Raw genomic sequence first — 60,948 nt, forward strand, 5'->3', positions numbered from 1 at the left:
GTTAAAAACAATATTATTTAATCACATATCTATAATTTCATACATAAAATATTTAATAATTAAAAGATATAATAAAAATAGTTTTGTCTTAAATACGTACTGTAGGACATTTATCATAATAATATTTATAATTAAAATTAATTAAATTTTCTCTTTGCAAACTCTCCAAAAAATATATACTCTTTTTTTTTTTTTTTAAATACAGTGAAAGATATAAACAATCAATATGGAGCAGATAATACATTTAAGTCAGGAAGCAAACATTTTAGACTAAATGAACGTAAGGGTAATAAAACCAAGGTAAGTGCACTGTTTAATAAAAATAAAATTTAATTTTCCATTATTTTAAAGAAAATATACTAAATTTGCTTTTTTATATTAAATTTATGGAACATGCATATATTTCGTATACAAATGCATTTACATACACATATAACTTTTATGCGAAAATATTATGTTCAAACAACTCCCTTAAAGATAAATTTAAAAAATAAAACATTCATATTCACAAAATATTAAATATACATATTTTTATATTTTATACTAAAACAGTTATATATATGTATTTGGTGTTATAAAACTTTTATAACTGTATGTACTTTTCTTATGCATTCAGTAATTTTAAGGATTCTACAAATGTTCATATTTCATATTAAATGTATTTCTTACTAAAGGATTTAACAATATTATAACAACATTTACAATTATTTCCCCCTATTTTTTCATATTTTACAGTTTTTATAGAAATATAAATAAAAACTAATATACTCAAAACCATCAGAGAAATTAAAAATATAAAAATTATATGGTACAGTGTACTTGATAAATTTGCAATCATTGTTTTTACATCTCCATAATCGCAATGTGAAACTAATGTAATCCATATAATAAAAAGTGCTAATCCTGCAAAAATAAATAAATAATGTGGTAGAAATTCCTAAATCCCCCTTATTTTTTATTATATTTCTTTCAAACTTTTTATTAATTTCTACATTATTTATAATTATATCTATGGGACCTAAAAGGTTGAATATATTTTTTTCAAAAAAGGCATCCATTATATTAAGAATATTCTTTTTTCTCTTAGGTAATCCATTCCTTCCCTCGTTTTTAACAAAATTTCTTTTACTTTTTCTCTTCCGGTTTTAGGACCTTCACTATTTTTATATAAATCATTCCTTTCATTCTTTAATTTAGTGTATTCGTTGTCATCCGATGTAACTGCAGTTCATTTTACATTCAATCCAACCCCTGATAGCAGTCTATTAATTGTTAAACATGAATGGCCTCTAGCGAGTACGTCTTATCTGTTGATTTGCCACAGTTAGCCTAAATAAAAGAGCCTAGATATTTACAATTCATAAGAATATATATTTCTGTACTAAGAAAATGTTATTCTTAAAAATAAAATTTATAAACAAAAGAAAAAATACTAAGTAATATTATATTACCACATCGTTGTTATAAATACACACCCAAATTAAAAAAGAAAAAGTAAATATTTTAATAAAATGGAGGTACTTAGTATTTTCCATTATTGTATATACTAATAATATTATATGTTAATAAAAATGTTAACTATATTTTAGGTGCATCATACTATAAACGAATCTTTTTATATTACACTTGATTTTTTAAATTTCATTTTATTTTATATGTAATACACTGAATCATTCATATATAGCTCATATTAAAAATTACACATTAAAAATAAAATTAAAATTTATTAACAATTCTTTTCGTGTAAGATTTATCATATTAAAAACAAAATAATATAATATGATGAAAAATGTTACATAAGATAAAATTAAAAATTATTCAATCCTCGCAAAAATTTTATTATTTATGTAAAAGTAAGTATAACACATAGAAATGTATACTTTTATATATTTTAAAGCTATCTATATAGTTTTACATTGTTTCTATATAATAATTATATTTTTTACACTTCTTTTTAGCATTTCCTCCTATAGACAAATAATATTAATTATTGGAAACAGTAAAAACAATAAAAAAAAGATATGAAATATACATGTTATTCCATGAAATGTACATTGGTGTATAACTAAAAAAATACATTTTCTTTTATAAACTATTATATATTAAAATGAAATTCCTGGATACAAGTTATTATAAGAATTTAAGTATATTTTTAAAAGTATTGCAACATGACCGCTATATTTTTGTCCAGTGATTTTACTATATAATAATTTAAATCTAAATCAGAACAAGATTTATTACCATTTAATGGAATACTTAAAAATTCTCAATTTCAACATTATATTTGTTCCTTTTAAAAATCTTAATACCCATATAAGTGGAAATATATCAATATAAAATAAGAAAATAATGTAAAATGCTATTTAGTATAAAAATGTCGTATTCAATTCAATAATTTCAAAAATATTTATATCCTCAAATTATTACAAACGAAAGCAATAAAAAGAATACTTATATATTTATGATATATATAAGGATGATAACATTAGTATTTATGAAAACAGAATATTTATTAATTTTTTTGATAGAAAATACAGAAATAATTCATAATATGTTATTTTTTTTTTAAATTCATTTTAAAAAAGAAATATAAACAATTAACATTTCCATATAGTATAAAAATTTCTTAAAACAAGAATATTATTATATATTCTGATAATTTTACTTATTGTATATTTAGAATAGACCCGATAATAATAATAATTTTTTTTTTACTGAAAAAAATATTACAGATTGAAAAAAAAAAAAAAAAAAAATTTAGTTTACTTCTATATGTTAAAAAAATTAAAAGATAAAATTTATAAATTTAAAAAAAGAAAAATAAAATAAATAATTATTACAATTAAAATATTTTTTTTGAATTACAATGTTAAGCTGTTAAACATGACATAACATGTTTTCATTTCATTACACGTTAAGTATATATTGTAACATTATACTTAACATTTTCTTAGGATCATTTAAACATATTATTATTTCATCTATTCCTATTTTAAATAGTTAAACTGAATTTTTCACATAAAAAAAGGTTTTATACATGTAATTCCGTAAATAAAGGAGCATGAAAGTTTTATTACGAAATAAATTACAAAATCTTTTAAGTTCTATATTATACAACAAAAAAGTTGGTATGCTAATTTATTCATCTATTCAAACATTTTAATGAATATTTATTTTTCTCAAACCTTTTCTTTTTTACTTTTTTTATATATATATTTTTCTCTAAAGATATATAAGTTAAATTTATTTTTCCATATTGATATAATGAATAATAAAATTTTATTTATATAATAAATAATAAAACATTTAAAATTTTATTTATAATTTTGTCAACGAAAAAATGCAATATATAATTAAGGGCACCTAGCTGAGTTTTTACATATTATATTTATTTATTCCTGTTGCACTTTTTTCATAAAAATAATTATATAAAATATTTTTGAATGAGAAACTTTTTTTAATTTATTGTGATTCTTATAGTTATAATAAATTATTCTAACAATTAACATATTATAATAATAAGATATTTAAATGTCACATTTAATATGCTTTTTACCTTACATAGGTATTTAATAAATGTACTATGTAATACAATGATTTAAATATCCATAAACTTTGTAATATACTTGTCAAAGCATTGTTATCGTAATGAAATCCGGTTTTATTCAAAAACTAATATAACATAAAAAAATATTAGAATTTTTCTATAAATAAAAAACCTTTGCTTATAGATAGTAATATAAACTTTAATCGAAACTTAATGCATATGTCTCATTATAAAAATAACTATAGTATGAGTTTTAAATTATAATTTAGATCATTCTTATATTTTTCGGAGTTTATAGAGCTATTAATATGCATCCTGTATTCCAGATTAAAAATAGATTGGATAAATTCAAATATTCAGATTTATTCTAATCATAAATAGAAATATAATATATATATTATTTTCAAAGCTTTGATAAAGCATAAAATGTAGTCATTATATAATGCTATATGTATAACTGTAACAAATAAAATTGTTCTTCAATTACATTTTTGATATTCATGGTAATTTAGAAACATAATTTATTGTTAAACTCAAAGATTTATTTTTCCGCTTATGCGACATAATATTAGTGTATGTTATAAATAAAGATATTTAAAAATAGCCAAAACAAAATATCATTCATAAATAATTATCACATTTTTGAGAAAAATATAATTTTCTCTTTAAAAGTTATACATACAATATATTAATTGAATTATCATATGTATATATTTCTATGTTTCTACTGTATATATGTACATTAATAAATATTAATGTATATATTTATTCATATGAAACTCTTAATATTATTCGACTTATCCTTGATATAATACCACTTTTAATTCTTATTTCTCCTGAATATGTCTTTTATAATAATAATTTATGCTTCTTCAAATTAGTTTTGTATATTATGTAATGTTGGAGCATATAACTTTATTAATTTCAATATTGTTCTTAAAACATATGATAATATACCAAATATATTTTAATATAAAATTTTATTTTCATATTAGTTCATGGATTAACACTTTTACAATTATATTTGCCATAAATCTACTTCGTATTTTCAACTATACTATTTCCAGTAATAGATCTACTAAAAATATTTCAACAAAAACATTCATACTTTAATAGATCACCAAAATGAATAACTCTTCTACTTTAATCTATGTGCTTATACACAATAACACATATTTTACCCTTGCCCTTTATTGATATTAATTTTTCAATTGATTTATTATGTTCAAAACTAATTTAACGCATTCACTTACTATATAATATTACATATTTTCCAGTAAAAAAATATTAACAAAAAAAGTAAGGATGTTAAATTAACTAATGTGCCTATTATTAAATGAAAAATTCAATAAATATGCAAAGCAAAATATAGAACAACCACAAATAAAATAACCACTTTGATTCATTAAATATTTATTGCTTTTCATATACATAAATATTAGGATGGGTGCTCATTCAAAAACAATTAAAAAACAATATAACTAATATTTTATGTTAAATTACATAGAGCATCCTACTATTAACCAGAAAATGTAAAGTAAAATAATGAGTAAATATAATAATATTTATATTTCATTAGGAGCATTTATATGATTAAAATTATTAAAATAAAAAATAACATTAATTACCTTTCATCTTTTACTAATAAAATGTTATAAATGTTCTATATCTTTTTATGCTTTATAAAATTTTTTCATTATTAATTAAACAAATTATTTTATAACAATAAAAAGACAACTAAGCAAAATAAGTAAAAATTAGTTATCATATGTATGATCTGAAATTACACATATGATCTAATTAAGTTTCATTTATTTTCTTTTTTTTTTTTAATTTATTCTTAGCTCTTATAAAACAATTTTGCATTTAAGTAAAAAAAATAGTATTGTTATAAGATTGATAAAACTCACAATACATTTGTTATTTATATGCAAAAAAATTAAATAAAAAAAAAGTATACATATATATATATATATTTATTCACTTCTTTTCTTCATACGATATACAAGACACGTATAATCGGAATTAATAAAAAAAATCGTACATTTTTTTATTACTCCAGAAAATAGCAATTTAAGAATAGAATAAGAAAAAATATATTCAAGATTACTCTTTTTATAATTTAAATATAAATTGCCACTAATGTCAGTAAAATTATATAAATTTTGTTTTTACATATTTGTATCAAGTTACGTATATTTTTCAAAAAAATATTGTTATATAAAGAATTATATATATAAATGACAATACTGTGATAAAATGAAAAGATAGATTAAAATAAAATGTGAATAATTTTAAAACATTCAGATTTACTAAAAAATTAAAAGTGTAACCTCTTATTGTTGAAGTTCAAAGAACACCGTCACATGCAGATCTACCTATTAAATCTACGAATTTATAGGTATGTTTGTTATCTGTATATATAAATTAGGAAATTATAGATTTTACTTGTTATAAAAAAGTCCCCTTTGTTAAGATGGATATGCTGTCTAATTCAAATCACTTTTTAAACGAACTAACTTTACATATTTTACATTTTTTCTGAAGATATAAAGAAACCACACACAAAGTATAATCCATAATATGTATAACGGTGAAAGAATTTTAAGTAAAAAATTATGAGCTATCCATCCACCAAAAATCGTAAGAATAACATATAATATAGAATATGCCACTCAAAATACTAATTGTAACATAAATATAGCAAAAAATACACGATTCTTTCTTCGTATACATTTTCCTATAAATTTAGAATCAGCCTTTTCAACTTCCCTAAATGCCTTTTCATAATTTTTATTGTTAAATAAACCTTTATTAAAATATGTATTTCCTCCCTTATATTCAATCTATTTACCTCCCCTAGTTTGTATATAGCCTCCTCTAATATTTAATGAACATTTACATAGTTGCTTATTCTTTCATATTGTTCCCTTTTTACTATTAGACATATACATTTTTTCACACGCTCTAAAATCTGGTATATATCCTTTCATGCATACAATGTTTGAACGCTTCTTGTTTTTATGTTCTACTAGTAATCGATAAATTCTAGTATTTAATATCCTATAAACATTGTTCTTCTGACCCAAATAATTATAAAAGGTACATTAAAAAAACCAAAGTAAATATTTATGATTTAAAAAAATAAATTATTTCGCGGTAAAAACAAATACTAATAAAAATAAAAAAAAAACAAAAAATAAATAACAAAGGTAACTTTAATTAATGATACAATACAACGTCATTAATATTATGACATATCCTAGTTAAAAGGATAAAGGACGTAATTTTAATAAAAAGAATATTATAATTTGCTGTTTCATAATATAGATTTTTAATACAGAAATACATCATTTTAAGAAAAAATTAATAATAATATAATATCCTTTTAATTTCAAAGGATACTATATCTTTTTTTACTATTTTTGTGTAAATTAATAATATATATATAAGAAGAATATATTTTACAACATAGAAAATGTAAGAAAACTCTAAAATTTTGTTATTAAATTTCGACCTTAGTGCAACTTATAATAAAAAATCATTATTTGGAATAACTTTATTTGAATTAATTTATAAATATTTAAAATATATAATTTAATGATTTCACATGATATATTAATTAAATAACTATTTTATTAATCCTTTTCAAATAAAATAAAAAAAATATATATATGATCTCTTAATATTTGAAAATATTCAGATTAAATAAAAATACAATATAAATAATACAATATTATTTATAGCAACCAAATGATATCCAATTTAACTGATATTTTCTTATTAATAATTCTTTTTTGATAAGCATTATATTTCTGAACAAATGATTATTACTGTTATAAATATAAATTATCATAACAATAAAATCATATTAATAAAAAAGAAAAAAAGTATCGCTTTTACAAATTTTATGTTATATTAATTATGAATGTTGCATTCTTTATTATTTATTATGTATAAAAAAATCATAATTAAAGGATAATACTTAACATACGAATAAACATATATATTAAAGGGAAATAAAAGAGAGTTTTTATATTTGTATCATAACTATGAATATTACAATTTCAAAATTATTCTTGTTTATATCATTATTTCTAATTGAAAAGTTTTAAAATTTATCTACTTTATATTTTTTTAATTAATTCATACTTTTGTATCAGATAACAAAATAAAAAATAAAATAAAATTTAAATTAAAATTCGTATAAAAATCTTGCATACAATAGTACCATATAATAGGTATTTCGAATAAAATATATTTACAATATGAATATTTTATACATCCTAATATATGTGCATAGAAAATAAAAATAAACAACAAAATAATTTTGTAAAATATATGATTTATCAATTTTACTGCTGATATATTTTAAACAAAAAAATTATTTTTAGTTTATTCATTTAGAAATATATTATATTATTAACATGCTTAAGAGATTGTAACTTAATGAACATTAAATAATATTTTGATAAAAATATCTTTAGCAGTAATATTTCTCTTTCTTAAGAGATTTATATTCTCGACATTTTATAATTGACAAAAAATAATAAATTAACAAAAAATTATATACATATGAAATTAATATTATTATTTAATGTGGAACTTTCTAATTTTTTCTTCTTAAAATATAATTTTTCTGAGAAAAATTCAAGAAATTAAAAAAAAAAGAATTGTACAAAAAACAATATTAGTGCATTTATATTTATTTAAAGTAATTTCATTGTCATCCTGGTATATCTAATATAATATATGTAGTTACGTTTAAGTTATAGAACATTTTGTCCATGTAACCTTTTTTCTCTCATTTAATATTTCTGTATATATTACAGTTTAATCCATTTAAAATTTTATAATAATCTATGCATATGAGTTATTAAATAAATTATAAATAATAAACATACTATATAATAAAACCATGCTAAACATTTTCTTATAAATACAGTATTTCCTTTTAGAAACATTCATTGTTTATAAGCATTATTTTCTGCCTCCTTTTTAAAAAATTGTTATTTATTTCTGTAGATCATTTATATTTTATCTAAATTAATAAATCATAAATATACAGTTTAATTTCCTCTGAACAAATTTAATTCTTTCCATATTAAGTATATATATATATAGTTATACTGTGTTCTTATATAAATACATATCAATAAATTTTACTATTCTTATATTTCATATATATTTAAGAAATAAATCTATTCATAATTAGTACATAAAAATAAAAATGTTAAATATAATATCATATTTCAATTTTCAAAAAATTATTTTCATATTTATACTAACTTTATATTTCTATATGCACAAATAATAAAATAATCGTTTAAATGCCGAATTTTTTATTGTGTGTAATTATTTGTTTTTATGTTTCATATATAATTTACATATAGAAACCTATATTTTTTCCCTCTTAAAAAAGAAATGTTTAATATTATTTCCTTTTCTATAATATAATATACAAATTGAATTTTTTGTTATTTCTGGAAAATATCCATAATTGTACTAATACATAAGGTCATTTAATTTATTCAGAAAAATGTGATAGACTATATGACAGTCATATAAATATATGTACAGTACAAAATAAAAATTAGTTTTGTACATAACTGCAAAACTTTAAAAACTCGTATGGTTCTTATAAAGTTCTTAATGTCGTACAAAAGAGTAACATTCTTAAAATACGTTAATACACTATATGAAACTATTGAATATTGGTGTATTTCCCTTCCTGAAAAAAACTCAGTAGAGAAATCACTATTACAAGAAGAAAAACCTTATGTTTTTACTGGACATGTATTTATATCTTTATTTCCAGTAATTACATAAATATTTATCGGAATATGTTATATATTTATTTTTTCTAAAACTTTAAATTATTTTACTTAAAAACGAGCATTTTATTATAGAATTCCTGTAATTTATCATAATGAGGAATTGCTGATCTGATGGAGTTTCATCCATAAACATTTTATTTTTTTTTATAATAATTTACTTAATTTGAGCTTATTTCTTTGTCTCCAATAAGAAAATATACAAAGATGTTGAACATTCTGTAAATAATAAGTTAATATTATGATAGCATACATTGTATTACATTTCATACTTTACAAAATTCTAATTTATATATGTTCTAAAATAGATATATTTGTTCTCATAATATACTTTCGTAAACACGTTAACTGAATTGTATTTAAAAAAAAATACAAAAAAGCAAAAATTATAAAATAAATTTATTTAATAATAATATTGAAAAATCATAGAATATTGTCTAGTATTAAACTACAAGAACTATAGAAACTTCTTACATAAAGACATATATTAGCTATTTTAGCAAAGTAAGAAAAACAAATTAAAATTAAAAAAAAATAATTTGCGGGAAATTTATATTTCCATAATAGGAAGAGAAGGTATAAAAACACATTAACGATAATTAAATAACATTAAAGTTATTACACACGCTTAACATAGTTACGATATATAATATTTATTATGAAAAATTAATCTATATAATATATATATAAGGAATATTCAGTAAAATAAATATGTAGAACCCTATCATTAGGTAAAGAAAAAAATAACATTTTCATTGTATTTTCTAAAAACTAGTAATTACAAAAAAAATATTATATATTAACGAAGAATTAATAAAAATATAATAATTTTTATACTTTCTTAGTTAAAATGACTGATATGTGATTAAATGAGCAATCATATTTTGAAAAACAAGCTCTATAATTATATGACATGATATTAAACATATTATATATAGAACGAAAATATGTAATCCAGTAAAATTAAATGACACTAATTAAACACAAAAATATATATCACTTATTTCAAATTACGATAAAATGGATAAATGTAATTTATTTTATATTCAGTTCAAACAAATATAAAATAAGATATTTTTATAGCATGATGTAACTCTATATTCATCCGTATAAGTATATACGTAAAACTAAAATATATTTAGCATCAAAACATATTTATTTTATTTTAAGCATATATTATTCTTTAAATACGTATTCCATATTATAATATACTCACATTAATGAAATGTAGTATGAAATTATATGAACTATAAATTTAAATAACTTAAATACCTTTTTTTATAATATATACAACACTTCATACATTAGACATTTTTACATATTAAATAAAAAAAAAAAGAAGAATTTTTTATTTAAGGAACTATTATTTGTTATTTAAAGAACTATGTTTTCTTAAATATTATTACATTTACGTATATTTATGTTTTTAATTACTTTTTATGCATTCAACATTACTATTAAATTATATTATGTTATTAATATATATATTCAATATATCAATTTTAATAATGTATGTTATATTTTTAATAAGTAAATAAATAAATAAATAATAAATTTTTAGTTTCATGAAAAAATCCTCAATGATTCATATTAAATATTTATTATTTTAAAATAAATGTAATAAATAAATTGCAGTGTCATACAATAATTTTCATCATATACCTAAACAATATAATACAAAATATATCAAAGAAAAATAAATTTTTACGAATATTTTTAAAATGTTAAATAAATAAAATATAAACAATTTCGTATAAACATAATATAATAATATTTCTTTATTATTTCTTTTTTTTCTAATTTCAGTTTTATCAACTATAATTTCATTCTACTTAAATTTTGTCTAAAAATATTCAAAATTTATTTACTTAACTCTTTGAATTTATTTTCCTAAGAGAATTAGAAAAAAAAATATATTACAAAATTATATCTATGAAATACTAAATAAACCTAATACAAAAAAAAACTTGAATTGAAAGTATATTTCCGAAAATACAAAAAAAAAAAAGAAAAATTTAATGCACATTAATAATATAAAAAACTTTTGAAAAAAAAAATATATATCTAAAAAAATATATTACTCATTAATTTATTTTTTTTCTGTATATATATCATTCTTTTTGTACTATAGATATCATCATAAATCAGTAGTACAAATCATATAGTGCGAAAACGCTTTTTGGCACTATATTATTAGAATCGCTGAATTCATATATATATATATATATATATATATATATATATATATGCATCTCATAGTAGGAATTAACCGAAACTATTGTCAATTTATTATACTAAATAAAAAATTTATATATTTTTAATAACATAAAAGTAAAACAATATGCTAAATAGTTATATGTTGTAAACAGAGTTTTTATTAATTACTTAATATCAATTTATGTATAAAATTAATACAATATATAATATAAATGTATGTAATATATTATAATTTTGTTACTATTATATTATATAATTCTTCTCCTTATTCATTAATAATTTTTATCAAAAATAATTTTAAAAAACATTTCAGTAGGATAACTAGTAGATAATTCATAAACATTTTTTATTATACAATTTCCAAATAAAGAGTTTAATAAAAAAGTTTTTATAAATTTATTTTGTACTTGTATGCTTAAAATTATTTTATTATTAAAATTTTATTTTTTGTTATATTCTTATTAATACAATATTTCAACCATATATGATATACATATATATGTGTTTATTTGAAACAAATTGTTTACGTGACGAATAGTAATTTTAATACTACCATATCTTGTAAACACTTATTAAATCTTGTTTTATTTGGATAATATGAATAAATAATATTTTATATAAAACGATTACTCAAATATTTTTTTTTATTTATATTATTTTTTATTCTTCAGTGTGCTCTAGAATTATGTGAACTCTAAAACATAACCTAAAGATTTTTCATATTGACAAAATATAAAAATTAAAACAAAAAATAAATCAACAATATACTCGTTATTATAGAAGATATATATTTTTAATATATAAATTATTGCAAGCGTTTTGATAACTTGACAAAATTTTATTATAAAACAAGATATAAATAATATGCATGTTTCTTTTACCAAAGCTATTATTTTTTTTATTCTAATATGGACATTCATATATTCGGATCAGCATCCTACAAATTGTACTTAAAATGCATATATTCTTCATTGTCATTCTATCTGTTTTTGCGTAGAAAAATGTTTTATTAATGTATTATATAAATATACTATATATTTATATTGAATAAATGTACCTTTATTTTTAGGTAATCATAAGTGATAAAACATAGAATGAAGAATACAAACGAACTAATACATTAAATATAAGACATAGCAGTTTATTAAATATTGAATCAAGTATAGAGAAAGAACATAAATATAAAACGTTAAAAAATTGAATATATGGTCTAATAAACAAAAACAATGGTTCAAAGAACTTTCAACATAATTCAAAAAATAAATCTCATACCTTAAAACATAATAACCTTGAAAAACATATAAATCCACCAAAACTATAAAAAAAGGTACACTAAAAAAAAAAATTAAGTTTAATCCTAGTGAGCTCAAACAATAAACACGGATCTGTTAAATTTAAATATATAGTTAAAACATTTTTATATTTAACAAAAAAACATAAAGTATTTTCTACAGCTATATACTTCACAAATTTGTATATGATATTATATATATTTTTTAGTGTAATTATATATATTATTAAAATGTCTTATGATTCACAACTTTTTAGCAATCTTTATAGTGTTTTAACGGAGATTCATTCACAGATTTATAATAATTCTTTTTTAAATATATATATAATATAATTATCCAATAAACGAATCTAAGGCTAGTAATAAACATTAAAAATATATTCACTGTTAAAATATATTCTGAATACATTTTAAAATTTATTACAATAATTAGAAAATATATAATATTTGAATTATTTATTATTACATATTTAATCTTAAAATATTATCTTGGTACAATTCTGTATATTTCATAGTATATGTAAATTATTTATATTTTAGTTGTTACTTTAAATAATTATAGATTCATAATTTATGTAAAAATATATGTTCTAGAGATTTATATATATATATGCACTTATACAATATTATATGACTGTAGAAAATATATATTTATTTTAATTACTCTAACTATATTTTATCTTTTTAGAGACATATATCCATATATAAAATATTATTATTATGAAAAAGAAAAAAAAACGGAATTCGTACACTATCTATTAATATATTATTACATATAAATTATTAATTTAATCCTTAGACTACATAAAAAATAAGTAAAAATACAAGTGTATTTATTAATAAATTTTGAATATGCATATTTAAATATATCTGAAATTTTAAATTCTAGACACATTTAAGAAAAATAATAAAAAATTAAATAGTTTTAACTATTCATTTAATTATTTGTATTTAGAGAAACGATGTTTTGAAATAATTACAAATAAACGATATTACTTAAAGATATCATTTCATTACATTTTTCCATATTCCTTTATAAATCATGGAATATGAAGAATTTTTGTTAAAAGTCATTTTACAGTAAATATGTTTTATAACACATTTCTCATAAAACACATTTTATACATTAAATATTAAGGTCTCTCAAATAATATATATATATATATACCAACTATACTAACCACGTTCATTTTATTTTATTATATTCAAATAAGACACATTTTGTTTTAATTTATAAATAATAACACATTTATTTATTATAATATCAAATAATCGCCATAATATAGCAAGATAAAAAATAGAAAAATACTCTTCTTTATTTACAAATTATAACACTTCAATTTAATATGTGGTATGTGCTATAAAATATTATGTTTAACATTCATTATTTATTTTTCTTAAATATTTATTTAAAGATACAAGTTTACGTTAAAACATAATTTTTAATTAAACTTAAAGTATATATTAAAATAAAAATACTAAAACATTAAAACATAAAAATTCACCAATAAGCAAAAAAAATATATGTTTTATTGATATATATCAAAATGACTAGGTACCTGTATCTGTACTTATATAATTTAAGCATTATGTATACGTATAAAAAAAGTATATATCTAAAGATATTACTTCTTATTAAAGATTTCTTTAATAAAATTAGCATTTTACATATTATTCATTTAACTGGGCCATCAATTTAATTTTATTATATTTCTCCTTATTTGTAAGGATCTTAAAAATAACTGTAATTATTAATATAACTATTGCAATCAAAATTACGCCATATGCTATGTAAAAAAAATGATGTCGAGCATTACCTATCACGGCGTTCAATGCTTTGTCCCACCAATCCTTTAACTTCAATGCTTCATAAATTCTATCTCCTGGTTGTGGTAAACATTTATATTTTTGTAATATAGGCATTCCTATTCCCACCAATAAAATAGGAATAAATATATAAACAATATATCGGTATTTTCTAAATTTTAGTTTTTCTGAAGCTATCGTGGCAATCATCCTATTTTTTTTAATATAATCATCATGATCTATTTTTTTGACCAATTTTCTTTCAAATTGGAAATGCTTTCCATCAAAGAATCCATTATTATAATCAATAACTTGTTTATAATATTGCCCTTTTTTTAATGAACTTATATTAGAATTTTTGTTTTTTACTTTGGCCACTTTTTCACCAGTAGATACATATTTTTTTTCGCTCTCACCATTATTTGACATTTCTTTTAGCCAAACAATACCTGAATTACTATTTTTTTTACTCTTTGATAGTAATCTACAAGTTCTTTTATTTAATTTCCTAACATAGTTGTATTTTTCATCAATGCATTTGTTAAATGTACTCTACAAAAATTAAGAAGAAATTTTGTATTTAAAAGAATATATTATGTAATTGCAAAAAACGGTATTAAAAATAAAACACTAAAAATATGAATATTACTAATATACTTAAATAATTTTATCATACCTTATCAATGTAAAAAAGACCTGTCCAACTTAAAAGGACAAAACAAAAAATTTTAACAAATAATAGAGACTTAATTTTTTTCCCCATAATTTATATCTTTAATTTAGTAATATATTCACTTAGATAATTATTAAGGATACCTATAATATACTTCTAAAGATAGCGATTGTTTTATTTATTTAAAAAAAAAAATTTTAGTATAGATTTATCAATACTAAAAATAATGCATATAACTATAATGCATTTTATATCATCCATAAAAAAAAAATTACCTTAAAAAGTTAATCTATAACTTTAATGTAAATTTTGATTTAAAAAAAAATAACTTCATTAAAATAAAATGTTTAAATTAATTCATAATTATACAAAACGTAGAATTGAACTATTTAATACAGTACACTAACTAAATAATTTTGTTATTAATATTTTTTTTATAAAAAAATATAAAAAAAAATATATGATTTCTTAAAATAAGGAATGTTTAAGCTTTATAGACAATACATAATGTTCAAAATATATATATAATTCGCGCCTCTACATATTAAGATAATAATTACAGATTTTAAGTATGTTATCCTATAAATAATTATAATTTTATAAAAGTTATATTTTATTAAAACCTATAATTATAGTTAAAAGATATTAATTTTTATATCTTAATAATAATAATAATAATAGTAATAGTAATAATAAATGAAAAAATAACATTTCGTACAACATTTTTTATTGTATTAATTACAACAAGTGCTTGAGATGACATTTGTTCGCTCACAGCTTTTCACGATCAGTAACATATATAAAAAATTGAATTTATAACGTATACTTATTGTCCTTAAGGAAATATAAATTTTAATTAGATCCGAAAATTACTTTTTTAATTTTATATCATTATTTTTTAAAATTATAATTTTTATATGATTTTATTTTGTACCACAATTTTTGATAACAATAATTTCTATTTAATTTTATTTTGTATCATTATTTAAAAGTGAAAAATCTTCACAAGTATCTACATATTTTATTATATTTCATTTCATTTAAATAAACTTAATTAGTACAAATATTAACATATACAAAATATAGAGTTAACAGTAAAAGTAGTAAAAATTAATACATTCAATTTCAGTAATTCAGAAATATTTCAAATGATGTAAATTTACAAATACGAAAAATATATATAAGTTTTAATATGTACATAACAAATAAAAAAAAATAACAATATAATTTAAGAAGATATACCATTTAGTAATTTTTCTGATTTTTTTTATAAGTATTATATTATTTTATATTTATTGTCTTTACACATACGTAGCTCAAGAGCATATATTAAAGTCATAACATAATCAAAAAACATAAGCATATAAATAAATAATACTACATTAAAAATACTTTTACAGTGATAAGCAATTATTTCCCAGCATTACGGTTCCTTCTGCATTGTAACACAAATAGTAATAACTTTATAAATATTAAGTCTCCAAAAATAATTAAAGTTATATGAAATATAATATTATGTATTTGTTCCCTTACAAAGTTACTATACTTCCAAGGATGCAATCTAAATATTTACAAAAATTAATTATCAATAAATAAATATATATATATATTTTTTTTTTTTTTTTACTCAAAATAATCTAACGCTTAAGAATCTGTTTTAGTTAAATAATTAAAATTAAAAAAAATAAAATATATGCATATTATCACAGAATAACCTATTTTGTTGTAAATACATTTTAATTGTTATTTAATATTATATACTAGTTCATGTTTTAAAAATAATATGAATTAATACATTACTTCCTTATTTGCATGCAGAGTAAATACATAATAGTGGTTTAAAAATAATTTTTCGTAAAGCTATCAAATACAGTAAACATCAAAAAATAAGTAACCTTAAATTCTTATATTAATTCTAATATATGTACTAATAATTACAGAAATTCAACCATAAGATTTCATTAATTCTGGTACTATTTAATGTATTATATTATTCTATTTATATGACCTTATATTATTTAGTTTTATTACAAAGTTATTTTTTATATTTCATCTTAAAACATATATTAGTATAATTAATATTAAAATAAGTATATCCTAATAATTTTTCATATTTTGTAGCAAGTAAAAAAAAATATTTCCATTAATTAATATATGTAATTATGTATTTCGATAAATAAATTTTGAGCAACAGAAAACATTTCTATCGAAATGTGGCAATAGCCATATACAGAAGTATATATGCATATAATAATTTATACTATTTTAAAGCTACTCACGGATATATACCATAAATATTTAATTTTTACCCAATTTATATATATATTCAATATTAAGTGTTATAAGGACATTTAACAGCATGTACTTACGAGAAACATAGAAACAGCATATAATAATTCATATATTATTAGTGTTGATTTCTCCATATATTGTATTTAATATAAAAAAATATTAGCAGCATAATTATAAAATTATAACAGCTTATATTAGAAATAAACAACAAAAGTAACACAATAAAAAAAAAAAAAAGATGCTATCACTACTAACAATTATTTTATTTATAGTTTTCATTATTTTAGATAATCTAAAAGAAAAAAAAAAAGACACAATACATATTTAAGGATATGTTTACACGATAATGCATATTTTGTCTATTATGGTTACTTATATGTAATTTTTTAATCATATCTACCTGGATTTTTCTTTATAAAAAGAATATGAACTTTATAGACAAATAAATACATAATGGCGATTTAATATCAAAACATGATTATGATATATCTCAAGTTATAATATATTTATTTAAGGTAAAAAAACGATAAAAACCATATAAAATAAATATTGGTGTATTCAATTATTTTATGGTTCTCAAATAAATTCCTATGTAGTTGATAATTTTATAATTTCTGGAAATTAATACGTACTAATTGTAAATTATACTACTGATAAGTAGAAACATAAAAATTTTAATTTTTTTTCTAGATGTTTATTTTCAACGATCTGCATAAATAATGTAAAGTCATTATGGGAGCTTCACAATCCATAGTAATATTAATTTTCTTTTAATAAAACTGAATATGTCAATAAATTATCTATATATTATAAAAAAAAAATAATAATACAACTAACATAAAAATCAATATCTAAATATTTCCTAATTATTTTTCTTTGAATCTAGTTCTCAAAGGGAGAACGTCTAGAATTGAACAATTGGGTTACGTCACATAATATAGTGAATAAAATAAAATATATTATAAGTAAAACTAGTTCCTTAAGCAGAAATGGTATTAAAAAAGAAGTTTTTCGGAAAGAATGCTTAAATTTGGTGAATTTTCTAATTATACAAAAGAATGCACGTCCAAATATTTTATCACAAAGACGATGGGAAGTATTACTAAAAGAATTTTTAAGTAGATACTTTAACAAGCCTACTAAACATGGAATATGTCCTTTTATATTAAAAGAAGATGAAAGAGACCTTTTAAGATTATCATATACAGCGCATGATTTCTGTGAAGAAAAAAATAGTCGTCTAAAATCTCTAAAACCCTATGAAACACCAGATGAAAATTTTTACAAATGTAACCGTGAACCTGAATGTATAGATAAATTTAAAGAATATAATGCATGGATTCAAGAAAGAAGAGTAGGTTTTTATCAAAATAGCATTTTTAAGAAATCCCTAGAAATACCACCACAAATCCATTTTCCAACAGACGAAAGATGTAATGTATTCAGGGATAAAACTTTTCATGAACTCGTAAGTGCAGACATGGATAAATTTCCATATTCTCAAGATTCGTATGAAGGAAAAGAAATTTGTACAGAAGATATACTAGAACAAAGTTCAACATCAGCTGCACATACGCAGATAGATAGAACTACTGTCGAACAAGAATCTCAATCTTCTGATAATTCTGAACATGATATACCTTTAGAAACTGAAGCTATTGAAGAAGAAATATCAAAAATTCAATCTGAAGACATTTCCTTAAAAAAAGATATAATATTCCAAGTTCTCAAACATTTAGAAACTCCACAAGGAACAATACATCCTCTACTTGAAAAAATGTTTTTAAGTAATGATCTTAAATCTGATTTGTCAACATATAATGAATCCGTTGTTGTCCCAAATTCTATATTTCAATACCCACTCTCTATAATTACTTGTACCACTAATGCTCTATTTCCCTTTTTTTGACATAACTATACTAAATAATATAATATTTAAAATGTATTTACAGATCTAGGAGGAAATACATCCATCATATATATATCATCTTTTTTAATATTTTTTCCAATAGTTATACTATTTTTCCTTTTTATTAAAGTAATATAAATTATATGTATTATATATATGATAAACACACTATTACTGTAATAAATTTTTTTATAAATATCTTTTTACTATATTGCAGTACAATTTAACAAGGATGATAAAAAAAAAAAAACGATAAAAAAAAGACAAGTAAAATTACTTAGAATAGTAACACCTTTACATGCTGCTAGAAAAAGTAAGTTTTTAACGCACGAACATGAGGAAGATTTCTTACATAATGATGAAAAAATCATAAAAAACATTAAAATACATGAACATAACGTGAACAAAAACACCAAAATATCAAAGAGAAAAAAGGACAGAACAAAAACTATTATAGAAATACATATGGAAGTGCTCGAAGAATTCAGAAATGAAGAATGGAAATCCAGCAAAGGAGAATTTTTATCAATATGCATAGAACAGCTTACAAATGAGAAATACAATACACATTCTCATTTAACAAAAGATGAACTAATAATGGAAAATATTAAAAGATTGAATGATGTTGAACAACAAAAATTTCTATGGAATAAATGGATAGAAAGACATGGAAATCTTTCAGAAATTTTGAAAAAAGAAAATTGTTTTAATAATTTGAAAAATGAATGGAAAAAAGAACTACAAGATTACGTCGAAAAAATGAAAGAATTAGAAAAAAAATCCTCTAATGAAAATCACAACTTTTCATTTTTACGAAGAGAAAAAGATATATGGAAACAATGGATATTAAAAAAGGGTACTATTGTAGAACAGTATTTGAAACAAGACTGGTTTAAAAAATTGGAAGAGGAGTTACAGAATAGGTTATATACTTTCGAAATTGCAGAAACTATATATGATGTATCATTAATAAATATGGAAGAATTGGTATACAAAGAATGTTATCAAGAATTATATAAATATGTAAAAAAAAAAGTATTAGTAAAACTTTGTATACTCCTATTTATGATGGTATTAGAAGAATGCAAAAAAGAGGAGTATATATATAATAGGGAATCATATTTTGACATTTCTATAAATGAATGGAAGACAGAAATGAATTTAGCGAAAAAATCAGAAATTGAAAAAAACATAACTGATGTTAACAAAGATGTTTTGGAAAATAAAGAAAATATGGGGCATATAAGGGAAGACAACTTTAAAAAGGAAATAGATAATTGGATAAGTAAAGACGATACAAATGTAAATTTCACAGTTAATGATGAGGAATTAGACAAAACTGTTATAACATCAGGAAAATATATTTTATAAATTCATAGATACACACACAAAAAATATTCTGATGATATTTAATATAAAAAATACGATGTCCATAAAAAATATTTCTTAAATATTCGGATATCATGAGGGAACAAAGAAGCAGAATGTAATAATCGATAAAAAGAAAAAATCATGCGTGATACATGATGAAAGAAATCAAGATTATTATAAAATATTCCTAATATATATTAATTTTTTTATTTCTGTAAGCATATTTATAAAAAATTAATATTAATTCTTTATTCATTAATAATAGAAATATTTTGTTCCATATAAAAACAAATTTAATTTTTTTGTATTAATTATTAAAATATCAATTTTCGAAATTCTAAGCAATATTTTTTGTTTGAATCCATAATAACTAATTTTATCAGTAATACCCTAAGTTAAATTTATAATTTGTAATTTTAAATGCATATTAATTTCATATATATACATATATGTATTATATTAATACATTATAATGAAGATCAGGTTCCAATAATAATAATATTAAAGAGAAGATTGGTAACCCACAAAACGTTTCATTTAATTATATGTATATTATTATTTGTTAATTTTTTTTATGTTTTTCTTAAATATTTAATTTGCTTATACTTCCATTGTGTATTCTATCACTAAAATTTTATAACTATAATAACATTATGTTTTTAAGAGGAATTTATTCTTCGTATGATTTATAAGAATATTTTTTTTTTTTTTGCACCTTGAAAATAAAAAATATTACACTCTTAATTTATTATTCTTCCACATTATGCTACAAAGTTATTTGTTATGCTGGATATCACTTTATACTTTGTATAGTATAATATAAAATTTAATGAATTAATATTTGATCGAATACATTTTTAAATAAATATTTTTTTTTTTTTTTTAATAAAATTTAAAACATAATATATATATAATAAATAATTTTATTTTCCAAAGTTAAAATACACTTAATGACATTTTATTATATTCTTTATTTTATATTGTTTAGATTTGTAAAAATGTATATGCATATATATGTATATATTATACGTGCGTATTTTTTTTTTGTATATCAAATATATGTTGTTTCCTATACCTATTTATGACACATAAAGTAAATGATTAAAATATTTTTCAGAATATGGAAATATATAATTATTGTTATTAAATTATTTGTATAAGACAATTACACAATTGGAATTATCTATAATATGTATAATTATAAATATTTATTTTGTAGAGACAACAGAAAAATAGAAAATTTTTATATAAATACAGTATTTATTATTTTTCTGTAATACAAAATGAATGATGGTAAAATATTTAATAATAATGTAGTAAAATATAGTTTTATTAAAATTTCTTATTTTTTTTTTTGAAAAAAGGTTTCAAATATTTAAGTATATATTACTAGATTTTTTTTTTTTTTGCTTAGTTTTATTATATTTTATGTAATATAATTAAATGGTATTAAAGAAGTAATTATAATATATTACTTTTTATAATTATATAGGTTTATTATATGAAAAATTAGAGAAAACTTAAAAGTAAATTTTCAGAAGTTTTTACAAAAATAAATTTAGAACGAATTCTTACATAACATTTACTATAGAAAAACACAAAATAACGCTATTAATCCTTTAACCTTTTCATTTATTTCATATATTTAATAAATTATGCTTTTTTCTTCATATATATGCACATTTTACAAATTTATTGAATTCACAAAAATCAATAATTTCATTTTACATATATTATATTACTAACATATATATAGCTTGTTCAATTATTATGAAGATTATTTATATTAGTTATATGTGAGAATTAATACAAGTTATTAGAAATAAATATGACATTAATCAAGAAATAACTACAGGTTAATACATATTTTTTCATGTAGTAATTTCCTCTTTATTCTTATTAGATTGTTTATTTTATATATTCAAAATAAAACTTTGTGAATATACGCATCTCAACATACTACAAGTAATAATATTTAAAATATGAATTATTAATATTTTTCTTATATATATTAATTTTTATTTTAAGGTATCAATTATAAATTTATATTATATTCATGTTCGCGTGAACATATATTCGTACTTACAATGCAAAAAATATATTGTAAATAAAAATGGGCTTCATTTTAAAACACGCTTTTTTAAATTTAACATATTATTTTCATATTTTACACGAAAAATTAATGCACAACAAAAAACTCTTACGATATAATTCATTATCTTTAACTATTTTTTATATAAGACCCGTATGACGAATCTCTAAATCTAAATCATATTATAAAATAAAGCTTTTAAAATTGATGTTATTGACACTTAATGTAAAAAACCCATTAAATATACATAATTATACAAAAAAATGTACGTATATTATATATACTTAGCAATTTTTTGTTGTAAAACTTAAAATTGTTTTAACATATTAAAGAGTATTATACTTTTTTAAAATATAAAATTCTTTTACGAAATTGCATATACACATATATATGTATAAATGAAGAAGTTAATTAAAAATAGTAATTTATTCTTTATTATTGACTTATCAATCGTATAGAACCGATTTTAACATATTATAGATTATATTATTACATTGAAAAGATATATAATAAACGTTATATATGCTTATATTTCTTCAATAAATATTACTAAATCATAATGTACTAATGTAATATAAAAAGAAATTAATACTTTAATGCCATATTTAAAAATAACGTGCGTAATTTTAAGTTCCAATTTTTTATTGCTATTAATATAAATTTATCCTTTATTTTTCATATTATTTTGATTATTTCCTGCATCTATATCAGCAAATCCATAATTCTCTCCTGTTAAATGCATTTTTTATTATTTTAAAATGTAAAAGAATTAACAATATCTTTATAAAAAAAAAGTAACATTTCAATTAATTTTATATACTTAATACATTCTAATATTTTGTACATAAATTTATTATTTTTTATTAATTTTTTTTTTTTTTAAATATTATTTTTTTTCGAAAAACAAATTTTAAAAAAAATTTCACTTCTTCAAATACATAATTTTAATATTATTTCTTATTTTATATATAAAAAATTTTTTTTAATTAATATTAAAACCCTTAAATTCTGAGGAAAAATAAATAAAATTAAGGTTTATTTTTTTTCAAAAAATACAAAATTAATTTATAATGTAAAATATAAGAATAAAAATAAACACAAATAATATATATATTTTATTATTAACAGTTCGCTGAATATTTATTAAAAAAATATATAATTATGTTGATATTGTATAAACCTCATGTACAATAAGAAAATCCTATTAAACTATAATTATTTCCATATAAATGCTTTTTCCCTAATAATTATCTTTAATGCAAATTATTTTTAAAAAAAAATTTCAAAAGACATAAGAAGACTTCTATATATCGTTTATTATTTTAATTGAATACAGAAATATAAAACGATACTTTTCGTAAAGCTAATTTACCCAAGTAAATTTATTATATTTATATTATTTTATCAATTTTAAAAAACAAATAAACTAATCTTTTCATTAATATATGTACTTAATATATAAATTTTTTTGAAAAAAAAATTATTCACAGATTTCCCTAGGTGCATTTACATATAATGTGTGTTTTATTGTTTTCTCAAAACCTATTCTATCAATATTATTTTAATTAATATTTTTTCATATAAAAATTACTATAATATTTTTATTTAACGCATTTTTCCTCGTGTTACATTTGAAATTATCATATAACTATTATATTTAAATATATTTATAATTAAGAATTCTAATATTATAAAGTATCAGAAAGCAATAAAGAAAAAATATAAGAAATCCTCTATTTAATATTATCGAAAAATTTTTATTCTAAAAATTAAATTATCACAAAACATTTGTCTCCTACTAATAAATTTGAAATGATGACAAATATAAATAAACTTTTTTTATTAAAATTTTTTAATTTTTCCTATTAATATGGATATTCTAGGATACTTATTAAATAGAATTATTATTACATTTAATAATTTACATACATTCGTTGTAAACATGTATTTTCATTTTAAAAGGATTATCTTATTCATATGAAAATGAAAATATTTTTATAAATATTAAATATCTACTAAAATTTTTATGCAAAAATCTCTACAGAATTAACGAATAATAAAAAATACCATAATCATAACTTTGATTTAGGGATAAGCAAATTTTTGCTTGGACCAATGTATTATGAAGGTGATAAAAGCAAACACAAACATCTTAAAAATGATTATTTTGCTAGTTTTGTAAATGTTATGATACATCCAAATGTAAGGATACCATTTTAAATTCTTATAATTAAAAAGTGTCTAATGACTGTCTTGTAAAATTACACAATGAATTAAAAGGAGAATCAAAGAAATATGAAAGATTTATACCAAGAGCAAAAGAAATAGCAAAATATATAAAGTTTCATTTATATTATTTAGAACTAAAATATATAAAGACTCTGAAAAACGAGTCACCTAAAAAAGAAAAATACGAAAAACATTTACAAATTGTATCTAAACCAAAAACTAAAAACTTGCTTTGACTAACTATTCCAAGTATAGCAGAATCATACTATTTATTTTCGTGCATCCCACACATAGATAATTCAATAGATGAAATAATTTTAGATGACTTAATGGCACAAGACTACTCTATTTTATCTTTATGTAAAAACAGTGAATAATGATGAATAGAGTAACTAGTCCAAATAAGTAAATATTTTTATACTCTTATTATTATTAATTAATCATTCATGAAAATCATTAAATTTAAAGCATATATTTTAATGTATATAAAATTTTATGAATTTCATAGTGCGTAAAATCCTTATATAAGTGATACATGAGTTATCTTACATTCAAATTTTATCTAAATAAATCCATTTAATGTTCTTAAATGAAGTATTTTATATAGTTCATTCAAGTTTTTGGAGTGTATATATTTAATTTTTCAAAAATACTATAAGAAAAGGTAAGTTTTAAAATTATTCTTTTTTTTCTTCATATTTTTTTATTTATATATTTAGGAAAAACACCTATATATGTGGTTCTATTATTTTACCTAAGTTATATGTTTACCAGTTGTTTTATTGAGATATTTATTATATTTATTTTTATTTTTTCTGTTGTATTTTAGTATATATTGTAAATTTGTAAATATATAACATTATTAAGTTTTATAATTATCCTCCTTAGGTGAATGCATTTAATGAATTCTCATACATGCTTGTTAAACGTACATTAAGATAATTTTTCCTAAAAAATTAATATACGCAATATTACAGTGTTCTAATTAAATATGGAAATTAATTTTATAATAATTTTTACCCAATATTAATATTGTTTATTTGTAAATTTAAAAATTTTCAGATAATACACTTTTGTTGAATGGAAAAAAAACATATAATACAGAAATACTTCTTTTGCGGAATAAACAATAAACTTATTTCTTATTCACTTATTAACAAATTTTGCATTAGTTCCTTTATTATTATTATTTAATTTTATTTTTTTTACCTTTTATATCATTCAAACTAAAAAGAAATATTTCATTTTACAAATTTTGTTATATCTTAAGGTTCAAGTTCCTAAATTTCTTAATGTTCCGCAAAATATATAATATTAACGTAGAACAAAGCTAATTATATTCCATATATATATATATATATATTTTACTTAACATATTTTTCTTTTTATCCTTACTAAAGTTATGCAGCTATAAAATTGCGTATGCTTAAAGAATCATTGTTTCATCTCACTAAATTCCAATAATTCCCCAAAACGTAAAATACAAAAGAAAATACGAAGTGTAAATATAAAATGTATTGAAAGAACCATCCAATTAGAGTAATATATATGCGTTATTACAAATGTAATATCCCCATAACAACATTATTTAAGTAACAGTTAACTTTGTTTAGGAATAAATTCTAACGTCCGATAAAAAAACATAGCAGTGAATAATTTTCATAATATTATACTAAAAACATTAATTTATAAATTTTCATAATATATTACTATTGTGCCAATGCACTTCCAAATTTGTTATGTTAAACTTATATTAAATATTATGCATATATATTAAGATTATATATTAAATTAAGCTATATGTAAATTAATAAATAAAGACAAATCATGCAATATTATAATGATTAATAAAAAGAATAACATATCACATGAAAGTTAAATGTATAACTTAAAATGTTTTTATAATGTTAAGTGTTAATAATTTTTTATTTTTAACACTTTAGGGTATTGCAATGGAATTGGTTACGGCTAAATAAGGTTTAACATTCATAATATTATACGAAAATATTGTTGTCTTATTAATAATTGTTCATCTTTCATGTCAGACATGAATTTCACTATTTTTGAGATATTTTTTTCAAAGAGCTGGAAATTTATACAACCTTTACTGTGTACATAATGCAGTTATTTTTTTGTATATTGCACCAATTTTATACAGAACTTATCATTTGTACGAATAATAATACGTATGTAGTCATATATTATATTTCAACATTTGTAATATTTTATTTAATACCTCCACATTCATATATATTTTTATTTATATAATGTATTATTAATTAATAATTCCTAATAAAGTTGTTAAAAAGGAATTTTTTTAAATATACTTTATTGTGTATTACACCATAAAAAATTAACAATACGAGTATATGGCATAAAAATTTAAAAAAAGAACTCCAGAGAAAAATAAAAATATAAAAGAAAAAAATATTTTTTGTATAATTCTTGTAAAATTATACTTTGATGTATATTTTTTTTATTAATAGTGAATCGGACATTTAATCTTAAAATATAATTAACAATAAGCTCTATTATGAAAAAATTTTTATGAATTACAAAGAATATAAATTTACGAATATATAATATTTGTATGAATCTTTTTTCTTTTATTTTTTATATAGCGTTAATTTACCACTTATAATAATGATATTTTCTTTAATTTTATTTATTCCAAAATAAAATGGAAAATTCAACTTAACAATAATTGGTATATTTTTATATTAGATTAATAAGATTATTAGTAGTTCATAATTTCAATAACTTATTTCTCGTAAACTTTATTAAAATTACTTTTTTAAAATTAAATTTTAAGTTATATAATTTATTATTTCTTCTTTATATTTAGAGGCAAATTTCAGAACGATCACCATCAAGTAATATATATAATAAATTTAATAGACGTACCAATACAAAACCATATGGTACATATTGTAATGATTTAAAGGCAACACAAAATAGTGGTATATAATGCAGTTATGATCTTTCAAATGAAACTGCAAGAAACAAGTAGAATTTACTAAAAAGAAGTAATGAAGGAAAATATAACTATATTTAAATTATACATATTGTGTATATTATAATATAAAGAAAATTTTAAAAATTCAGTTGAAAAAAAGTTAATTTAAATCTCATATTAATATATTTTTAGGTGTTCCAAAAAGTATCAATCAAGTTTATAATATACATACGTTTTAATGATCCTTAAAATGTGACTTTTTACAAAGATACATTAAAAATATAGAAGAAAAATATTTGATTGATTAATATGAAAATTATGATACTATTAAAACACACACTTCTTGTCAACGTGTTTCATTTTAAAAATAAAAAAAATATCCTTATATTTTAAAAATCTGTAGAATAAGCATAATAATGGTAATGGGTATTGTAAGGATCTATTTTGGCATGATTGTCCAAGTTATTTTAAACGTCAAAATGAGTTTAATCTCAATAAATGCTTATATAAATTAGAATCTTGCAAACACAAAAAATGTGATAATTGAAAAAAAATATTACAACCCAGAATTCAATTTAATCCACAGAATTCTGCTAATTCCCAAACAAATATTATAAATTCATTTTATTTTTTTAAGTATTCAGATATTATAAATTACATAAATGACATTAACGATTTAAAGGTTACAAAAATAAAGGAGAAATTTTTAAATGTCACGGGATTCTGACACTAGTTAAATCGCTTAATAATTTATGATAACCATCTGTCCAATCTTTTCCACATTATATCACATTTATAAATGGTGTACAAACAAAAGTTTCTGAGAGTACCAGAACAGAACTTGAAAGAATATAAATAACAGCATTCTCATCACAAGCAATTCATTCTTCTTTGGTAGACTTAGAATGTGCAGCTCAATATAAAAAAAATTCACTAAGTGCACAATCCCTTAATTCCGATATTACGGATAACAAATTACTGCTTATTCCATAAACTTAAGATGAAATTAATCTAAAAAATCTCAAAAACTTCGATTAGTAAAAGATTCATCCAGATCTTGCATAAAGCCACGTATACTTAAAACAGGAACTATTGGATTAAAGTTGGATACATACGAATCGCAAAAAATATAAGATAAATTTTATTTTAGTAATAATCCTATTTCTATCAATATTTATGATAAAAATTTTAACATATTAAAAAATAATATTTTCCGCATTGACATCGTGTTTCTTTTGTCATCTGGAATAATTTTCACTTTTTTCATTTATTACAGAAGAAATACTATTTCCTCACTAAAAACAAAAATAAATTATAATACTATTTTTAATATGCATAATATTTCATAATTGTAAAATATTTATATTATGTATATTTTTTTTATTTATTATTTCATTAGTGTATACCCTTTAGTATACGGTTATATAAAAAGGTATAAAAGAATAAAGAAATTAACTATAATATTCATAATGCATACATGCTCAAGTTTAAATGCCATACACCAAATTTGGAAAATATAAAATATATAAAAATCATATTATATTTTCCTTATTATCCTAGATGAGACCACGTTTGGTGGCTTCTCATAAAATATAAAATGAAACAGAAAAGGAATATTGAAAAAAACACATTGAGATGATACATATTCATTTATATTTAGAAAGAGAGAAAAAAAAAAAAAAAATAGCCTTAATTTATAAATCTATACAGTATACAATTAATAAATGAAAAACTAAACATGTGCTGCACTTATATATACTATATACGATACAGTTTCTAATTTGAAAAGTAGTAAAACACGGAATATTCGCATAATTTTATATATAATATGAGACACACAAAAATATGTGAAAACTAACACATTAATAACAGTGTGATAAATAGTAATCATCTGATATAAATAAATAAAATAAGAAATTATATTAAACAAGATATATAAAATAATAAATAAATATTTTTAAAATTTGAAAAGCTAAAATATTTTAATATTTTTTAGCATAATTATATTTTTATTTATATATAATTAATAAGAATCAATAGCATATTTTATTATATTTTTTTCTTTTCTTCTTTTTTAACATTTATTTTTGTGTTATAACTAAGATAATATATATTACATAAAAGGTTGATATTAACTTTCCTGCTGATATATATAACCTTTTCCTATACATAACAAAACTTTTCGAATTATTTTTGCATAATTTGTACAATGACATTATCGCAATTACATATTTTATTTAATTGAATAGTATTTCAGTAAAATAGCTACAACTCTTTTAGAATTAGAAGAATCTGAACTACTTTTATAAAACAAATTCTAATATAAAATTAACTTTGGTTTAATAATCACCAGTGAAATAAAGGAATTATTAATTACCAACATATCCCAATTATTCGTACAGTTATTTTATTATAACTTATAGAATTAATGATAATGTGATATAAAACTCAATATCCATATTATTTTTATAGTATACACGTAAGTTGATTATCTAAGATATATTGAAAAATATATTATTTTACTTATATTATTATGTATATAAAACTTATGAATTATTTTATTAAAATATACATTACTAGAAATATTTATTACGTAGTTAGATATACACAAATTATTAAAATATTACAATATTATTATGTTGCATGTTCAACATTTCACATAAAAAAAAGAGTTAAAGGTTTTAGAGTAAAAATCTATCTAAAAAATATAGGAAAATATTTTATTCATGAACCCATTGCATATTTATTTACTGTATATATTATCTACAGTGGTTTCTATGAAATATAATGATATAAAAAAATATCCTAAATTATATATAAATTGATAAATATAATAAGTTTATTTATTTCATTAGATGCAATTAACAATTATGAGCTTATTAATATTTTTATAACAATCAATTTTAATATTATTCATCAATTATATTATTACATTTTTAAAAACATAAAATTATGCATGGGTTTTTCTTTTTACCTCTACAAAATATTAAACTTCAACACTTGAAAAAATAATTCTTTTTAAAATGCTTAACGCTTTCATCTTTTTTTTTTTTTAATTTGTTATATATATTTTCACTACTTTTAATAAAGTAACAAAAAAATATAAAATATGAGGATGTAGTTAAAATATAATAAAATGTAGTACTATAATCATATTTATTAAATAGTAAATTGAAGTATGTATTTTCATTCTATATTAATATATATATATACCAAAATTTTGAAATAACAAAATTATAAAAAACAACATTATTGTAATCACCACCAATATATTATTTTAAAGATGTTTATTTTTAATATATTATTTTTACTTTTAAATTATACTTCTGCTACATATATAAATTAAAAATTTTGTTGTATGTACACATTTGGTAAAATATATATAACTACTAAAAAAAGTTTTATACAATAACAATACAGTATAATTCTAAATATCAAAACACAATAATTATCTATAGGAAATAAAGATTCATCATATACAGATATACCTATAAAGTATATAATAAAATAAAAAAATATATAAATGTAAATATAAATATTTTCATATATATTTTAAAACAAATCTACATTTCTTCCAATGAGCATCCAAATATTTGAGAAAATCATATTTTCTTTTATTATACCACATCTTTTCTCACTCCTACAAGTTTCATATATAACAAATTTACTATATATGTAGCCATTATATTCTAATAAATGTTAAATATAAAACATCTTAAAAAAAAATAAATTATTTGTATATATATTCCCTTATGTGTTGTTATTAAAGAAGCATTCTTCAAAAAGAAATGATTTAGAATGCAAACTTCAAAAAAAAAAAAAATAAAAGACTTAATATATATATTAATGATAATTATAATCAATAAATTTTATATTATTATATGTAACTTTTTATTATTTAGTTATATATTTTTAAAATTAATATGAGTTTAATATAAAAACATATATTTAACTCTTATTTAATATCAAAATAATCATAGAGTATATACACAGTTTTAATGTAATTATTTAAGGTAAAAAAAGATAATAACATATAAAATATGCATTAACGTACTTAATTATTTTATAGATCACATACGAAGTATAATATCATTGATAATTCTTTATTTTCAGTTCATTAACATATATTAATTTAAAAATAATTTATCGATTATTAAGAACATATAAATTTGTATTTTTGTTTTTCCTACAGATTGTTATTCACAACAATATATTTTAATAATATAGTGTCATTATATCGCATTAACATATACTGTTTATTAATATTTCCAAAAATTGTTACATATATTGTTCATTAATGAAAAAGAATTTCCATAATACAAGTAGTGTAAAAATTACTGCTTAAATAATTTTTAAAAATACTTTTGAATCTAGATTTGCAGAGGGTTCGGTTTTGGTGCAATAAGCTACGCACCCAACTTCAATATCAAAATATTAAAATGTATATTAGTAAAAAAATTCCTTCTTTAAAGGAAGAGAGAAATAAAGCAAAATTTAGAAATGACTGTTTATCAGTTGCAAATTATCTAATTAATCAAAAAACTTCACCATCACATATTTACCAAAATGTGTGGTAAGATGTACTTAATAAATATTTTGAACATAGATTTGACCAGCTTTCTCAATATACCAAATTCCATACGATTTTAAATGAAAACAACAGAGATCTTTTAAATTTAATTTATGAGGTAAAAGATTTTAATGAAAATAAAAAAAAATTTAGAATGAATAAAATCCTTCAAAACCGGAAAAAATATATATACCTGTAACGGTGATCAGGATCTCAAAAAAATATTGAACGAATATAATATTTGGATTAAAAATAAGTGGAGAAATTCTGTAAAAATAAGAAAATTTTCATTGGAAAAAATTTTAATAATCAAAGAGAGATCATAAAATTTCCAATATCAATAGATGACTTATTGAGTCCTGAAAACTTTAATGAACTTTATGAACCTTCAATAATGCAACCTACTGAAATTGATGAAAATACACGAGAAGAAAAAAATAAAACTTCACGAACAAAAAGCCAAAATTCAATTGAAGATTCATCTAAGACTCAAGATAAAGCCTCACTCTAATTGGAATCATCACTCAACTTGCAAATTTCAACTTCAGGCACATCCCAATGTCAAATGACATCTAATCCCCTAACTACAGAAAATCAAACTAAAGAATTCGAAGTTTCCAATTCTGCAGGTCCTGAATATAATGTTTCATTAACAGTATATACTTCTACATTAGATATACCAAATGATCCAGTCTTAGAAGTAACCCGAGTTACTGAAACTACAACATGGCCTCCCGAAGTAACAATCACTAAGTTATTTTCTCCCGTTCACCCTAAAATCTCTATAATTTTAAGCATCACTATTGGCACTTATTTTTCTATTTTTGAAATAATGACATATTACATATATATTTAAAAAGCTACCACAGATTCACCAGGAAATTCATGTACCACATAATTTCATCTACATTAATAAGTTTTCTTGTTTTTATAATATTTCCCCTTTTTATTAAAATGAAATAAAACTAAATAATTAAAAAGATTATAAACATTTAATTGTTTTAATATCTCATCTTATAAATATGTTCTTAAATTGTAACATGCTTTAAGAGGGATATTTAAAAAAGAACAAAAGATAAGTAGAAGACAAATTAAATTATTGTGAATATTAGCTCCATCACATTCTAACAGAAAAAGTAATCTTTCAACACAGGGCTATTCAAAATACCCAATGTATTATGATCAAGAAATTATAAAAAAAATAAAAATATACTAACATAAGAGAATAAGAAAATAAAAACGAGTTAAATAGATAAAAAAAAAGAGCTAAAACAACCATCGAAACAGATTTCGAAGTACTCAAATAATGCGAAAATAAAGAATGGGTATCTAAAATATTGGAATTTTTAAAAATATGTCTAAAAGAGTTCACAAATGTGAAATATAGAACCTACCGTAATTTAACATATGATAAACTAATAATATAATACAATAAAAATAACAATAATATTGAAATATGCAAAATTATACGGAATAAATGAATAGAAAGAAAAAAAAAGACTTCTGAAAAATTGAAAAATGAATAGAAAAAAGAAAAAGATTATTCAAAAAAAATTGAAGCACTAAAAAGGAAACTTTCAAATGAAATTCAAAAAGTTCCATTTTTAAAAACAGAAAAAGATATATGAAGAAAACTGATATCAAAAAAGGGTATACCCATAAAACGACACCTCGAACAGGCTTGTTTAAGGCATTAACCCAGAAATTATAGAATGTATGACTAATATAAAAATGAAGAAACAAGAAATAATATACTACTAACAAATATATTAGAAATGGAACCAAAAAAAACTCTATGATGTATTATACAGTTATATAAAAAAACTATCACTAGCAAAATAGTATATACTTGCACTTATGACAGTACTAGTAAAATTCAGAAAAGAAGAGTATATAGAAAATAATGAATAATATTTCAATATTTCCATAAATGTATGTAAGACAAGAAAATTCATACAAAAATCCAGAAATTACAGAAAAAATAACTGCAACTAACAACACGCTTTTAGGAAGTGGTAAAAATAAGGAAATTCATGACTACAAGGATCAACACTGTTTTCAAAAAGATATAGAAGATTGGATAAGAAAACATAGTATAAATTTCATAGCTTATGAGAATAAAGTACGTTAACCAGATTAAATAATAGAAAAGTATATTTTATAAAAAGGTTATTACATATTCATAATATATGCCAACTATAATCAGTGGAATCATATTATGTTAGTGAAAAATATATTCAATATTATAATATCGGAATGGAACAAAAAAAAAAGAAAGGTAAACTAATTGATATATGTATAAGGGAAATATAAGCATGAAACATGCAATATGAAACGTACTAATTTAATTAATATTCCAGGTATATATAATTTTTTTTTATTTAAATATAAATAAGACAGTTATATTAATCCTTAATTTAACAAAAATAGAAAGATTTTAATGTGCATATTAGTTCCCCTTTATAAGAATGCTTTTAATTATATATATATATATATATATTATCGATTAATTTTTTTTCGATCTTTTTAAATAATTAATGTGTTTAAGGTTCTTTTATGTAATTTGTTATTTATATTTTATTATTTAATAACAATATAATATTATGTTTTGCTTTGCAGTAATTAATTTTTTGTATATTTAGTGATAAGATCATTTTTATTACACTTTAGGAAAAAAAATTTATTATATTCTTTGTTAATGTATTTCATTCTTATATTTTTATATAAAGATACATTGTCGGTTCAAAAGAATATGTTTTTAGGTATAATATTATATAAGGATTTATAAAAATTCTATAAAACTAATGTTTAATTTAATAAATATAATGCATTTTCTTGTTTATTAATAATTTATATGGTAATTATATGCATGTTATAGATAATTTCATAATATAGAGATATACAAGACGTTTAATTAATAACAATTTATTATATTCCTTATTTTGTATCCTATATATATGTAAAAAAATATATATATACATTCAGGCATGTCTTCCGTGAGCACCTTATTTATGATTCATAACTTAAATATGTTGATTACTATATATACATATGTCATCTAAATTAAAAGACAAAAATAATTTTGAGCATTTAAAAAATATAATTATCATTATTCAAGTACTTCTAAAATACAATTACAAAAAAAGGTTATAGAATTAATTTGCATATATATAAATATATTTACTCAATATTTTTTTTATTTTTAGATGTTTAAAAAAGAAACATAGTATAATTATTCATATAGAAAATATTATTATTTATAGGTATTATATAATTAAAGGTATTAAAAAATTTAAGAATTAAGAAGTAAATCATCTTTATTTCAAAATTTCTTATTTTATTTTTATTTTTTGAATAAATTATTTTTGATACCTTAGAACATATTATTAATATTTTTCCTTTTTTTTTTTTTTTATATTAAAATATGTCAATTTTTTATTTTATGTAATACAATTGTACGAAACAAAGAAAAAATATTCTTAAATAATTTTTATAAATAAATATATTTATTACATAAAAAATTAGAAAAATCCTTAGTGTAATTTCTCTCAAATTTTGTATTAAATGATTTTAAAATAAAATAGTTATAATATAGTATTAACAATAAAAAATGAAGTAAAATAATATTAATACTGCAAACTATATAATTAATTTCTAATAATTAAACCTAAAAAATAAAATTTTATATATAAACTATACTGGTAATGGAATTACATTAAGCTAAGTTTTATCCATATTAAAGATATATTATATGAGAACCAAATCAAGTAATAGCTAATCACAACGAAATTCAAATATCAATTTTTGGTATTACTAAATGAACTGTATACTACATATAAATATATCACAAAACTATAAATTTAAACATATTTTAAATAATTAACTTTATAACTGGAAAATATGAAAAAAAAAATTCCTTTATATCAATTTTATTGTTTTTAAAAAATAAAAACTCATTATGCATATTATAAGTACAATGGCTAATTATAACTTAGAAAAAATTCAAAATTTTCTAAACATGAATATTATAAATATATTTGTTATCGAATTTTAATAATAAATGTTATTTCAATTAAACTTTTTTATGTACTTATTCACATTATACCTTACATTTTTTATTCATTAAAAGTATTTTAATATTATTATAATATTTATTACGTACTTTATAAATAATGAAATAACATATAGAAAACTGATTTATATATATCAAATATTATTTAATTAATAATACAAATATGAAAATAATTTATTTTTTTACTAACGTATACATATATATATAAATGAATAAAACAAATGTTTATGGTAACATATAATTTATTATAAACGCAATAAATGTATAAAAGAGAATTCAACTTATTATTAATACTTATCATAGCAAAATATTTAATTAATAGGAAATTCATTAATAATATTTTAAGAAATATAAGTAAATAACAGTATATATATGAAATATAGAACTATTTGATAAAAATTTAACACTATATTTAAAAATAATGTACACAATTTTAATTAATTATTATTTACTATAGATAATTACGATTGATTTTTTTTTTAATATATAATTTAACTGATTTATATAATTAATCTCAGCAAAGCCATTTTTTTATCCTTATATATATATATTCTTATTATATAAGGTAAAATAGGAAATAATTTTATATAAATTTATCATTAAAGTAACATTAATTATGCGCTTAAATTTTAACATATTTAACAAATAAATTTGTTTTTTTGTCTTATATTTCTTTTTTTTTAATCACACGAAATTTAAAATAAAATATATATTTGTTGAAATTTGTAATGTAAACGATTTTTCTAATACTATATAAGAAAAAATTCTAAATTAATATTAAAGGTACATAATGCTCTTACAACATAATAAAATTATTTTGTATTAAATTATATTAAAAAATATAATATTAACTTATTTTACATAATTTTCTAATAAAAGTTACCTAGAATAAAAATATAATATATCATTCTTAAGCTCTTGAAATTTTTTTCATAAAATACATAATAATGTTAATTTGATATATTCCAAATGTGTTATTATTAAATAAATTTTAACTCTTATTTTTATTATTATAGATATTTTTTTTTTATTATAATTTATGTACTTATTGAAAATTATTTTAAAAAAAATTTTTTCACATGATATAACCTTAGATGATTCTAAAATATTTTTCATTATATTAATTATAACATAAGAATTTAAAATAATATCCATTCAAAGTCAAATTTATATCTGTTATATCACGTAATTTTATTATTTTTTGTCTTATTCTAATATTTTAATATCCAAATTTACAAAATATTGCATTAATATACGTAGAAAATACATAAATATAAATATATTTTTTAAAATAGGATGTTTACAGCATGTACAAATGCAACAATTATATAAAAAATATATCGTTTGTACAATAATATTTTATTAATTTTCGTTTTAACAATAATATATTTACATATAAAATTTACTTAGATATTTTTATTTAATATAATTTTTCTTTTATTCTATTTAATACATGTCCTAATTGACATTAATTAAAGAAAACTAAAAAATTTTTAATTTCACGAAGTGACAAAAAAATATAGGAAAATTATAAAATAAATTTTACTGAATATCACTAATAAATTATATCTGCTCAAATTATATTACCACAAATAATTAAATATCAATAAATAAATTTGACAAAATGAGACAAACAAATAAATGCTTCTCCTTTATTAAAGTTTTCTCATTTACACTATTAATATGGATATGCCATAATAACTCTGAGGTACAATAATAATTGTAATCCATAACTTCTCTACATGTTTTATAATATTTCATTTTTATTTTTAATCTAATATTTTATCATTATATTATTACTAATATTTTTTTAAATATTAAATATTTAACCTAATTTTTAGCCAACTAACTCTGGCATATCATGCAATAAGAAATTAAACTTAAATAATACATCAATTCTAAGGACTAGAAGATTATTAAAAGGGGAGAAATATGAAATTCACCCACAAAAAAATTTTCACTTATATCAGAAGATTCAAGGAAATTTTCAAGACCAATATAATTCATTAAAATTTAAGGATAATTTTGAAAATTCCGATGATTATCTAGAAAGAGAATATGGTGAATTAAAAGAACCATTTGGAACAAAAATATATAATTCAAAAAAAAAAAAATTCATTATCTAAACGTTTAAAGAAATTAGATGCAACCTACGAAAGAGTAGTAGGAAGACTATTAGGTATTGAATATGAAAAGTCAAATAAATTTTCATGTAAATCTAAAGAAAATTTTATTGTAACGTTGCTTAAGGCTTTTGCTCCAATTTTATTAACCTTTTTCTTGTTATTAATGTGTATCAGTTATAAATGGAACTCCGGTTTCTTTATATCATTTCTATTATGGATATTCTCACTGATTTATATATGCGTTAAAGTAAAAAAAAAAATTTGAGTAAGCTATCAATAAAAAAGTCAGTTATTTAAGAAAATTTTGAAACTTTTATTACAGTCATATCTACATAATTATTCTTATAGATATTTAAATTGAATGCATATATTTTAATATACATGAAAATTTATACGTTTAATAATATCATATATATATATATATATATAAATCCCCATTGTATATGTAATATAAAAATTATATTCATCTATTATCTAAAAAATTCGTTTAATATTATTCTTGTTTCCCCTAAAGTATATATATCATTTATGTGCTTAGTATATGTTCATATAATTAACTGTGTTATAAATACTATAAAAAATGTAAATTTTTAAAATATTACCTCTTTTTTTTATTGTTATTATTTTTTCGATTTACAAATGTCCTAATGTCGCTTATATGTTTGTGCTTTAGTTATTTCATGAAGTAAAATTTTTTCCATTTCTTTTTTCAGGCTTATAATTCATTGTATTTTTGTTCATTTTTGCATTTATATAGTGATATATAAGTAAATTTATAAAGATATAAGGTTATGGGTTTTTATAATTTTCCTCTTTACTTGATTTCATTTAGTAACCAAGTATATATGTACATTACGTAATAATTAGTATAATCTTTCTGAGAATAAAAGCATACTAAAACTTAAAGTATTTCAATTAAATATAAAATTAATTTTATAATTTTCATAATTCAAGAAAACTATATGAAGAAATTTTAATTTTTCGGTTTATATATTTTGATCTTAAAACAAATGAATATAGAAGGGAACTACTTCCTTTTAATCATAAAAACAAATATTATATCATATTCATTTATTAAGTATATATATTTATATGAACTAATTATTTCGTTTAATTTATCCTGTTATTATATGTTTCCTAAATTCCTTTTTTTCCTTATGCTCCACAAGAATATGAAATATTAACGCAGAATAAAGTTAATAAGATGCTATATATATTTTTTATGAATAACATTTTTTTTATGTATATAAAGGTATATTCTCAATCGGTCTTTTCCAATCATACGTATAAATAGTGATTTATTATTAATAATAACAAATTTTTCATTTTTATTTATTCTTTTATTGCTTTATATATATATATATATATGTGTGTGTGTATGTGTGTTTGTGTATAAACAGCGTATACATATTCATGTAAAAGGGTTATTTATCTTTTTTTCTCATTCAGTATATTTTCCGTAAGATATTTCACCTATAATAATGACCCACATAAATTTTTTAGCTGTATTACTATATTTACAACTTTTTAACTCTAACATTGTAAAACCTTATTTTAAATAAGAAAACTCATATGGATTGTATATATAATATTTTATAAACTATGGAAAGAACAAAAGTAAGAAAAAAAATAAAACATTCTAAGATTTAGAGACAATCTTTATAAAAATTATATTATAATGTATATTATAAAAAAATATATATCACATACTTAATGAAAAATCTTAAGTTCTTATAAGTTAGCAGATATTCTCATTAATGCAGTTTACTTATTATAAAATTTTAACCCATTATATGTTATCTCTATCTGTATTTATTTGAATTTTTTATGCATTCATACAATTAAAGAATCGCATTTAAATATATATTTTCTTAGTAAAGAATTTTATTTCCCCCATAATAAATATATTATTATATATAAAACATATTAAATATATATCCTGACAACACTAAAGTATTTCTCTTCGATTAGATACCTTATATTAAAATATATTTAATAAATCACTGAATTTATTAGAATAGTTAAAGTATTATTATGATGAAAATATGTTGAATATGTCATATTTTATGTTGTCACTTAATATTTTGCAAAAAGATATAAACAAATAAATAAAAAAATGTTCTTATAGCTTTTTCCATTTTTTCTTTTTAACTTCCTTATTGTTATTTTCTACTATTTGTATGAAATCAAAGAAATAAAAGTTAAATATGAAAAAGCGTATATATTAAAAAGTACACAATTGATAAGTTTCAACATTATTTTAAAACCAAAAGAAAATGAGAAAAAAATATTATTATTTTATAGAAATTTTAAATGTTATATATATTTATTTGTTTATATTCAATTATAATTCGTAAATTCATACTTATTATGTTATATTAATAAAAAAATTTCAGTGACTCTCTTTTTACTTTTTAAATAGAATTAATAAAGTTTATCTAAAAGTTTTTTCTTTATTTCTATTCTTCCTTTTTTTAATTACAATATTATAATTCAGTTTTTTGTACTTTGCTAATCATATTATCTGTTATTATTATTTTTTTTTTTATATTATTTTTTAAATTATATGTATACATATATATACTTACAAAATATAGTAATAATAGATCTATTTGATAAAATATAAAATTTATTTTGTTACATAATTATTTTCTACTGTTACATATGCCATAAAATTTTGTAGATTATAAACTTTCATTTACTAATTTGTATTAAATAAAAACTTTAATAAAATAATTATTTTTACTATTAAAACAAAATCTTTAATGCAGTAATAATATATATAATAAAAGTAAAGATTATACTTTTCAGATCTAATTATATTAATTATTATGAGCAGGTAATACAATACCAACTGAAATATATATGAATCTTTTTACTATAATATCCTTGTAATACGTAAAACAAATATACTATCATATATTAATAATATATTATTAAGAAAATAATTAGTTTTAGTTATTAATATTAACATTATCTATGTTTCAACAATTTTGAATAAATTGTATTATTTAGTTATTCTCATTTTATATAATCAACAATAAATATAGTTCTTTTAAAGTATATTAGATTAATATAAATAAGGCTCTTTTCAAAAAATGATTATATTCTTTATCATATAAGATATATATAAATTATATATTGAAATAATTTAAATTGCATATTACAATCATAGTAAATATATATGTTTTCTTTTGTTTTTCACACAGAATAGGAGCACAAAATATTTTTTTTAATTTACTTCTAATATCTTAAAACAGTGTGAGTATATTAATAAAATATTGTCTATAAAAAATTATAAAATATTAAAAAACGTAAACCTATAAATGTATTTATGAATTAATATAAAAGTCACTATATCAAAACATCAATGCGTGGATTAACAGTGTTTATTCTCACAACTATTCTATATTATTAAACAACACTTACATATAAACATTAAAAGAAGATATATTAATGTTATAAATAAAAAAAATAAAATAATAAACAAAAAATATACATCGTAAAATAATTCCTAAAAATCATTTTAACAATTATAATAACTATGCAACTATATTGACTTCTACAATATTCATCAAGAAAACGACAATTCGTTTCATATATGTACTAATAATAAAAACATGTTGTTTTTTTTTTTATTTATTACACTTCTTAGTTTTTTTTAAAAATATACTTAATTAAAAGTTAAATATATTTATATAATTAATATATAATAATACCTTTAATTATATATTATATTAAATATATACAAGCGTAATATATTTTCCAAAATATAATAAAAAAAAATAAATAATTTATTATTGTTTCTCAATATTCTTGAATCATATTTTATTGTATATTATAACTAATATTATGTAAAATAGAAATAAACAAAAAATCAGAGGAATATGCAAAAAGGTTAATATTATGATACTATATTTCACAATTATTTTACTATTTTTATAAAGTATAATATGTATCACAAACATATTTTCTAATAGTATTTATATCATTTAACTTATAATGATATATTTTATTTCATATATTAATCTATACTATTCTTACACTACATACATAAAATAATTGCAAACACATGTTCTATTAAAGGATTTAGGGCAATTATAAAAATTTTTTTCTTTTAATGTTAACTTATAATTACAGTCAATTTATAGTAAGATCTAATTTATTGTGTATATATTCATATTTTCATTATAAATTTGTATATTTTATTATATCACATGTGATAAAGTATAACATAAAACTTTAACTTCATTATGTGTTAGTATGGAAAGAATTAATTAATTATTTTACAATTATGCGATATTGTATATATTTCGAATAATATATTTATATGCAAATGCATTTTTTTATTTCGAAGAAGTACATTTTTAATATAACAAGAGAATACATATTATCATATAGTATATTTATATATTTGTTAAATTCCTTCGTCATTTATATAAATTTTAATCCCAGTAATAATAACGATAGTGAATTTTATAAGGGACGCTTATATTGTTATAACGTATAATAAAAATTAATGGAAATAATTTGAAAGATATTATCTGAACCCTAAAAGAAAATAATTATTTAAAAAAAGAAAAATCTATACTTTTTAAAGATATTGTATTTATGTATTTACCGTATTTTAAAAGATTAAATGACATTCCTAAATATATATTCCAATATAATATGTAATTCATACGATTAAGTACAAAAATTAATTTATTTTCCTATGCAACATTTCAATAAAATTATATAATCCCTGAATGAAAGAAATAGGAAAACATATTTTCTCTGTAAAATTTATTAATTGACATAATATAATCCTGTTTTATAAATTAACACATTTACAGTTAAAATATTTTTCTTTTAAACTATACAAAGTGTACTAATTTTACTATAATTCAAAAATTAAACGGAAAATATTATGGAATTTTTTTTTAAATTCTATATATGAAAATAGAACACACACGACATACAAACATATTATTAATCTTTTTTTCACATAACTATTATCTAGATATGAATTTAATTTTTGTTATTCAATGCACTTATATTAGAATATAACGCCATTCAAGAGTTTATGTAAGAATACATATTTTATCGTTTTATTATAATTAATTTACACATATGGTATTTCAGAAATTCGCTCTCGTATAAATGAAATAAGTAATTTTTTTTTAAGAAATCACGATATTGTGCAGTTATTCACTATAACTTTTTTTTTCATTTTTATGATAATTCCGTGAAATTATTTCTTACTTATAAAATGGATTTAAATTTGGACAACAAAGATTATACATAAAATAATAACACATGGTGTGTAACAACTTGTTCAAGTAGTATAGGTGATAATAGTGGTCAACCTTTTAACTGCAAAGATAAAATGGTTAATAAGCACACAACTCATATAAATAATAATTATTGTTCTAGTGTTTACATTATATATAAATACATAAATTACCTGCTAAGTGAGCGTACATATTCTAAAAATGATAATTTGTTTATTTTATATAAACAAAATTCATCAAGTCATGATGAAGAATGTGTGAATGAAATAAAAGTAATTGTTCCTGATATTTTTAAAAATCTTAAAGGTTTACACAATGTATATAAAGGTTAAGGCAAATTTATTGATTATAAGATTTATATAAATCTAATAATTGTGAGCATGCTACAAGATGTTATTTCTTTTATATTAAACATTACGTGGAAAGTGACGAAAATAATTGTAAGGAATTTTGTGATCAGTTAAAGAATTTTAAGAATGCTTATGATAAACAAATGAACAAAGTAAATATTGTCCTAATGTGCCAAAAACCTCAGAACCTAAAAAAAATTATATATTTGTTTCCAGTTAAGTAACGGCTTCCTTTTTACTAACAAATTTTACCTTATTACTTATATATAAGGTTAATAAAAATTATACATAATAATGAGAATACTGTACCATAATTCGCTTAATTCGTATAATTCATTTAAAAAAAAAAAAATAAAATGAAATAATATTTTTTAGTATTATGTACGCATTCTTTTTCTTCCATATAATTTACTCCAGTGAAAATTTGTTTACTTGAATGTTTATAAAGAGAAAAAATAAACGAATCTAACATGAAGAAGAAACAAGAGAATCTTTACAAAACACACATAAAATAGTAATGAGGGATCTTAAAAAACTTCATAATATGAATTATCATCCTTAATGAGTTGCATAATACAAACATTACAGTTTACATTTTTTGCATTAGAAAATATAATACTCATGGGTATTAAAGTTACATATAAGTGGAAATTTATTAACAAATCAGACAAACTATAATTAATAAACTGAATATATATTTTTAAATGTTATTTACATAAAAGTATAATTAAAATAAACACTACTGTAAAAACCATTAGCAGCTACATTCACTTATACATGATATTTTATTTAAAATTCAAAACAAGAAATTTTTAAACTTATATATATAGTACAAAACTACTAAATAAATGCTGATTTTCTTACAAAGCAATATGAAGTAAAGTTTAATTCATAAGAATTAAAAAATTAAGAAGAAAAGAGGAAACAAAAACATTAAAAACATCACCAATAGTATTATTAAATAAATAGTAAAAAAAAAACATTAACATATAAACATTATTCAAAAAATACGAATATATCTATTTTGTTTACAACTAAATTTGTCTTAAATTTTTACTATTATTTATACCTTTTCAATTAAACAGAAGTAAAAATTAAACACAATATAGAAAAATTTTAGCATTTCTCTCTTTAATAGATAGATATTGTATGTGACACTGTAATAAAGACATATATACATTCCTATAAGAAAGATTAATTCTTCTGTTCCACAAATTTAAATAGGAACTCTACTAACTATTAGTTAATAATTCATAAGTATGCTCTTGTGTAGCCTTATTCTAATTTATTTTTGTTCTATTAAGACACTAATACATATATAAAATTAGTTTATGATTATAAAATTTTCACCGATTTTATTATAATAGCAATAAGAAGTATTTGCACTTCTATATTTTATTTTTATATATTTTAAACAAAAAGAAAAATGAAACAAATATTCCGGTTTATATAATGGAAAGTAACAAGATAATATGAAGAGAATCAAAAAAATTGAAAGGGAGATTTTTCTTTCTTTACTTTTATGATAAAATTCCACTTTTATAGTTTCCATGGAGCTCATTATATGCGTATTCCTCTATATATAAGATTTTTATAAATGAGGATTCCCATTTTTCTTCGTGCAAAATTTTCAGGTGATTTTCAAATTCGTTAATTAGATATTTCACAATGTCTAATTATTTTAACTATGGTCTATAACTATTTTTAGTCTTGTTTTTTACTATATATCTGAATCGTTCATATTAATTTATAAACGATGTTTTTCGTATTATACTTGATATCACATCCAAAATAATAAAACAAAAAATCTGCATTATTGAAATTAATGCAGACTGCCAAAACATTGGCAATTTCACACAAAAAGAAAAAATGCTGAAATTTCTATAATGAGTTAAGCAATTTTATTTTTCATAACGATTTATTAATTGTAATCATAAATTTAGTAGAAATAAAAGTGCTAATTATACAGTTCTTATTACCAATAAATATACACTATTTAGTTTGTTATGTTATTTTAAGCATTATTTTTAATTTTTTCTCAATGATTTATTAAACTGTAAACATATATATATATATATATATTATGTACTGAATAATGATATACATGAAAAAAAAGATTATACAAATAATAAATTACCATTTTCTTACTAATTTATTCATGTAAAATCAACTTAAATTGTTCTAAAGGAATTAATCTATAAAAATTATTTACATAGTTTATCTACGAATATAACATTCTTTTAAAATTTTATTTTTTATAAAACAACTATTACGGTAATAAAAAAGTTGCTTTCATTTTTATTTTAAATATAGAACATTTAAAAAACAAATTTTTTTACAAATTATAAACATATTTTTAAAATTCTTGGTATTTTTCTACTAACTATTCTTTTCTTATATGTATGTTAATAAAAATACACTTCAGTTAGTTAAATCTTTCAAATTCATTATTTTCTTTTTAAAATAGAATTAGCTTTATATTCAACGCTATATATATAAACAAATGAAATATAATAACAAGTATAAAATTAAAATATTAACCATAAACTATAAACTCATAAACCAATTTACAAAGGATATTGTTTTATTATATATTCATAATTTCATATTTATAACATACAAAAAACATATAAATACTATTAAAAATGTTCTTAAAAATAAATATACATATATTTATCCTAAGGTTTATTCTGTAGAATAAATATTAAGTTTTCTTTTAGTTTTTAAAAAAAAAAATATATAGATATAACAAAATACTCTGAATTCCTCTTATTATGTACTAAACAAGATACGTTTATTTCAAATTGTAAACGAATAACAGTCATTTCTTATTTTACGGAGCAAATAATAAATTAGTATAGGAAAAAGATAAAAATTTAATTCAAACAATTATTTAAATCTACAAATATAAAATGATAAATAATATCAAAAATAATTATATAAATTGTTCATTTATATATTCATTTTAAGGCACATAATTTTTAAAAAAATAATGTTAAACACAGAAATCTATATATATAACATAGTAATGTTATAAGGTAAATAAATAATTTAAGATAAAAATTTTAAAACATTAAAACTTCAAATTCACTAAAATGTTGAAGAGCTACATTCTTGCTGTTACGTATCAAAAATGATAGCCATATTCACGTAAATTTATGAAATCTTAGAAACCATATATTTTTCATTTTTTTAAGTATTTCATTTAGAAGATTATATATCTTGACTTTTATAATTTATTTAGTCAAAATATCATAATTAGATTTATTTATTTTACTTTTTATATGTACCAACTTATTATATTTTACTGATTTCCTCAGGTTATAAAAAAAGGCTGGTAAAACTGTAAGAGTTAATAATGAAACAAATATTATACTTACTGTGGGTACATCCCAACATTTTTCAGTTAATACTTTAAAATAACGCAAAAAAATATATTTTTGTTCAAATACATAAATTAATATTCCAGCTAATAGAAGGAAGGTAAGTAAAATAAAATTTAACTTACGTTTATGACATGATTTCATCCTTAAATTCATAAAATCAGCATTTCTAATATCTTTAATTATTCTTATGTAATATTTTTTGTTCAACGTCTTTTTATCAAAATAAGAATCAGCTTCAGAAAAATCACAAGTTTTACTTTTCCTAATTTGTTCATTGTTTCCTCCATTATTTAATGAATATTCAACTAGTTTACTTTTTCTTTCATTTACATTTTCACTACAAGTTTCTCCTTTTTTTTCGTACTTTTCATTATATGGTGACTGTCTTTTGAATCGTACAACATCTGAATATTTATTTCGTTCATATTTTGCTAGTAATCGATAGGCTCTTTTATTTAATTTACTACCAAATATGTAGTTCTGGTCCAAAAACTTGATAAATATAATCTAAAAAACAAAATAAATATTTATTATTTAAAAAATAAATAATTCCATACTAATTAACAGTATTAATTAAAATAAAAAAATGAATATATGAATAAATAAAACATTCTTAAATAATATTATATTACCACATCATTACTAAAATAGTATATCCACGATAAAAATACAAACATATAAATTTTAATGTATAATATTGTTTTATTTTTTTGTTCCATGATGTATATATTAAATATCCTAATATATTCAGTTTGGAAAAGTTAACAATAATGTAATATATCACCAATTAAGAAAGAAACTATATTTTAATTATTTTTTATTGTTGCTTATATCTTCGTAAATATGCATTAATTAATATATATGCATAATGCATTTTACAGTATACATTAAGTATGATATTGTCAAAAATATATTACTAAATTATAACCATAATTATATCTATAGAAAACTAATTGTAAAACAATTTAAATAGACTTAATCAAGATTAATCTATGAATATAAACTAATAGTTTAATAGTAGAAAAATTAATTAATAATTTATTATTCTTTCAGAAAAAAATAAATCAAAAAAAAAATTATATTGCAATATTCAAAAAAATTTGGTTTATTTAAAATATTGAATGTATAAAATGTGGAGAGTATATACTACTATACATTAAAATATAATTATTAATTTTTGCGATTTCTTCTTAATAGTACTAATATATAAAAAATATTTTTTATAAAAAACTGTTCTTATAATTTAATATTTCTAATTATAAAAGTAAACTAAAAAACTAATATTTAAAGAAAGAATACTTCCATGATAAAAATTATAAATTATTCTATTATAATTAAAAAAGAATTTATTCATAAAACATAATACGTTGATTAAGATTTTGTTTTTATTATATTACGTAAAATATGAAAATTTCTGTATTTTAGAAATTATGATCAATATTAAAGCTTTATTTATCTACCATAAATTTACAATATTATAAATTTCATATATTTGTCATGCATATTATAATTACTAAATAATAGATTTACAAATTTAGTATCTTTTCACATTCTATACATATAAATAAATATTTATATACACAAATGCAATAACAAGGAATTATATATATTAAAATTGTTGAATATAAACTATTTGAATTAGTAATTCCCGCGAAAACATTTGGATTGATATACACTTAAAAAAATATTATGTACAATATTTTTTTTAAATAATATAATACAATATCAATAAGTAATATTAAAATTATGTATTCATTAATTCTTTTGAAAAGAATTTTATAAATAAATTTTAATATTTTTTATTGTTTTATAAGCTTGTATTGTATATAGCATATATTTAAAAAAAAAACAAAATACAATAAACATGTAATTTAAATGAATCTGTGATTTTACTCAAAAAATATATGTAGAAACAAGAATATAGTATATTATAATATTTTTATTTTTTATAATATATTAACTGACAATTAATAAATTTATTAAAATATCCCTTATTAATTTTTTTCAGAAAAATCGCATATATTAAAAAGAAAAAAGAAAGTCATTAAATATAAAACAATATTTGAATTAAAAAAATTATAGCACATAAACCAGAATAATTATATTTTTATTCCATTACATATTGAGTCATTTTCTCTATATAAATATACTTATACAGTATTCTCTGGAACTTCTGTTATCAGCTTGTCGCATAGTTTGATTCTTTTAATTATCCCTTTCAAAATTTTTAATGTTTTCATAAAATAAAATAGGCGTTTACGAATCTTACCTTTTCATTCCAATTTATTTAATTTCTTTTAATTTATCTACCTATATCATAATGGTATTCATTTTTTTATATATTCGTATTAATCATTTAAACGTTTTACTTTTACTTATAAATGTAATATAACTTTTAGTTCAATTTTTTGCAAGTAAGCTTTTATATTGATCTTTTTTATTATTTTAATTTTTCACATGATTAAAATAATGACAATATATGCTAATTTTTTTCAAATTAATATTTTACTTAATAAATAATAAAAATATATTAAATGTGTTTTATTAAAATTTTATTAATAATTTTTATTTACCAGTAATAGATTAATTTCCCTATTACAGGTTTATGATATATTGTAACTACACTTATTAGTAATTGATTTATTAATTCATGCGTGCAAAATTATATTTTTTTTAATTAATGAACTAATTGTAGAATCTTATCATTTTTATAATTTCTACTTTTTTCATAATAATATATTATTTAGATATATATTACCCCTTATTGATATTTTTTTTTAGATAATTCATAATTATACAAGAATGCATTAATAATATTTATTTATACATTTTTAATCAAGTTCATATAACATAAGGGTTAAATAATAATAGAAGAAGAATTTTATATTGTTCTTCTAAGTATGATTATTGCAAAATTACACATTTCTTAAAAAATATCATTTATTAATACACATTTATAAATTATAATATTTTGTATTACACAATTCATTCATATATGTACGATTGCTTCCTTATTTCCGATAGTACATATATAAATTAATCTACATATTATGAGAGCAATTCTTCATATATTATACATACAACATAACTTTCTCCTTTAATTATGATATTGCTTTAGAATCTTCTTAATATTCATTATATTAACATTTGAACTCTGTAAATAATTTTAAAAAGAATACATAAACTTTCATTTGAATGCACTTTTTCCTAATAATGTTTAATTACCATTATATAAAATTTTAAATTTATAATGTGTACGATATATTAACAAACAATTATTAATTCATTATTGAATACATTTGTTTTATTGTATTAATTAGAAAATATTTTTATAAATTTTATTCTCCTTTTTACTTTTTAACATACAAACTTGTAATATATATATAATTTTTGCTACTCAAATGTATATTAATTTCAATTTATTGATTTGTTCTATAGTTTCTTGCTATCTTCCTATTAATGTATTGATCCTAAGTTTTGTTATTCTTTTATTATTATTTTACTATTAATTTAATTTAAATCTATTTTTTGTTCTACATTATAATTCTATTATAAATTATATTTTATTAAATATATTTTGCGCATGCAAAAAATTTTTTAACTTTTTTATTACAATATTTTAATGTGTACCTCTTTTATCTCTTTAATTCAATAACTTTTTCGTTGATATATTTATAATATTGAATTAAAAATTTTAAATATTCTTTATTTTATGTTCTTTTTTCTTTCATTTTTTTTTTTTTTTTTTGTTTTTTATTGAATAGAATTTTATGTATAATCATATTTGTATATATTAAATATTGTAGTTATCGGTCTTTAGATATTCTATAGGCCATAATCCAGAGGTATAACATTCACTACAATAGTTTATATTTAATAATATTTATCTAAATTTTGTATATCCATAAGATAAAAAATGCTTAAATAACACATTTTTATGATCTTCATTAACATTATTATAGATATTTTTTTCATTTAAGCTTTCTTATAGGATGAGGCCTCAGAGTGAGTTAATAAATACATAAATGAAAAATGTCCTATATAATTAATACATTTAATTTATAATTGTAACATTTTAAGAGAAGAAATTATATAATTTAATGTATTAATATTTAAAATTCAATTTATTTTTATATTATATAAAAGAAAGTATATAAAAAATATTCCAATAATCGTAGAAACATTTAAGTGAGCAACTTAAAACGTATCACATGTTAACATGTTACATGTATCTAATGAAATAGTATAATTATTATTAACCACAACTAATGTTATACACTTTTCACTTACTTTTAAAAGATATTATTACAAAATAATGGATATATTTAAGTTTGATTATCTTTTTAAGTTCATTATTAAATTCGTTAAAGTGAGAACATTTTAATTTTGGATATGTTAAATCAGGGTAATATATTTAATAACACTTAAAAAAGTCCTTATCAATATATTCACAAGTGTCAAAATTATATTATATATACCTCTCATATGTATAGTTCTTATATAATTTATTAATAAAAATAATATATTGAAAGTGCATTATCATTTAATTATGCATAGCTTTAGCTTTAATTTCCAATAAAATTGAAACATTAAAAATAATTATGTAAATCTTTCTCTTCTCTACATTATCCAGGATAAACCATAATAACAACATTGTGCAATACTTAAATTTTTTAAATTAACACTGTTCACTACATAAAAAATATTATTAGTAACACCTCTATCACTGTCATTATTCCTATGAGTATTTAACTTTTTACTTACCTTATCATAGATCCACTATTGTGAACAATAATAAAGTATGTTCTATCTTTTTATTATTACCACTAATTTAATTAATTTCTTTGATAAAGTTTTACAAATATTTTTTACTCCATTATCATATAATGAATTGCACTAACCTTTTATATAGCTTATAATTTCCTTAGAAACTAATTATTTATATTTTTTTATGGGTTTATATTCCTTTTAACGTACTATCAAGAAAATTAAACAGGTATAATAAAATATATAAATACATGCTTTCATTCATTAATGAATTTTTTATTGCACTTAAGTATATATATAACAGATAAACAAAGAACTATTTATAATTTCTAAAAACGATATCAGTTTTTCCTATGCATTTCCCCCTAAAAATACCATTATATTACAAATTATGTTAATTAAATCGATGGCAACACTTGTGACAGCATAATATCTGCATATCAAATATAACGACATATATTTTGTATATATATTGTGTATGTCTTTATATTTATTATAAGAACTAACTAAATATTTATGAGTGCTAAGAGATCATTAATTTTCCTTCAATAATATATTATAGTAGTTATTTCATTCTTGACAAAATAAGTATTATTAATAATGAAAAAAATTAAATGAATACCAGAAGTGTAATATCGATATAAAGTGAATCATAATACGACAAACTGTAACTTTTTAAATAATTAATTTATAAACATTCTATATGGAACTATTAATAATACGTAATAAATCAAGTGTTACTTATGTAATATAATTATAAACCATACTTTGTGTTAAAATATTTATCTAATAATCTTATTTATCTATCTTAAAAAGTGATGTTATCGATATCTATCATAATACAGTAATATTATTGTCTATTTTATTTAGAACTAATAACTATCCCCTGAATTTTAAATGCATAGATTATTAATTCTACAATTTTCTTTTAAAATTAATAAAACTTTACATGCCTTTATTATTATTTCAGACTTAAAGCTTACTAATAAATTTAAAGTCCAAATTATTTAAAAAAAAACACTGTAAAAAAATAAAAATAATAAAAAAAATATAAATACTATTTAATTATATAAATTATAAAAACAAAAAATATCTTATAACATTTGAAATTAATTTGAATTGAAATATAAGCTAATACTGCCTTAAAAGTTGCAAAAAGGAGTATGTACTTCTCACTAAAAAAACATAACAAAATAACGATATTACTAAATTCATTAGATAATAATATAAAAAAACTAAATAACAATTAAAAAGATCAATATATGTAAAAAAAAAATATAATATAATGTGTATTGTCGCCAATTAAATGGTGACATCATCCCATGAACAAAAGCATTCAAATCGTTGTTTAAGTTTGAATGATATATCTCCCCAAAAAAAAAAATATATTTAAAGGAACATATATCATGTTATCCCAAAAAAAAAAATTAGATATCATTAACAGTTATAATTTTTATGACTTAAATATACATTAATACTTATTTTTTTTTTTTTTTTAAGTCAATAATATAGATATCATAAGACAATTCACGCTATAAATTATGTTAAAAAATAAAAAGAACAAAAAAAAAATCATATTTTAGCAGTAAAAATAATACATAAATTACACTTGAACAGAAAAATAAAAAGCGAAAACATTAAAAAATTAATTCCTAGAACATAACAAAATATAATATATTGAAAAAAAATATAATATAAAGTGTTATTATATAAATATATAAACGTTTAATATATTTATCCATTCTCATTTTAAATTATCCTATAAATTGTCTTCAATAAAAAAATTAATAAATTTAATTCTTTTTATTCGAAGATAACAAAATAATAAGAGCACATTGATATATTTATTATAATTTTAAACTTTTTCTCCAATAAGTTACGATTACACTTTCAAAAAGCCATAGTAAATAAAATTTGATATATGTATTATATTAGAGCGTACACAGATAAATCAGAAAAATAAAAATTGGGTAATTTTACATTTTTCACTATTTGTTCTATAACAATATAAAAAGGTATGTTCTTACCTTTGACTATCTATATAAAAACATTATATTAATCTGTAGATATATTATATATACATATTTTCACATACATTCATTAAAATTCACACATAATAAAAAATCATATGACATTTATTAGATAAATTAATAATTTATTACATATCAAAATAAAATTTTTTGTTAATGTGATTTATTAAAAAGTGGGTATTCTACTTTTACTATTAATTCATAAGTATATTTGAATCATTTTTTATTCGTTACAATTAAAAATGTTTTAAAATTTTATGTTAAAATAATATAATAAAAACAATTGCATAACACCAATGTTCACTTTATTTGTGAAAAATAAACAAAATGAAATAAATAAAGATAAAAGAACAAATAAATTATTTTAATAGTATACATATTTACCATATAAAACATAAAATATAAAATTATATATTTCACATATATATATACAACTTTAAAATAATAAATATCCTCTTTGCTGAAAAACTTAAAGTCCCGTATAAAGAAAATAACCATTATAATTTTCTTAATTACTTATCATACTTTTCTTACCATTAGGACATTTGTCATTTTGTGTAGCAAATTAACAAAAATATATATGCATACGAATTATACTAATGCTTTTAATAAGCATATTGTAAGCATAGTTTTTTTCATATACTATGGTTACCATTGATGTATTTTAATGTTAAAACAAAAATATTTAAATTACCTTATTTACTTTAATCTTTCCCTTTTCTTACCTTTCATTCATTTTTTCTTAATAACAACTTTTTTACTTAATATCACGGTTGTCATTAATGTGTTTCCATTTATTTATACTTCATATATTTGTTTTTGCAAAATATATTTTCATATATATATCAAAATGAAAATCTGAAATATTTATGAAATGTTTACAAAAATATAGTGTCTTTATTTTCACTCTAAAAACATGAAATTCATTTTTTTTTTTCAGTTTACACATAATAATTTTTTTTCTACTACAATAATATATTATTTAACTAATACCTATTAACATGTAAAAGATGACTGTGAGGTTTTTTATATATGTCAATTATTTTTATTAATATTTCATTAAAATATATTTTATTATAAAACAAAATATTTGAATATATGAATGAGAATAAACTTATTAAAGAATAAAAATTCAAAGATTATATACTTTCCATAAGAATAAAGTGATTAAATACCATTTATACCATGTCTTTTCCTTGTTGCTTATATGCTTGTGTTCATTTAGAAGTATATATAAACATTTAAATTTATTAATTTTTATTTAGATTCAGCTTATAATGGTGTATATTTCCAATTAGTGCTATAATTTATAACTATTTAAATATTAAATAAATTTATTAAATACTATGTTTGTTATATGTATTTTTTAGATTTATCGTATAATATGGTATTTTTTTTATTATATTATTATGTTCCTTACTTTTTTTTTTAATGAGATATATACACATTATTTATCATTTCATTAACATTATTAATTAATTTAAATGTTACTTGTCAATAATTTATCATTTTTTATTTAAGTCTTAAGAATTTTTATCACAAATATAATTAATTCTTTTAAAGGCATTTTGCATATATTTAGACCATATTTTAATTTCATTAAAATGACAATTATTTTACAATATTCATTATTCTGTTTAGACTCTTTTTTTATCATTTCTTGTACATACCTGTTGGATAAGCAAATATATTTAATAACAATAATAAAAATAATAATATATAATTTTTATAATATTAATAGTAATAGTATCTAATCATTTGTCCTTATACAATTATAAATATTTATTTACCCTTTCTTGCTCTTTATGTTGCAAATAATAATGTATTATATTAATGATATACTTATTTTTCAAAACTCATAACCTTTATTCATTTCATAACATTCCAGTAACTGTTGGATTATATACGTAATGTATTACTACAAATTATTGCATTCATAAAAATAGTTATATTTAAGAAGAAAAAAATGTTAAACATATAATATGACAATCTAAAAAATTTTCGTCAACCTTAAGAGGGACCACTCACTATTTTACCCTGGATTCTAAAATAGGGTGAAACGTATTATTTTTTTTTTTATATAATGAATAGGAAAAATATGAAGATACATTATTTTTATTAACATATATTTATCCCTATCTTTTATTTGTTTTTCCTCGAATATGAATTTAATCCTTTATATTAAAGAATTTGTACTTGTAAATGTAAATATATATATATATGTATATCACTAAAATTCGTTTCCAACGATCTTAAAAAAATACATAATAATAATAGCAATAAATTATATATAAATACTTGTTAATTCTAGTATTCAGTAAAGAACATACGTAAAAATATGATATTTTGATCATGTGAGATGGTGCATCCGTTTTAACTTATATATTTTATAAGGCAATAAATGTCCATGCTTTGTTAAAATGTGCTATGAATTTGTACCTATAATCTTTCGATAATCCAATTTTTTAACAAAATAAGGTGCATAATACAAAACGAATATTAAACTTTTATACAACATTAACAGAATGCACCTATAAAAATGCTACATTTTGACTTTCGTAGCATTGATTGCATATAATTGTAACTTATAAATACTCCACAAAAAATTAAATAATAAGGAATTTAATCTTCAAACATATAAATAACTAAAAAGAGCATATATATACACCATATTTAATTTCTCCATTACTACTATGAAATGATGTTTCTTGTATCCATTTATAAAACAAGAAATAAAAAATTTTAATTTTTTAAAATCTCTAAAATTATTAAATTGTAATATAAATTCGTAAGCAAAATAAAAAAAATAAAAACACCTAAAATATATATTATAGGTTAATATTTTTGTAAATATACGTATAGATACAATATTTTAAATTTTCGAAAACGTATATATGAATTCAGAGTCATACTCATTTTTGTTTATAAAGAGAACTTACTAATGATACATAACATAATAAAATAAAAGGATCTATTAAGTTGAGAATTAAGAATAAAATCATAATTATATAGAAATTTCTTTTAGTACTTCTTATTTTACTTTCTATTTTTATTTTTTTCGGTAAATTTTTCTTAAAATTGTAGGTAATTTTATTCTTTTTTAAATATCCATAAGTATAAGCGAAAAAAAGGAAAATATTTAAAAAAAATACATCGGAAATTAATATATTTCTTTTTTTATTGAAGATATATAGAATATGTATATGATACCAACTAATTTTTTTATTATTCATTTTTAGAATGAATATATATATATATCAGAATTTACTACTGGAAAAATAAAGAATACAATAAATATATTCTATCTATTCATTTCTTATCTTCATTCTCTTCTAAATTTTCTAAATTGTACGTTTTCATTTGTTTCATACATTTTATATGTCATATACAAGAACATTCAACACTAATATCATTACTATATATTGCTTTTGTTAAAGGCATTTCCTGTTTACACACTATAAAGATTATATCAATAAAATATATTATAAAAATATAAAAACGCTAAACCCATGGTAAGGATAATAAATTTTTAGAACAACATTTTCATTCGTTGCTCTACTCTCAAAATACTCAATTAAATGATAAAAAGTTTTATAATATAAAAACCTTGCTCACGTGGAGCATATCAACAGTCTATTTATAATAATTCCAGAGATAAAAACAGGTATTATATTATGTATATATATGCGTGTTACATTCATTTTTACGTTCTAAGGAAAAATGTAAATAATTCTTAATTTTCTTTTTTAAACATTTGTTTCATTATTATACTATTATATATTTTTCCTTATTTTTGTACATATGTTTTTCTGTTAGGATTATTATTATAATTTTCATAAAAATAAAGCTTGACGAGATAAAAGATTCAGTTTTAATGATATATTTTTAAACAACTTATTAGATTTCATATTGTTATTTATATTAAATTATATAATACCCCATAATTTTATATTAAATTACATTATATTAATAAATATTTTAAAATATATGTATAATAAAACTACACTATTTTTTAGTTTATATTATATAAAAATTTTTGTATCAACTAAATAATTTATTATTATTATTAACGAAACTTTCATTACTTTTTTTACCCTAAAAAATATTATATTTATAGTAAATGTTAATATAAATGGATATTAAAATAATAAAATTATAAAATTATTCCGTTCTTGTATAATTTTTTCTTATTTTATAGATTTTATCCCAAAAAATAATATAAAAACCTTCTTATATATATGATAAAAGCGTTAAATAATTTTTAAAAATTTATATTATTTTAATTTATAGAAAAATAAATCTTAAAAAAAAAATATATATAATTTTCCTTTTTTTTATTTATTCAAATAAAATAAAATATGATATAATATTTTACTTATATTTTTACATAAAAACATTAACAAAAAACCTCCTTGTTAACATATTTATAAATATATGTATAAAAAAGTATATATTTATATCATAAATTTTTTCGAATACAAATTTATTTGAAGAACATTCTGAATTTTTAAAAATTACGTGTATAATGTTATATAATTATTTAATATTTATTCAAGTCACTTTTTACGAAAATTTGTTATAATTAATAGTATTCATCTAAGCAAAAAAAAAAAAAAAAAATATATATATATATGCCTAAATTCCACTTAATGAAAAAGAATTAAAGAAAAAAAATATATAAAGCATATCTATTTTTGAACATACTATAGAATAATATTAATTTAGATAAAAATCTTGTTATTACTCAAAGTTTTCCTTGATAAGTTTAAAAAATTTTTAGAATGAAGAAAACTAATGCTACTAATATAGTTCTCCTTTTTTGCAAAGTTTTTACTTTCACCCTTTTAATATGGGTACCACAACATGAGGTATAGAGTCAAAAATTGGAAATTTAAGAAATTTATATATATTTTTTTTTTGTTATTATGTATTTTTACATTAAAAAGGAAAATTTTATTACAATATTGAAATAAAAATATAATTTTATATATATACATATATATATATATATTCATTTTTCTAAACATCGAATATTTAACTTAATTATTTTTATTTTAGAATAACTATGAAGAATCATTTAGTAAAAATTCCGATCTGATCAACTCCTTAGGTTTAAGAAATTGTAGATTGTTAAAGTCAGAAAAAGAAGTACAAGCAATCTATCCACCACATGATGATTTACTTTTAAAAAAAGGATCAATTGATTCATTAATTGATGATGATATTATCTTAAAAAACCGAATAAATTATTTAATTAAGGATAGCTCATTTAAAAGTGGATATGATTCATTAATGCAGGGTAACGCCTTTCAAAAACAATTTAATGAAATTATAAAAAAAGGAAATTCAAAAATAGATGGTGGTGTAATGAAAAATTTAAACCTTAACGAATTTTATGAATCAATGGAAACTATTAATGATTTAAAAAAAAACAACAAAAAAAATAAAAAACTATCACATGTAGCAAAAAATAAAAATCATGATAATTTAAACGGATCAGAAATGCTTCAAAAAATGGTTCACCGAGCTCTTCAACAAGAAAAACCTAAAAAAGGGTTTATGAAACAATTATATGATTTAGACAAAAAATTTGAGGCTGAAATGTTACGTGCAATGAAAAACAATACATCAGATACTGGTTTCCATGAATGTAGATTTAAAACTGGGTACGAAAAATTCCTAGCGTTTTTGGACAAAGCTAAAATATTTATACCTCCAACGGTAAACATGATGATTTTAATGTTAATGTTGCCTATTGTTTCATATATAGGACCGATTTTTGGATTAGCTGCTTTTACGTTTAGTGTTATGACGATTTACTATGTATACAAATTTTGTAAGATGAAGAAGGTGCATAGGGATTACAAAATAATGAACAAAAGCAAAAACTTTAAAGTAAAAGCATTAAAACAAAAACTTCACAGAAAAAAAAATATATAAAAAATTATTATTGGTATAAATTACTAATATTTATTTTTGAATACACTCCAGACTTTATATAATTCAAGAGGAAAAATATATATGAATATGCATATATATATACATATATTTAATAATAGGTTGACGTTTGTTTTTCATCATTTGTTATTTTAAGGAATCACCCATATATAATTAATATTTTGTGTTTTTACTAATACGATTCTTTGATTTATGTTTT

At 19.0% G+C, this 60,948-nt stretch overlaps 4 protein-coding genes and 8 pseudogenes across 4 annotated transcripts, besides 8 other annotated features; 8 read left to right on the top strand and 4 right to left on the bottom strand.

The window, feature by feature from the left end:
- Window positions 1-652: 652 nt before the first annotated feature.
- PmUG01_01012200 lies at window positions 653-1,535 on the bottom strand (annotated as a pseudogene).
- Window positions 653-1,535: a sequence feature (Plasmodium exported protein, unknown function, pseudogene).
- A 4,501-nt stretch (window positions 1,536-6,036) lies between these two features.
- On the bottom strand, window positions 6,037-6,901 carry PmUG01_01012300 (annotated as a pseudogene).
- Window positions 6,037-6,901: a sequence feature (Plasmodium exported protein, unknown function, pseudogene).
- Window positions 6,902-12,462: 5,561 nt separating this feature from the next.
- On the top strand, window positions 12,463-13,222 carry PmUG01_01012400 (annotated as a pseudogene).
- Window positions 12,463-13,222: a sequence feature (Plasmodium exported protein, unknown function, pseudogene).
- A 1,338-nt stretch (window positions 13,223-14,560) lies between these two features.
- Window positions 14,561-15,458, bottom strand: PmUG01_01012500 (fam-m protein; the record flags this gene model as incomplete). Its single annotated transcript, XM_029007432.1, has 2 exons — window positions 14,561-15,247; window positions 15,372-15,458. 2 exons carry the CDS (start codon window positions 15,456-15,458, stop codon window positions 14,561-14,563), a joined length of 774 nt encoding a protein of 257 aa, XP_028859928.1.
- Window positions 15,459-18,392: 2,934 nt separating this feature from the next.
- On the top strand, window positions 18,393-20,940 carry PmUG01_01012600 (STP1 protein; the record flags this gene model as incomplete). The annotated part of the gene is made up of 3 exons (XM_029007443.1): window positions 18,393-18,413; window positions 18,547-19,537; window positions 19,787-20,940. The coding sequence occupies 3 exons, from the start codon at window positions 18,393-18,395 to the stop codon at window positions 20,938-20,940; spliced, it is 2,166 nt and encodes a 721-aa protein (XP_028859929.1).
- A 3,962-nt stretch (window positions 20,941-24,902) lies between these two features.
- On the top strand, window positions 24,903-25,638 carry PmUG01_01012700 (annotated as a pseudogene).
- Window positions 24,903-25,638: a sequence feature (Plasmodium exported protein, unknown function, pseudogene).
- A 2,468-nt stretch (window positions 25,639-28,106) lies between these two features.
- PmUG01_01012800 lies at window positions 28,107-29,737 on the top strand (annotated as a pseudogene).
- Window positions 28,107-29,737: a sequence feature (PIR protein, pseudogene).
- Window positions 29,738-32,659: 2,922 nt separating this feature from the next.
- On the top strand, window positions 32,660-34,918 carry PmUG01_01012900 (annotated as a pseudogene).
- Window positions 32,660-34,918: a sequence feature (STP1 protein, pseudogene).
- Window positions 34,919-38,483: 3,565 nt separating this feature from the next.
- Window positions 38,484-39,250, top strand: PmUG01_01013000 (annotated as a pseudogene).
- Window positions 38,484-39,250: a sequence feature (Plasmodium exported protein, unknown function, pseudogene).
- A 4,956-nt stretch (window positions 39,251-44,206) lies between these two features.
- Window positions 44,207-45,170, top strand: PmUG01_01013100 (annotated as a pseudogene).
- Window positions 44,207-45,170: a sequence feature (PIR protein, pseudogene).
- Window positions 45,171-47,844: 2,674 nt separating this feature from the next.
- On the bottom strand, window positions 47,845-48,713 carry PmUG01_01013200 (Plasmodium exported protein, unknown function; the record flags this gene model as incomplete). The annotated part of the gene is made up of 2 exons (XM_029007454.1): window positions 47,845-48,501; window positions 48,627-48,713. 2 exons carry the CDS (start codon window positions 48,711-48,713, stop codon window positions 47,845-47,847), a joined length of 744 nt encoding a protein of 247 aa, XP_028859930.1.
- A 10,859-nt stretch (window positions 48,714-59,572) lies between these two features.
- On the top strand, window positions 59,573-60,731 carry PmUG01_01013300 (Plasmodium exported protein, unknown function; the record flags this gene model as incomplete). Its single annotated transcript, XM_029007467.1, has 2 exons — window positions 59,573-59,617; window positions 59,850-60,731. The coding sequence occupies 2 exons, from the start codon at window positions 59,573-59,575 to the stop codon at window positions 60,729-60,731; spliced, it is 927 nt and encodes a 308-aa protein (XP_028859931.1).
- Window positions 60,732-60,948: the final 217 nt, after the last annotated feature.

The sequence above is a fragment of the Plasmodium malariae genome, assembly GCF_900090045.1.
Source record: "Plasmodium malariae genome assembly, chromosome: 1".
Taxonomy (NCBI): domain Eukaryota; phylum Apicomplexa; class Aconoidasida; order Haemosporida; family Plasmodiidae; genus Plasmodium; species Plasmodium malariae.